General features: G+C 36.1%; 1 protein-coding gene across 1 annotated transcript; it reads right to left on the bottom strand.

Annotated features, from left to right (window-relative positions):
* Nucleotides 1-50,933: 50,933 nt before the first annotated feature.
* Nucleotides 50,934-69,924, bottom strand: LOC104400426 (glycine receptor subunit alpha-3-like; the record flags this gene model as incomplete). Its single annotated transcript, XM_010015448.1, has 4 exons — nt 50,934-51,302; nt 59,413-59,559; nt 61,160-61,374; nt 69,787-69,924. Coding segments are annotated over 4 exons (770 nt in total), but the record flags the coding sequence as incomplete, so codon positions are not given.
* Nucleotides 69,925-72,089: the final 2,165 nt, after the last annotated feature.

The raw sequence follows: 72,089 nt of genomic DNA, 5'->3' as shown, positions 1-72,089 counted from the left end.
CTGGAATTTTTGCAACACAAATCCCAAGAATCAGCAAATATGAATTAGCCTAAGCAAAACTGATCTTGAGGCACAGCCCATCACTTTGAGAATGTTAATGATGTGGAAGAGCAGCATCTCTAATCAGTCTAGGATCTTCTGAGATAACTTCTCCAAAGTCTCATGAGTTATTGGCTATTTCCCAGAGATTGCCAATTAATTCTGTAACAGTGGTCTGTTTTCAATTCTGGCAAGAATGTTGAGGTTTATTGTGTTTCATTTTTTTCACATGACTGAGCCAGAGGTGTTCCCTACTAGGAGATCAAGTAGCACATTAATTGGTAGAAACCATTTGCACTTGTAATTGTTAAATTCTGTCAGCTTTTGAACCCAGAACTACTGAATGACACAACGGCCATTAGAAGTCTGTTTTGGCTGTGATCCCAAAAGGGTGGGGACATTACACATGATACAACAATTATAAACAACCACAGAAAAATATGTCCCAGGAGGTTACTTCAGGTGAAAAGGAGGCAAGCACTGTACCTGTTATCAATCTGAATATAACACTGTTGCTTCTCATGATTTCATCAGCTCATTCCAGCAGCATGGCTGAACAGGCTTTAGCCAGTCTTTTCAAAGGCAGCAAAAATATCATTACAAATACCCTGGAGCCATGGACTTGGCCATAATATGTGTGTGGATGCTGACCACAGTTACACTTTCTTCTTGGGAAGAACAGAGACATTAGATGCTTTGCTGCTGCTGCTGCCTTCAGTGACAGGTTCCCCATAGTCTGATAAATCAGAAGTTTCCTAAAATGTATGTAGACTTGTTTTCCAGGTGGTTGATGTGGCTTTAAAACCCAAAGTGAGTCATATTTGGTCTTGTAGCAAATTGGCACTTCTGTGCATTCAGGAGCCGAAACTGATGCATCAGTTTCTACTTCCTTTCTTTCATCAGGAAGCAGCAATACAAGGGAAAAAAAGTCAAAAAACCCCTGACAGACATGCCTGAAATCTATGTGTGTTTAAGACAATATCTGCATCAGACAGAATTAGTCTTTAAATTTTGCTACAAAACCCACGTTGAATTATTTTTGGTTGCATCTTGCTAAACATACCCTTCTTTTTAATCCTGTGGATGGAACCATGAAAATGGCCTAAAAGGGTGTGTTCCTCTAACTCTTTTAACCTAGAAGCTCTTTTTCTGGTTTTGACACAATCATATACATGATTGTATGCACTGTATCATGTAATTGCATGCTGTCATGTCAAAGTAAATTCATGCACCACCCTTTAATTGTGAAAATGAAAACAACATCCACAACTATAGAAAAAAGCTCAGGAGATAGAAATCCTAAATAAACCAAATTATGATTCAAAAACAACTCAAAATCACTGCTGAATGGTGTAATTGAAACTCTTCATGCTTATGCTGTTCTTATACAAATCAAAGGAATGGTTTGGTCTAAAAAAATTAATCTTGTGAAACATTCTTTAGGGAATTTAAACTTTCTGTTAACACAAATTTAGTCACTACTTTGACAGCCTGGCATTACCTGTTGATAATTCATATTTAATATGCAATGGGTGAGAATTTAAAAATTATACGTAACCCATGTTCTTAACCAAAGGCTGAACTGACTTCAAATTTACCTCTGTAGCAAAATCTACTTGTTTACAAAAGCACATTCTCTAAGCTAGGACAAACGGTAGATAACCTCCAAGACCTCACAGAACTGTACAGAAAATAACAGGAACTAAACTGTCTAATATTGTAAGCAGTTCTTGCTGCTTGAGAAAATATTCATAATGTACATTTCAAAAATGAAAGCAGTGTCCCTCTTTAAGGAAGTTAGGAGTCTGTTTCTTTGGGAGATATCTGATGCTAGAAGATATGGTTTGAGTTGAAAGCATCCTAGACCACAACCAAAGGGACTGAAAGGTTGTATATCAAAGAAGTCAGACACATTGTCATGACAGTTCTGAACAAAAAGCCATGGTGACCACAGAAGGTGTGGTTGATGTAAATACAGAATGTTTCTTTGCTGATGTGAAGAAACTGAAGAAAAGATCCAACATTTGATCTAGGAGACTAAAGTGTAAACTTCTTATAGTATAAACTGTCAAAAGCAGTCATCCTTATGTGGTATATATTTTGCCTTTAAATTTGCATGAATGCACAAAGAAACACAGTTTTCTTGTTTTTAAATTGTTGCTGTGCAAATTCTAGCTGATCAGCTGCACTTTTTGGAAGAGCTAAAGGCAGTGCCTGAGGTATAAGTCCATAATAGGTTATTACCTATTATAATATTATTACAAAATTCCATAAAGAATCAGATCAAAAGGCCAGTATTCCTTGACGGTAGCAATGAGCATTTTGATATAAGAAACAAGGCACTGTAGAATGGTTCTTTCCCTGTTAGGCACATAAGGATCTAAAAAGTAAGGGAAAACAGCCCAGACTCAAGCTCAGAGTTCCCTTTTAAAAAGTTGTTATGTGTCTCCATGCCTCAGACAGTGCTTCCAAGTAAGAAAGTCATTCCTTGGCCATTGGACTGACCTGGAAGTTTCTGTCAAAGTGTCAAAATATGCAGCTGCAAGAAGTTGTGGTGACTAAGATATGGAAAAGGAAGCAAAAAATAACTTCTCTGTTTTGGCTGCAGAACCAGAAAATTGAAAGAAACAAATGTTTTCTATGGAATCAAGATATGTTTTGTTGTTTGGTGTACTGAAAGCAGCTTGATCCTTACTTTCCTCACCCATTTCTTAACAAAACACTTTGTTCAAAATGAATGCTTTCCTGGTTTTGTTAGAAAAGCCAAAGCAAGGAAGAAGTATATTCACAGAACCAGTGAAAGATTGTGATTCCTTTTGACAGGTGGCTGGGGTATTTAGACACAGAGTCAGGGGTCTGGTGTTCTGTTCTGTTGGAGAAATTTTGTAGTTTACCTCCTGGAAGAGCACTCTGACTACCTGAGTGCTGAATAGCTGTCTTAACTACTCCTGTTTTGGTCTGTCCTATGGAAACTGCAGAAAGAAAAGTGTGAGACAAAAAGTAGGAAGGAGAAGGGTGACTCTATTTTGTCACTGGGACATTCATTATAGAAATGAGGCACATTGATTCCAATTTCTGCAGTGTTTTAATTGTTATTGTTTGTAAGGATAGGTGGAGCACACCTACCACTGTGAAGGATGTTCATTTAAAAGGTGTAAGTTACAAATAGTCAGCAAGTTGTAAAGTAAGTTTTCACAGCTTTAATGTCATATAGGCTTCTCTATACAGGCTGGTGTTTGCAATTCATATGCTCAGAGTTTGGGAAGTAAATATTGCACTTCTTTTCATCCTTTCCTTATTTCTAAGGTATGAAAGCATGCACAATTTTTAGTAAGTTCACTGTATTCAGTGTTTTGGTATCTAACAAAAACCCTACCAAATTAAAACATCTCACCAGAAAAAAGAATCTCGCTACTGTGGATTGATTTACAGTGTTTGTTTATATTACACTGCACTTGGGCACTGCCAAGTTTGGTTGTTGATTTTGTTGGGGTTTTCTTTGTCTGTCTCTAAATGCTTATTATTGTATGAGCAAGCATTACACTTAATCCTGTTGTGGTTAAATGAGAAGATTTAGCAATTTCATTCCATGCTTTCATCTTCAGCTGTTCATAGCCATGCATTCATGTCTCTTGCTACTGTTTGATCAGCCCAGAAGAAATTCAGTCCAGAATTTCATCTATAGGGACTTTCATCAAGGGTTATGGACACATTATTTGGGGGCTGTTAACAAAAAGATTTGCCATAAATTGCATCATCTTGGTTATAAGTAGTTAAGGAGGAGAAATATAAGGGATTATTGATGATCTCTACATGGATGCAAATTGCTAGTGGGATGGCACAATGAAAAAAGGCAAAAGTGACTTTGAAAAATTCTCCATCAAGAGAATTCCAGAAGGAGAGCCAAGGAGTGGGTTGATGGTGTTAGGCTTTGGTGTGCAGTCATCTGGGATAGTCAAAACTACAGTCACAGACATGGGAAAAAATGAACTGAAACTAGTTCATTTGCAAAGAAGGCAACTAGGGTGAAAGGAGGAATGGGGAATCTGATTAATGAGAGGAGGTGGAAGGGTGTGACTTGTTTAAATTTGCAAAAGGAAGGCCGAGAGGGGATCAGATTGCTCTCCTCAGGGATAAACACCACAAGGGAACAGATCTGTTTAAGTTAAAGAACAATGTTGGCACAAGAACAAATAGGTATAGGCTGACCCTGAAAAATCTTGGACTGGATGTTAAGAGTATTGCTAACTATTAATAAAGTGTTCTTCAAGTAGTCACAGCCATCTTTCAAGGATGACCAGCATACACCTGCACCTGAAGCAAAGGGATTTGCATCTCTGAGTGAGGATGGATAATCCAAAAGAAGGAGAAAGCCTAACCCTGTAGGTTTATTTCTCTGTCACCAGCTCATTTCCTTTTAAATGTGGCTTACCAAATGAATCTTATGTTGTGTTGGTTTTATTAGCAAGGGGCCAGGTGTAAAGACTCTCTTCCCAGCACATATTCCCAGTACATGTTCCTAATAAGCTCCAAAAATTTAACTGATAGAAGTTAAATTCTTCTGTATTGCAATATATGCCAATTCAAGAGGTAACTTGATGTAGCATTTACTTACTGATCTAGTACTCATCTGCCATGAATATCAGGTCATAACAAAGTCTTAGAGCCCATTAATCTGTGGGTGACCTGACCATAGGTTCACTGGAACCCAGAGTTTCTTTTGTATTTATAGATAATAAGTATATTTTTTAAAAAGCAGCAAATGATTTTTCCCAACAGCAATTTTTTATAAAAGCTGCCATCAAGCTTTGTTATGACATTTGTGAAGAGAAAGTGAAGAGGCTTTGAAAATTACATCACTTGCAATAGATTATTTACTTTTGGCTGTCACTAATGGAAAATTTAGCACTCTGCCCAAGTTATATTGCAGAACATTAGGGGTTATGAACTTAAAAGCACCTGGTTTTTATGTATGAGATGTACTGTCATATGCTGTAATGTTTTCCTTGCAGGTAAAGCCTCTGCTCTGCTGACAGCATTATACAGAAGACATTTTTGCTAAGATAGCTTCACTTTTGCAGGGAACAGAGACATAAGGCCAAACACTGGGCATAAAAAAAGCTAAGATAAGGTCTATTGAGAACAATATACTTACATAAAAGAAAATAAAATGTTTTTCTGGAAGAAAATAAAGGTAAAAGCCTTTTATTTACTAGCTTTTCCTGATTTAACATATTACTGAGGTCTTAGTCATGTTTTTGTAACTCAGCACTTTCTAAAATTTAAATCGTGTCCTTGCATTACATGATTTATAATCCAGTGAATCAATCCAGCAAACTTTGTATTAAGCATAAAGCAACGGTTAAAGAAGCAAAATAAATTTAGATTATTACAAGGATCAACATAATTTTTAGAGTGACAGCAAGTAATAACGCTGAACTTGTGCAGCAAGTAATAGCCTATTTTCAAAAAACCTGTTTTCACAAAAAAGTGGTAGATATTTTTACTTTATTTCAAAAATATTGCAGTTTCTCAATGCAGATAGCTCAATAATCACAAAGACTAGCCTGTCTTACTAGAAATGTGTACCACACACTTGACTTGTTTTGGTTTCTAAAAATGACAGCAACTTTCTCTGTGGCAGACATATTTTTAAGATGTCTCTCCCATGTGGATTTGTTAGTGTTTAATAATGTGTGAACTGACTCTGCATCTTTTCTCAAAGTCTGAAAAACTGCATGGTTTGGGTTTTCTCCCTGGCCACCTCTTTTCATAGAAACCACCTCCATCCTTCCACAAGATTGGTTTAAAATCTGTGAAATGATTGAAGAGCTATTGGGAGAAACTAAACAGTCAGAAAAATATACACTGACAACATACTCACATTAATCTTTTTTCCATGGAACATCATATTGAAAATGAAAAGAAATGCATTGAAAGTATTGCCTGTTGTCCTAATTTCTTATAATGGTTCTGATAGCCATATTGATAGTTGTTTTAGTAGCCTGCTATATGTATTTTGAAAATGTAAAAGTAAACTCAACAGTGAAAGAGAAGTTACCTTTAATCTTCTGAAATGGAGAACTTTATAACTTTAAACATTTGATCATACTTTATCACCTGACTAAATCTTGTTCACACAGAAACTGGGAGCCAGAGTGGGAGAGCAGAAGAAAGGAAGCAAAGGAAAGATGATAAGTGAAAATTAGATGGAATTGCTCAGTCTTCATTGAATGAGCATTTGCTGAGCAGTAAATTGATGAACAGTGTACATCTCCTGTGGGAATTTGGAGTGTGTAGTACAGATAGGCACAGATGTGAATTTACTAAGTGGGAGGAAGACCATTTCCCTAGAGCATGAAGACACCAAATTCTGCTGCTGAAATGACACCATATGTAATCCTAGGGCTGCGCTGTGACTTCTGTCTGATGCTTGACCCTTCAAAAAGATAAATGGAGCAAAGATGGGATGCTGACAGCATGTAAGTAATGTTTCTCCTTTCTCTACTGCAGACTGGCTAGCGTCATCCAACATAAACCAAGGAACAGTCTCTAGTCCTATAACTCTCTCCACTTTCACTTCAAGGTTGTAGATGTCCTCGAAGCCATAAATGTATTTTTAAAAGTGCATTTTTCACTGTGAGGGTGGTGAGGCACTGACACAGGTTGCCCAAAGAAGTGGTAAATGCTCCATCCCTGGCAGTGTTCAAGGCCAGGCTGGACAGAGCCTTGGGCAACGTGGTCTAGTGTGGGGCGCCCTTGTCCATGGCAGGGGGGTTGGAACTAGATGATCTGAAGGTCCTTTCCAACCCAAACTGTTTTGTAATTCTATGATTTTATTACTATGCTATTAAAAATTTTATACTTTTTTCTTTTGTTTTGGTTTAAGCCCAGCCGGCAACTTGGAACCACCAGCCGCTCGCTCATTCCCCCCCTTTTCCTTCCTCCCCCCACTCCCGGAGGGATGGGGAGGAGAATCGAAGGAATGTAACTCCCACGAGTTGAGATAACAGCTCTCCAGTAACTAAGGTATAATACAAACCACTACTGCTACCAATAATAATGATAAGAGGAATAACAAGGGAAAAGGACACAACCGCTCACCACCCGCCGACCGATACCCAGCCCGACCCGAGCAGCGATCTGGGCCTTCCGGGTAACTCCCCCCAGTTTCTATACTGGGCATGACGTGCTGTGGTCTGGAATACCCCTTTGGCCAGTTTGGGTCAGGTGTCCTGCCTCTGCTTCCTCCTGGCTTCCCCTCCTCTCTGGCAAAGCATGAGACTGAGAAAGTCCTTGGTCGGAGTAAACATTACTGAGCAACAACTAAAAACATGGGTGTTATCAGCATTGTTCCCAGACTGAAAGTCAAACCCCCAGCACTGCACCAGCTACTAAGAAGGAGAAAAAATGACTGCTGTAGCTGAACCCAGGACATCTTTAGATGCAGATGCTTACCCAACGGTACTTCCAGTTAACTGTAGTACATTCAGCATTGATTGTACCTCAAGAAAGTACAGAAAGTTTTCTCACAGACCTTAGTTGAGATGCTGTTTCAGAAAATGTACTACTTTAATGATGAAATGACAACTGTGCTTTTAAAATGGGACAAGGAGCAATATGCAGGTCAGAAAAGAAATCAAGTGGAACCTGAGAGAAACACACTATTAAGCAGAAAGAGCAGTTTGTCTGGAATATCTCCTGTTCCCTTCTTTGACGGTAGGTGAAATACCCATCACGTATTGGGGTGCTTGCTGTCTTACATTCTGGAATGTGCCATGGACATAGAGAATGAAATGGGTTCTTGGAAATAAATATTTGGCCTCTGTAAGAAATTTTTCATTGTATCTAAGTTGACTGGTGCACAGTGTTTTGTCTGTCTTCTTATCTGTGTGCCATTGAAAAGAATTAGTAAGAATAAGAAAGAGTAAGAAGAGAATTGAAAATTTATGATTCTGCTGCAATATGTGGCCAGAGTCCTTTGGGAAGGGCTCTGAGGGACTTCATGTGAGCTGGCAGTGTTTGTTGGACACAACAACCTAAAGGAAATAATACAGACTTAAAGTCATATTAAGCTCAGTCTGAGCTTCCCATCACATGTGCCTTTTTGCTTCTTCATATGAGAAGTGAAAAGCTTCACTGAGGAACTAAATAACAGAACTTAAGCCGAAAAGTATGAGGTCTGAATTTTGACATGCAGACATTTCTCTGGGACATGTTCACTGTGGGGGCTGAAAATGATCTTTGGTTAAGCCAGTAAAAGGCAGTTTCCACTTTAAAATCCAACCCAAGTATCCCAATTCACAAGGTAATATATTGTTAAAACTCATGTTAAAGGTATCTTCTGCTAGACGTAAATACAAAACAAATACATAACAAGTACACTAATAAGGGAAGTTTTAGAGAGACAAACTTCCGATTCTTCCCTAAGGTCTGGAAGAAGAAGCTGTAACTCCAGCATCTCTACTGTGCTGTGTATCATCTCAGCAAACCTGCCATCTGTTAAGCCCTGACGCAGAGACAAAGCTGTCTTCAGGCCTGCAATAGTATTTAGAGGGCTGCTTAGCAGTTTTCTATTTCAAACAGATATTTAGAAGGCAGATTGATGCAGAATGTACTGTTCAAGATTAATTTACAAGAAACATCATTTGTAAGTATCTTAGTACCTTAGTATCATTAATTTTTCAGTTTAAGGTAGGTTAGACAAATCAGTAGTGACACTTAGACCAAAAACCCCTAGAAGCTTAAGTAGTTACTATCGAGTGGATTATTTGGTGCTGGGACTTCTCTGAGACTGTGCAAAGCAGGTCCCATACCACCAGTATACCCCAGCCACTGGATATTGCAGGAAGAATAAGGAATTGGCCTAACACCTTGATCCCCTGTTTGGGAGTGCTTCACCCCTCTTTGTCTATCCAATAAGTTTCAATGTCTGTGGATCACACAGACTACTGAGCACACAGGCGGGGTGATGGGACAGGCCTGGTCCCTATGGGCACTGGGAGAGCCCCTACAGCTCTTGGCTGATATACAGAAATTGAGTTTGAACATGATAAGGACAACTGTTCTTCACATGCACAAGCACAGGGTGTCATTTTCATGAGTAAATGATTGTGTGTAGTAATCCACACCTTTTTAAAGCTCTGATCTTTGACAAAAAGTCCTCAGTAACCCACACGTTCAGGTAACTTCTATAAATGGAAGGGAGTGAGTAGGTACTGAGAAAAGCAAGTCACAGAGAGAGCAAGCTGTGGAAACTGGGAAGCAGGGAGGTTGAGGTGGAAGGGGCAGGCTATATGAATACAGGAGGCAGCAGATACCAGGAAGGAAAAGCAGTAGGCTGTCACAGATCAGAGGCCACAGCAAAAATACTCTGTCCTAAGCTTTCACGTATGCTATAGAGACATGTTTAATCCACATAGTTGCTGAAGCGCACTGGATTTTAGTGGGTAACTTGGAAGTTATAGGTGAACAAATATGGTAACTGTAAGTAACTGTGATCTACCTGTCCTTGCACCCAGCAGCCTTGTTGTCAGGAACCTGGAAAAATGCCTGTTGTGAAAACTGCAACTATCCCTGGGATGTTTTAGGGACTTTCAAACTTAGCGTATTCTAAAGAATTCCCAATAACTTCAAGATTTCTTGTGATTCCTCATTAGGCTGTTTGTTGTTTGTCTTTACTACTGCTATTCTGGTACCGAAAGGTCATAGAGAACTTTACTTAGCTGGCATACCCAGCTAATTTGCTGGGAACACACCCATTCACTGATAAAAACACCCATAGTTGCCCCCTTCCCACTCCCCCTGTTCCTCCTCTAGTAACAACAAATATTGTCAAGGTAAAGAATATTTCTTTCTTTTGCAACCACACCCAGCATACTGTAACCATGACTCAGTCTTGCAGTCATCCTATGCAGCAAAGTTATTGGCCTAATTTTGCAAAGGTAAGAATAAATGACCATTCTTTTTCCAGCTGACAATGTAACAGCTGTGAATGTTTCTTTCCAAAGCAAAATATACAAAAAATAGACTGCAGAATATCCTACTCTTCTCCTTAAAATGTCTGATTATGACCGATTACATGAATCCAAACTCTATGCTTATTTGTGGTTGTTTAAATCTGGAACATATCTATTGACTTCAACAAAAAGATTTCAGATTCACATTTCTTTAGGCAGAATTTACCTTGAGTCATGGTTAAAAAATGTTCACAAGGTTACAACATTGAAAATTTATGTGGTACAGTAAATTCTGAAGCAAAACTTTCATTTTTATGTTAAACTCTTGTAAAAAATCATTAGACATGCCCTAAGTGCTATGAGGATATTCATGGAATGCAGGACTTCATGCTCCTTTTATCTCCAAATCTCAAATAAGTTTGAAATGTCTTATGTATAAACTGAAAAACTGTGATTCGTTTGTCAAGTAATCATAACATGTCACAACATTTTTTGCCTCAGGAACAAAACCAAGGGATCTTCTTGGTTAGTACACAAAGCTATTCCTCTTCTAAAGAAATATTCTAGGATCAGATCTTGCAAACGTTTTGACATATGCTTAAAGTAGGTAAGCAGTTTCCATTCAGTTTCATGGAACTACTTTTGTATAATGTTTACTTGTAAATTGAAGTCCTTGTACTTGTAAAATGAAGTTAAAACAGGGAGATGAACTTTTGGGGAAATGCTTTGATATGTGATATGAGAATAGAAAAAATGTGAAAAAAGGAGAGACAAAAGCTATGAACAATAATAGAATTGCCCAGGTAAATTGATATAAAGTAATTAGCATTTACAGTCATTAATTGCTAGATAACGTTGATTTTCCTGGTTACTGCTGTATGTGTCAATATTCTGCACCAGACTGACAAAGTTAGATGTAATATATGTGGTAATAAACTTGCCATTCAGTTTATGTACTCTCAATACATGAGAAGTAATTTACTAGATAATTGAATGATCATGGTCTTCCAAGAAAGGTGACACAAATATCACTGAGGAAGAGACATGTTGATCCCTGTTTATGATTTCCTGTTAATAGAGGTTATAGAATTGACAGCAACTAAATATAAAATCAATCAACACACCTCACTAACCTACCTGAACCCATTTTTTGGAATCTCACTAAAGTCAATGCGGAGTTTGATTTGGCATTGGTATGGCAAAGTATAGACCTTCAGTTCACTTTAGTGGTTAAAAATTTATTTATTTCTCATGATTCATTAAATTTGTGTCTCTGAAGTGGAAATATAGATGCATAAATAGTAGACTCATTGCTTATGAATAATATGTGCAAATTGAAATGAAATAAAACAAGATGTTGGACAATAAAACAATGGGAACATTTATTATTCTAAGTAGTTAACATCTTTGCTATGTAGGAGTGTTTAAATTTATAGCCAAACTATTCTAACCTGTTTTTCACTTAGATAATAGGTACTTTTTTTATTATACTTATTTAATATTTGTATCTCCTATTAGAATTCTTACAATTAAATATTCTAAAAGCTCTGTTAATTCTTTAAAATAATTATACAAAGTTTCTTTAAAATAGAACAGTTTTGTTTAGTCTAAGCTGTGAAAACATGAAAAAAAAGGAAAACAGAGCATAGATGTTAGCATTCCACTTTATCACTTTAGCTTACCTAGAGAAAATCATATGAGTTTGTATGTTAGGAAAAGAAGACTATCACAGCTCTTTTAAGACCTGTGTTAGTTCTATATAGAACATATTTTAATAAAAAATCCAGCTAATGTTACAGTTTTACCTGAGATGACAAAATTAAACTTATTTCAGAGAGGTGGACTCAGTTAAAATAAACTGTAACATTAGGCACAGAAATCACAAATATTCTTTCAGAGCTAGAAAGAAAAGTGGTTTATTGGCCTGGAAAATGTCCAGATCTCAATAAGACCAAGGAAGCAGCTTGTTTCCTGACATGTGAAACAGTGCTTATGCCTCTTCCAATCTCCCCTGTTTGTATAAAAGAAAAATACAAAAGGAATAAAGTAAAATTATCTTCTTTCTCCCTAGTATGAGGCCAATTACAATGCAGCTATATGGAATTCATATTGTAGCAAATAAAAACCTGTTTTCACAAAATAAAACCAAAACTGTTGCAACCTAGAACATACACAAGCAGTGCCAAACTTAGCAAAGAGTCCATAATAGAACCATAATCCTTATCTTGTTTACACCACTGTGCTTTCATTGTCAGAAGTAATTGTGAAAGGAAAGCACAACAAATTTGTCAGTTTTCTGATGTTAAGTGGCACTCATGCATAGGGACAGCTGTTAATTGTAATGCCACTTTAGATCCTAGCCTTGAGTGGGTATTGCTGTAGATTGCTTTTGATTTACATCTGCTCCCATTCCAGCTGTCAGGGCTTGCTCCTTAGTCTGTCAAATAAGTTCTGTAATTCAGCTTCATGGGCAATAGGATGTGATCCATTGGTTTCCATACTTTCTAATTGCTCTTCCTAACTGTTGCACTATCAGACGTGAGTGAGAAAAAGAATGTAGCATTCCAGAGCTCTTCTAAGGAGATTTTGATTGGCAATGGCTTGTTCAGATTTGCTGGTTTTCCAGACTCTGATCCAGTTCCTGCTTCATGTATAAGACCTCTCCCAAATGGAAGTTTTCTGGTAATTATACATGACTAATTTTAAAAGATAGTATCACAATACACTACCTCTGCTATTTCCCATTAAGAATATCTCAGACAAATAATGTCCTCATCATTAGGCCTGAGGCATACTTCTGACAACCCGCTGATTATACCTGTGTAGGTTAGAGATTGTTAACACTTAACTCATATGAGCTCAGTCTTTATCACCTGCTCCAGTCTGGATGTGAATACCTGCCTAAGATTGTCATGCAGGTCTTTATATTGTGTGATATAAACCATTTGGCTGTTTCTTTTGGCATAGTACCCCCTTTATACCTTTGAATATTTTACTGTAATGTAAATTTACTTAGACCTTGTGAATCATAGTAGTGTGTGTCACATAGAAAAAATAATTCTTAATGTCCTATTGTGAACAGCTTTTCAGGAAAGCAATAAATACTTGTCAGTGATGCAGTCCTCTGCTTCAAAAATGGTCTGTATCCAGGAAAAACATGTGTATCCATCTCAAGAAACATTGGCTTTGACATTTGACCATTTTCTTTGGAATTATCATTATCCAGACTTGGAATGAATAGATTTCATTCCCTATGACTTCAAAAATGTATCCATTCAAAAATGAATTACACATATTTTGTGACTTATAGGAATCCCTTGTCTTTTAAATATGCTTTTCAGCAATGACGGAATGTATTCACTTGTTCAACAGACTTACCACAGTGTGGAACACCTTTCCAAGCTTCTCTGCAAGAGCTAATCATAGGAGTTGCTTATGTTGGAAAAACATACTGATGTATGGAGTTGTTAATTAGAGATTTCATCCTAACAGTGTACTATTTTTTATTAATTGTCTACTTCTGATATAGCAATAAATTGGTTTGCTTATTGAGTTATACCTAGTTAACGAATGCATCATCTACTTAGTGCAAAATCTTGTGCTTTGAAAGCCTTACTATAACTATAGAAATGGTGAAGCACATAGTCATCTGCTACCTACAATCTGTATTGTAATAAAATAGTAATTTCCACAGGCCCAGCCAACTTGGGCTCCTCTGGTAATCTGTTCTACAACCTGCCAGCAGTTTTCTCTATAGTTTGCATTGCAGGATTTTTATGTATGCAGACTTTTACATATTCACCTAATTTGTGAGAGCTGAAGTTCATAACATAGATCAATGCTTTTCTATCATGTATAATAAGTAGTCCATTAGATGCTGTTTATGGTAAAGTAATAGCAAAGCATGTCTCTATTGCATCTGTCCCATTTTCTGCTATTGAAGCTTTGTGTGTTATATTTCCTACTGGCTAACATGGCAGCCAGGTTCTCCTTCTTGGTTTCCATAAAATTTCATTCTGTTTCAGTGAGAGTGCACATTACTTGTAGTAAGAAGTTCCCAATCAGCTGAATGATGACTGGGCTGGAGAGGTTAGTCTAGAAAAGTATAAAGCACATGTAAAGCAAAGTGATGACTGGAAAGTCAGACAATTGGAAAGTTAAAACTATGAATTTATGTCCATGTATTGGACAGCAGGCACTGCAGTCACACATGACAGAGCACTGTATCTAGTTGCTGCAAAGCTCCATCATGTTTCTCTGACCACTGCCAGGTTATCCTGTTGTCTCAGCAGAGCTGTCTTCCCTTGGGTGCCCTCTGTGGATAGTCTAATTATCTGCAGGATGTTTTGTAGAGCTTCTTGTACTATAAAATTTTCATTTTTGCTACTGCTGAAGTCTTCATCTTTGCTGTCATCCATCTAGATTCCTTTTGTATTTGCCATCTTTCAGCCTTCACTAAAATTAAATTAATATTTTCTACTTGGATCTGTGCCTTCCTTTTCTTCTGTTTCTGATCATGTTCCACTCTGATTGACACTGCAATTATAATGTCCCCAGTTATTATGTGGATGTCTATAATAACTCCATATGTTTCACTGTTGTTCTGTTGAAACAATTTCCTCATTGCCCTTATTCCAAAAGCTAGATGTTATCTATCTTGTAGCTGCCTCAGGAGTTCCACAGGCCAGATGATTCCTTATTTAAACAGACTTGCCAATATCAGTCTTTTTTTGTCTAGAACAGTAAATATGTTTTCACCAACTAGTTTATGTTGAACATCTGTTCATGAACAAATGGAATAATGCTTAGAAAAAGACCTGTTAAAATATCTGGAATTAGGATAAATTATGAGGTTTTCTTAGTTGTGACTAAATTATAAACCTTTTTGGATATCGTATTTTGGACTTGAACTTCCTTTACAAGATGGTTGGGTACAGTTTTGGGTCTGTCTCCTGCAAAGAGGTTGTTTTTCTGGCCTCTTGTTAATAGTGGCTGACTGATATATGTGCTCAGCTGGCGTATTTACAGGCCTGCAAGGGCTTCTTGAACCATACAATCAAATTTTTTCATGTGTGCTAGCTGCCTTAATACTTAAGAGTTGTATTAAAATATTGTGGTTTCTCAGTCTAACATGATAGACAAAGAACTGAAGACTTGACCTTAAATGGTGTTCAGGGGACTTAGCTTGGAACAGCCGTCTATTATAAGCATAACACCAAAGTAGGTGGGATCTTGGCATCTGTCTCGAAAGCTGAACTGAGAAAAACTTAACTTCAGACAAAGTGTCAGCCTTGATTATTAATATGTGGAGAACAAGATTTGCTCTACATATTGAACTATTCTTACCGCTCAGCATTATTCTATTCTGTGTGCAAGTTTAATTAGATTCAGTTTCGTCCACGCATTTTGAGTATTACTATACAGGTAAACTTGGTTCAACTTTGCATATGAAAGTGTAATTACTTAATTTTATAATTTTTCAACATGTTACTCTGAAAGCTGAGCAAAACATAGTACCTATACATTATAGCATATATGCACTGTTCCTCTGTGTGAGCTATTGATGTCTCTCTTATTCTGGCTATATTTACGTTAGCTAGCAACAATTTGCTGAGGATGCCCACAAAATATGTTTGCAGTGTCAAGAGGTTACTTCAGGTTAGCACTAGGCTTACAGGAGATGAATGTCTGTTGCTAGCTGAAGTGTATTAAGTAGAAGTGCATTAAGTGAGAAGAGATTCAAAGTAGCCCTGTGGAGAAGGACTTGGGGGTGGTGGTTGATGAGAAACTTGACACGAGCAGGCAGTGTGGGCTTGCAGCCCAGAAAGCCAACTGTATCCTGGGCTGTATCAAAAGAAGCATGACCAGCAGGTCAAAAGAGGTGATCCTGTCCCTCTACTCTGCTCTTGTGAGACCTCACTTGGAGTATTGTGTCCAGTTCTGGTGTCCTCAACATAAAAAGGACATGGAGCTGTTGGAGCAAGTCCAGAGGAGGGCCACGAGGATGATAAGAGGACTGGAGCCCCTCCCGTATGAAGACAGGCTGAGAAAGTTGGGGCTGTTCAGCCTGGAGAAGAGAAGGCTGTGTGGAGACCTTATAGCAGCCTTCCAGTATCTGAAGGGGGCCTACAAGGATGTTGGGGAGGGACTCTTCATTAGGGACTCTAGTGGTAGGACAAGGGGTAATGGCTTTAAACTTAAACAGGGGAACTTTAGGTTAGATATAAGGAAGAAGTTCTTCACAGTGAGGGTGGTGAGGCACTGGAATAGGTTGCCCAGGGAAGTTGTGAATGCTCCAACCCTGGTGGTGTTCAAGGCCAGGCTGGACAGAGCCTTGGGCGATTTAGTTTAGTGTGTGGTGTCCCTGCTTATGTCAGGGGGGTTGGAACTAGATGATCTTAAGGTCCTTTCCAACCCTAACTATTCTATGATTCTATGATTCTAAGAGAAGTCCTGTACTATATCTCAATCTCATCCAAAAGAAAATCAATTAATGCACTCTGAGACTGCCTAGCAATGTAAATCAGCATGTAGTTATTGAGACAACTGAGGGACTTGCTTCACAAGGATGCTTTGGGGCTGCAATAGAATGCTACTTCAGGGGTAACTGCTGACTCTCAAATGTGATACTTTCTAGGATGCTTTGAGCTGGCGAGAATTGTAAGGATGGAATAAGATTTCTATTTCTGTGCTGATGTTTTGTAAGAGCCTGCTAATAACTATTAATTTTTTCCATTCCAAATCAATATCTATGATAGTCTTCTCTAAAGTCACCTGTTCCTGTCTCCTGCTTCATCCAGACTACCTCTTTTTTTGGTATTTCCAAATACATCATTTCCTCTTACCTGTGCTGTATTACAAACCTGTGTTACTGGTTTTTTCCTATACAGAAAAATTGATAGTCTTTATGTAATTACTCTGAAGACTTTGTCAGGGTCAAAATGTATTCATAACCATTACACATAATAAAAGGCTGTTATGAGCTCTGAGAATCTTAGCTTCTATGAGAAGCAAAACAGAGCGTTTAAATGCCCTTCTACTTTAGTTTTTTCTGGAGACTTGAGCTGTATGGGGAGTGCTAGTCCAATCACCTCAACTTCTCTGCAAAATTGCCAAGAAGAAATTAGGCTGGGAACAGCTTATAGTTCTTCTACTGTATTTTTTTAATATTGCTTTTATTTGTGGGGTGTGGGTGTGGGTTTTTTTTTTTCCCATATTTCTATAGTCTCGGACAAAATAATCTCTTCTTGCTTTCACCCAGCTGGTGTCACTTCTGACACAATCTTTTGCAGCTGTTTTTTTTCTATACTGCATGAATTCAGAGTGAGACCAAAGGATGTTGAAAACTTCTCTTGCAAATACTGTATCTCCAGTCCTCCAGACTAAGTATGTTTCATATGACAGCTGCTTCCAACTTCTATATCTAACAGAAGCTTACTTATTAGAAATAACTTTTTGTAATGCAGCATCATTACAGTATAATATGCTAGCGTTAACTTGCTTTTTTTTGGGTGCATTTATACCTCTATGTTTAGTATAGAGGAAAAAGAATCAGATCCTCTATTCATATTAGAGTGCAGGACATGCTTGAAAAATATGTAGCATTCATGCCATTTCACTCATTTAAATAGCCTCATGCTGTCAAATAGGTGACTCAGGTAAGCAAAATACTTAAACATTTAAGTAGCTATGGGATCAGAATCTTAATGTGTATTAAATTAATTGATGGTAAAAACCTGGATAAATACAATCCTCTGGGAAGATTCAGTATAACTTCACTAAAAGGAAGTCCTTCATTGAAGACATCTTCAAGATCTTCAAAGGCATCAGCAAACATAACTAAAGGTGATCTGGCTAATAGTTTACTTGTACTTGTCCAAAGACTTCTAAGGTAGCTGAGTAGTTATGGAATAAAAGTGAATGTCCTACTGATAAATGGTTAGTTAAAAATAATAATAATTAAAAAAAAAAAATTACGTATTTTTCTTACAAAAGAGGGAGTTTACCACTGTTGTTCCACTGCAGCTGCGCTCATCAACATATTTATAAATTATTTAGAAATTTATGTTATCAGTGGGTGAGACAGTTTTTAAGTTATATAATTTGCAAGAGCATTTGAAGACAGCTGATGTACCTTAGAAGTCTAAGTGACTATGTAATGAAGGGGAAGTTGACATTCATTGTAAATATATACATGATGCACACCGGGAAAGACAATCCTAATTTCACATGTGAAATGGCAGTCTGCAACTATGCCATTACCACTCACAAGAGAACTGCTGCTATGATAAATATTTATGTCAAAACATCATCTTACCATTCAGCAGCAGACAAAAAGAAATGTTAAGAATTATTACAAAAGGGAAAAAGAGCAAATACTAAATAAATGTTTATGCTACTTTGTAAATATATGCTTCATCTTCTCCTAGAATACTGTGACTTTTTCTTATCTCGCTACAGCAGAATATAGGCCAGCAACAGAAATTGTAAATATTCAAAGAACAACAAGGATGATCAAAGATATAGAATAGCTTCAGTATGAGTAATGATTAAACTGAATGATTTTTGACTGAAAGAGAAATGACTGGATAGGCATATGGTAAAGCTCTACAGAACCGCAGCTATCTGGAGATAGTTGTGGAGAGGCTGGAGAGACCTTTTAATGTCTCTTATAGGACTAGAAATAGGGGCTAATGAATAAAGTTGGTATGAATCTAATTTAAACCAGAAGGAGGTGGTTGATCATGCAGTGGGATTGTATATCTTTTGAACTTTTTGCCAAAAGATGTTTTATATTCATAAAGGTAACATGGACTCAAGCAACTGTAAATATACTTAGAAATGTGATGCAAGAAGTTAAATTGCATCAGCTTCAAGAAATTCAATAAACTGAAAATAGTTGAGGCCAGGAAAGTCTTAAAGAAAATACAATCTGTACTTGCCCTGTACTTGCTTTTCCCTAGTTACTTCCTTTGTCAGGATACTGCGATAACAACATTATGCTGAAGCCATGGTCTCGTAGCTTTCTGTAGTTCAATTTTTCTTTATTATTTATTTGTATAGTCTACTTATTACTTATATTTATTTTTGTAAATAAAATTAGTTTCTGCATTAGTACATTTCAGTGGTTACTTTGTTGAAACTGATCCATTTACACTGGCATTCCTAACAAATGTACCAGAGAACCAAATTTGTCCAAAGAAAGTTATTCATGTTATTAATGAGGAGCATGAATAAAAGTCATGTAGTTAAATAAGTGAAATTACTGGATGAACCTTACCATTAGATTAAGTTTACTAAAATTATGTGCAAAATTGCATTTAAGAATTATTGTGTAAGAGTTTTTACGTGCAGTTGTTTCTTCTAGGTTTCTACTGACTTTGCTTGCTCTGTTCAGGAGCCATGGTAAAGGTGTGGTACTGTAGGATAAAGTACAGAGTTGTGTTAAACTTTTAGTCAGAATGTATCTAGAGACATGATCTGAGAAAAAAATTATCTGAAAGTGACATGGAAGTTAACCTGGTTCCATGTCATATTCTCTTGGAAGGGAAAAGGGAACTTGTTAGTATTTATTAAACAGTAATAATTTCAGACTGTTACCAGAGCAGGCATCAGACTTCATATTCTTACTAATGTCATGCAACCATCACTCCAAAAAACAATTATAAAACCTTAAACTGGCTTTCATTATTAAATAAGCTTTTACTTTGGGGTAATTACTGCAAGAAAAAATGCATACAGTGACAAGGAACTTTAATATTTATTTACCTGATAGAAAAACTAAAAGAAAAAAAATCATTAGTGACCTGAAGGCATACTGCTGACCTAATCTGTGTTACCTAAAGACAAAACTGAAGAATCTTGCCTTTATTAAGCTTTTGCTTCAGCATAGATCTGTAACTCTGGATGTAAAAATAAAAATACAGCAAAGCAAAAAGGAAAATAAAAACCCCATCCCTCTCAAATTACCATTTTCTAAAGTAATAAAAGAAGAAATTATTTTCACTGGAAAACAGAACAAATCAAAAAACCAAACAGGATTCTAGAAACATGACATGTATATGTTTCATTTGGAAAATCAGGCAAATCACTAGAACTCTGGTTTAGATTTTTAAAAGAATGTAAACCTGCTGGCTGTTTGCCAAGAAAACAACAACGAAACGAAACAAAACACCCCCCAACAAACCAAACTACTACAACAACAAAATTATTTTATTTGAAACCCCCTATACAATTCAATCTAACTAGCAATTTTTGTCAAGAATGGACCTTGACAGAGGACCAACATCTATGCCCAAACATAGTCCTCCCCTACCCAGCAGGGGTCATTATGAGTTATTTGCATCTTAACAGTTTGAGAAACTTCCTTCTTTTGTAACACTGAGATGATAAAGATCGCCAGACTATTCTCAATGTAATCATTAAGTAGACTTCTTTGTTTTCAGATGAGTCTTAATTTAGACCTCAGGTAAACAGATGAGCTATCATATACATCTTGTTTTCTCCAAAAAATCAAGGTGTTCGTTGCTTACTTCATCTAGCCTATGATAAGTAAGATTACCAGTATGAGGTAAATCCTAAGGAAGATAAATCAGTTCATAATTTCAATATGAATTTGGAGATCAGGCTGGACCTTTACTGCAGCACAATCTGCTGTGACAAATTACTAATGTGTGAAAGATGCAAATTGCCTGTCTTCATTAGGAATGGAATCGGCATTTGTTACCACAGGTGAAGACACACCCAGTTTCCTGGTAAAGACACATTCTTCATGAAAGTGGCTTCCATGCTTGGAAAAGGTTTTGCTAGCTGCAGGCAGACAAGTAAGTAAGCAGGCAGACACACACACAGAGTTTACAGTCATTTGAACTACTCGCCTGCTTTAAATTAAGCAGCTGCTAAATGTTTTGTGGCTCACAGCCTACATTTTAGAGTTCATGGCTCTTCCCCCTTCTGCTGTCAAGGGGGAAGATGGCATTATGCAGACCTTTAAAGGTTGCTTAGAGAGTTATGTACAGTAGGGGTTTGTTTAATTTATCTAGTTAATATTTATACTTTTAACAGGAGGCTGCTTATTTTTGTTTGTTTTAGTGGGGTTTTTTGTTCGTTTGCATAAGAGTAGGTTCCTGTAGTAGAAAGTTTGTGGAACCTAAAGAACAAATAGTAATGGTGCTACAGAGTAGATAAGCAACACAGCTGAGATTATTAAGAAAAAGTGACAAGAACTACTACCTAAAGAAAACAGGTGGGGTTTTACTTGTTTTCCAGAAAGTTAACTGAAAACAAATTTAGCAAATGGCAAGATACCAAATGCTGTAGCTACAACATGCCATAATTAATCTTGTAATTGTTTTGTGATGTATGACAGATAATGATTCATTTTGCAATAACTGTTTAATATAATTCATAACTTTTTTTTTTTTGTTATGAAAGACTGAAACCAAACAATGTAGGAAAAAATCGTCTTACTAAGCCACTTATGACTGTGAGAAAGCAGGGGATATAGGAATGGATGAGGATGTAGGAAGGTGCTTCTCTTGCAGTTAGGACAGTTAATCTTGGCAGAAATTGTTAATCGAATTGCACCTTTTGTATGTCAATCGTATAGTGGTAACTTCAAGAGTCTAATGTATGTGGTACTGTTTACATACATATATATAAACACACACAAGCATACATAGATGTATTTAAACAATACAATTCAAAATAAGTAGGAAATATTTAGCCATTTCTTTTCTCACCCTGTCGTATGAGTATCAGTAATTCAACAAATTAATTAAAAATATAAATTGATAAAAATAATAGCTCAAGAATTAATCTATTAAATGAAATTAACAGCAAGTATTAATTATGAAACAACATCTTATACTCTTAAGTTTATCTAAACTGATTTCTTTTTGTCTCTTTTTTTCTTGCAGACCATGTTTTTAATAAGTGGTTCCATAACAGCATAGCAGCAGGTCAGTCTGTAATCAGTTATCTAATTATGCTTAACATTCATGTTAATTATCACTATAACATCTAGCATGACAGACCATGTCTCCCAAATAGAAGGTTTTGATGTAGGTGTTCTGAAAAATCTCACATTTTCAGGTCAATAATTGTAGTGAAAACAAGGCATAGTTTACATTGCTTCTCCAACGGTAAATTCAACATGTGCTGAAGTTAATTTACTTCTAGAACATCTCGGAGCAATGTTTTGACTCCCTATAACTCTGGCAGGATAGAGAAGGCTCTTAACTCTGATCTAAGAAGAAAGACAGTAAGTGTAGCATACATGGAGCCCTTAAAGAGATTTTTTTTATTTTTAGTCAAAAGCCAGTTGTCACATACAAACATCTATACAAAACTGGTAATAGAGAAAATCTTTTATATGCATGAAGGTATGTTATGCAAACTGAAATGGATGTTTGTATGTGTACTCAATTTATGAAAGTTCTTTACTTGAGCAGAAAGAATAATATGCTAAGACGATTACAAAGTAGAGATAGTTTAGTTCTGGTGACAGTAAGGCATCTTGGTCTAAGACAAGCTGCTTGACCTGCTCTGACTTGTGTAGGGTGAAACAAGTCGTTAGTAAGACCTCTAGCTTATCTCAGTTTCCCTGTCAGTAACATCTGGGTAACAACACCCACCACCCAGCTTCACATTAGTTCTCAGAGGATGCTTGTACAAAAATGTGGGGTTTATAGAATCCAACTTTGTGTCCTCACTGATGTTCCACTCAGATGAATAAGTGAAATGATTGCTCTGGCTTTACACAGAGCAGAATCAAGTCATAAAATGTGGCTGATAATGTTTTTGTCATTGTGCATTTCATTTGACAACTGCCATGTATTTTTGTTTTCATTGAAATAGCAGCTTTTATCAGTGTGGAATAAATCTTGCTTTTGGATGTTTTCTTATCTAACTGATCTACCTACCGGACCTAGTGAAAAGAAAATAAGAAACTTGTGACTGAAATCTCCAACAGCAATTGCTGGAGATAGTTGTCAAAGTGATACAGTTTTGCTGTGATAACTGTACACATTGTGTGTGACACAGGTCTTTTGCAGGAAAGTGACAACTATATTCAGGATTAGTTATGCAAATTGATCTCATACTTTATCCTGCCTAAATGTTTTTATTGTGCTTTATCTGTCCTGCGTTCAGTTCAGTGTGTAAAACAGTGCTTTGTATTAATTTGACTTTGAATTACTCTTGGGCTTCCTTGAAATTACAAGACTACACGTTATATTAAGAACTGAAAGTGAAAAGGTTTATTTAAAATATTGAAGTTATCTACAATTTTTGGTTATACTTTTTTTTTTTTTTTTTGGTAAAAACATCCAAATCCATTGCTTGCCTTGGTCAGATTGTCCAATAAGCATGGCTTTTCAATGTGGGAGGCTATGTTTATGTTGTAAAATGCGGAGTAATTATCTGCTAAGGGTCATATATCACATCCGGGTACAGCCAATGTTATAAAGTCCTGTACACAGACGCTTTAAAAATCTAGATCATATGATACCTAGTGCTTTCATTTGGTTTGTGTAATGGGTAAATACTAACTGCTGAGACTGAGTCACCTTGGAATCTCTGGGAAGAGAGAGAAGTGAATTAAATATGAATTTGCGTCTAAGGTGAAGCATCATCCTTGTGGTTTGCCCAGCAATTTATATAGTTAAAAGTGTATGGAACCTGACTGGTAATAGTATTGGTCGGTTCGCTTGCTAGTTCTGTATATGCCTCAGTTTGTTTTTTTAATTAGTGATATAAAAGAAATTCCTGCTTTTAATGACATATTTCAGAAAGGACTTAGGATGTTTTTTTGGCTGGTTTGTGATTATACGAATGAGCCAAAGGGAAAAAAAATGTGATACTGAGGTATTATGTTTTAGAGCCTTTATCTAACACCTGATGTGACTTCCATAGATTTTTCAGCAGTAATAACACTACTGAATCAAAACCAGGGCAGTGGGGAAGCTGTGTATGTTTTGGAAGTTTCAGAGGTGGTAAGATTAAAAATTGGCATTTGTGGAGTAAATTCAGACAACAGTGACCTTAGTGTCACAGCAAATGGACTTTTTTTTTTGGGTTATGTTCATATATGCTGTTTCTCAATACACAGAGATAAACCGTATGTGTTTGAGAGGCCAACACTGCATTAAGGAAACAACCAGAAAAAAGGATGAAGTGTTACGAGGAACAAGTGCTTTTCCATTGCAATATTTTACTTAGTTCTGTTTACACAACAAGAGCCGTCTTCATGACCAGGCAGTTTTTAGGAATACAAAGTCAACATAGACAAAAAAAAAAAAATCGCCATTGTGTAATATATTTGGAGGTGAAAACATATTTTTAAATGGAGAAAAGCTCGCACAGAAAATCAAGTTGGAATTCAGCATATGTTACCACACAGATGTTATTCTTATTTAGATAATATGTGACTAGTGGTGTACACTGTAGGTATTAGCAACAATATGTAGCAATATGAGCTTCCCAAGCACTTGTTATTGAAGCACATAGTCAGGATCTCTGGAGAATTTGTACTGCAATTACTAGCACAATCTGGAGAATGCCCTATATGTCTCTGATGCAATTTTACTCAGGCAACCTAGAATTGTTACAGGTACATGAAAATGTGACAATTGTGCTGAGTTTGATTTGATTTTATTTTGAGGCAATTTGGTCCTCCTGACTTACAGATGTTTATGTAAAAAAATGACCTGAGATACTTGCAAAATGGTTGTTATTGTACTCTAGTTTTTTTTATGTGTATGAATGCTGAGCAACAAAATAACCCCCCATATATTACCATGGAAACAATCTGTAGCTAAGAAATTCTTGGTCTTGTAATGAGTCATAACTCCTGAATTCCAATCAAAAGTACTTTTCATGCAATGCATAGCTGAATAGTGAAACTCCGTCCTGCAAATGCTGTAGATACCAAAATTTTTATTTGCTCCCAATGAAACTTGAACAAGTTCACAGGATAGAACTCCAGTAGGGATTTCTAAATATGCATTACCTATATATATTTTCCTGTACCTTGGAAATATCTGCACACACTGGTAATCAGGAATACTCACAAAAAGTATGCTATGTGCTTTTCCTGTCCTTACTCTTTTTCTAGGTACGTAATATTGGCTCTTTTCACAGAGAGACTATTGGACTACATGGACTTTTGGTCTAGAGTAGCATGGCTCAGTTATGCTTCAATCATTCTTTTCAGTCTTGAGAAAATTCTAGATTTGTATTGTTATACAGATGAAATTTATGCAGAAGATTGACTTCTTATGTAAAAGAAAAAAATTAAAAAATAGAGTAGTTGCACAGTGCACTAATAGCGGTTTTCTCAATTTATTTATTATTATTCTTTTGAAAAATAATTAAAGGTTTATCACTTTCTTTAGAGGGGAAAATACATATCTGTGGTGTAAAGTCTTTTTTCCATTAATATTTCTTGAGTTTTTTGGTAGGAAACTTCTGGTCAGTTATCACATATGTCCATCTGAAACTGCTGAATTCATGAAAAGGGAAACTAAAGCGTAGCAATAATGAGATTATTCATTATAGCTCTTATTGGGATTGTAAAACCTGAAGTAATCTTGCTTTATGCAGTTCACAAGCAAAGATGCCCTTAGTGTGAATAGGATCTTTTATGTACCAGTCTTGTAAACCAAATTAAAATCCTATTAAGTTTTCATATTCTTAAACATTTTCAACTAGACTGATTACTCTTTGTCTAATAGCATCAAATAGTTATTTATAATAGTAACGATGGATGCAAAATGGCAAGGGTGTAGCATAACACATCTTGGAACTAATTATGTTTTGAACTAAAATGCATATGTTTAATTTTTGGGACTTGGCAGACACAGTTACGCATATCAGTAATCAATTTCATTCATTTTTTAACAAAAATAAACGTGATTTGAAACACACATAGTCACTATCATCATATGACAGTTCAGGGAACTCGCCTTAGTTGTTTGTTTGTTTGTTTGTTTGTTTTCCAGGGGAAATAAAATTAACAGCAAGCATTTTAATATCCTGTTTTCCAAGGCAATAGCTTGACATATTTCTAAGTCAACTGAAAACACTCTTGGCAAGTTTACTCAGCGTAAATTTAATATGTAACAATTAACTTCTTATATTTCTGATTTTCATACTGTCCAGAAGACTATGTACACAACTGAAGGCAAAGAGAATTCTAAATTTAGGAGATCACTTCAAGCTTAGGAGATGTTTGCTTTAACTGGACAAAAGAAACAAATGTATTTTGCAGAATCCTTTGTATACCATTTCCCTCATTTGTCACAAGCATTTTCAGGGCAAAAAGAGTTCTCCATCCTATTCTCCTAGGCCATGTGAAATAAGCTATTCATTACAAATAGGAACACTCATCAGTGACACCAAAACCTCCCTTTGACATGTTTTTGAGACAGTAGTCCATCAGCCCTCTTATACAAAGATGAGAAGTCTTTCAAATAAGCAGATGAAGCTGGTGAGGTAATGATAAAACAGAAGAAAAAGGTTCAAGAGAAGTGATCTCTCTGATTTGTGTGAGGCTTGTATTTTATTTCTTCCAAGCACACCCCCACTATGCCCCACCCCCACTGAAGTCATAAAATTAAATTCTAGTGCACTAACTTCCTGGACTATGTTCTCTCTTAAAAGACATTCTTGGAGGAATCTAGCAAATACCACTTTTGCAGTCAAGGCAGCTAATTCAGAGTTTTCCAGAGTAAAAGTTAAAATCAAACAAAACTAAACAAAACAAAAAAATAAGGAAACAACAAATAAGTGAAATCTTTCTGCATTTCTAAGGAAAAAAATCTGAGTTACACAAAGAGAATAATTTATTTCAAGTTTCAAACCCATCCACTTCTACAGAGCATTTCAGCCCCCAATTTTTCTCCCATTTCGTAGCAGTCCCCTTTCTGACACTATACTCTGAAGAGCAACTGCCATGGTTGCGAGGAAGCAGGATTTAAAGCTCTATGCCATACCAAAAACCAGCTTTCTAAAATTGCACAAGTATTTGCATTTGGCCCTTTCGAGAAAAGTGAATTTTATGTTTTGGTTTTTTTGGGGTTTTTTTGTTTTTTTTTGTTTGTTTTGTTTTGTTTTGTTTTTTTTTTTTGCACATAAAATGCTCCAAAACATCTCTTGTCATATAGATGTGAAAAAGGGATGGTATTCATGACAGAAATTCATGTGTAAGTGTTGCAGTTTGAGGAAGCATCAGGAAGTGCAAAATACAGCTAAGATACCAAAACAGAAAGAAGAGCAAAGGTCACTGGCTTTTATTACACAGATAGTGAAGCTGATATCTGTAACTTGTTTTTGGACTTTGTGTTTAGTGTAGGGTAAGATAAAGCTTCCTGATGCCACATAAAGGCACAAAAACTCACCACTGACTCTATGTGAAAGAGGAACCAAAATAAATTATTCTGACTGTAGGTATCATAAATTTTATACGGAAATTTTCTTCAAGATTTTTCTATGTATTTTCTAATTTTTTTAAAAATAATAATTTTGTAGTTTAGATCATTTAGATAATTTAGATCCAAGGAAGGAAGAGAAAGAGAATATTTATCACTTGGAATTGGATGATGGAAGAATTTCAGCCCAGATGTTATAAACTCTATAAAAGCCGACGTATATCTGGGATTTCCATTATTTTCAGCCAGTCTTTCTTAAGAACTAGTCATGTGTTTTAACTCCATCCAGTCTGATTTCTAACAAAGCACAACAATATTTCCTCAGTATACCTCCAGCACTTGTGCTTTTCAAGTAATTCCCTTCACAATTGGAAACCTCTCAAGAAAAATACCTATGGAACTGGAAACTAGAGACTTTAGGGGAAATGGAAATGTATAGTACTCATAAAAATTTGACTGCAGTCTGTTTGCTGAAGCACAAAACCATAGCTTAATCTGTAGACCCATGGGTCTGATGGCAACTGTCACTTCAGCATTCGACAAAAAAAGAGCATGCAAATACAGCATGTAGGGCTGTATATGCATGAATAGTCTGTTGTGGTGGGATTTGTTCAATCAGTTAGAAAAAAATGCAAATAAATCAGCACAAGCATAACCTGTTGCATTGAAAAACAGTGTTACTCAAATGCATGTTAAGCAGCAGTTAAGTCATTAAAGAGAGAAGGGAAGGTTGTTCCAATTGCCTACGTCTTACTGTATTTTTTTCTGTTGTCTGAGAGTTTGCTGCTCTTGTTAATACCACTAAGCATATGAGATGGATGAAGGCAGTAAAGTAAACCACTAAATTAACCCTGTGTTTCTTGTGGTATCATTACATCATTTGAGGCAGCCTGATGCTGTTATTGGCTCAGCGTAAGGCCGTCTGCTGATCTTCTTTAGGGTTTTTCTTATTTTTAAATTTTAAAATAATTTCTCTTGGTATTAATTCATCAGTTCTGTGATACTGTAAAATTACAAATGGAGGTGTTAATGTGGTGTTCAGTATTGTAGAAAAGACACTGTATATGTAAGCCAATTAGATACAATTAAAAAATGCAGAATATAATGTAAAAAAACTTCAGCTTTTTTAGTGATGATGTCCAGGTTCTGTTTTGCAGTGGCAGAGATTGAACAGCTCATGTTTAATTACCTGTGTGTGCTGCATATAGCAAGCCACCAGACTTACCCCTGCCTCTCATGTGGGGCTTGAGACAGTGGCTCCTCATCACAAATGCAATAGGCTGACTAGAATTGTGGCTGAGGAAAGACCTTAATTAATACATGCCATTAAGCATTGGCCATTTAGGGCTTGCTTTCTTTCCGTAGCCCCTCTGTGGATAGAATAGCTTAATCCTGAGTGTATATTATGAACTCCTGCCAGAGACTACTGTGTCATTAACTCTGCTAACTGAACTGTTCATATATTCATTCCTCTCAGCCAAAATGAACCAGTTAAAGTCCAGTTGTTTAAACTAACTCAGCTCATTTTGAAGAAAGGGGCTTAGGGACTTGAGAAACTGAGCTAACAGATTGCTAACCTAAGAAAGGCCTTGAGTAAGGAATTTGTCAGCTGCTTCAAGTAATAACATAATTTCTTTTTTTTTCTTTAGAAATACCCAAGAAATCCTCAGGTGCTATGGAGCAAATACTGTTGCTTTTTTTTGCTAGTTAGCTTGATCACTATTTTGCATTCAGAGGGGCAATTCTTGGGATGAATATGATATACAATAGTTCAGACCCATATGTTTATGGAGTCCATTAAGCAAAATTTTGAACTAGCTTTCCTTGTTTGTAGTTCTGAGCCAGAAGCTCTAGCCAGTTTGATTGTCTTCTGTTTTCATTGCTTCTAATGTAAGTCTGAAAGAACTGTTATTGCATAGCACTGCCTGTAATAGGCCCTGCAACAGATACCTGCTATCTATGTGATTATTCCAGAGTACCATGCCTATTTTTAATATGCTTTGCTTCATAATACAGACAAGAAAAATTGCTGCTAAAGAGGAGGTACCATGAAATCGAATAATAAACAGAGATAAGTTAGGATTATACACGATGCCAGACACAATAAAGTAAATTAATCTTGTCACTAAAGGGAATTAAGCATTCAGCAGCCATTAGGTTATTTGTACTTTGACATTGTATTAGTGATGTGGGAATCTCACTTTAGCCATCCAATTAAAAAATGTTAAGTCAATAAGCAGAGATACTTTCTGTCCTATTTTCTGTCTCTCACTTTAAAGTTTGAATAAACTGAATGAACACATCACTAACAATCATCTCAAAGATGAGAACAGCTTTTATGCAGGAAAATGCTGAGAGCATCTAGCTTCATTTAGAGATTTGTAATGGCTCCTATGGATCAAGGATGACTGTGGAATGAATATTTTGCTATGTATGTAGATAGACTTAACTAGACAAATGATTATTTCAGTGTAACTACACAATGTATTATGGTTGTTTATTTGTCATGTTGATTGGTTATTTGTCACTAATATTGAGATTCCTACCAACCTGAGATTTACAAGCCCTAGTCAACACACCGATCTGTCTCCTGAGAATTTCCTGTCAATACAAGACAGATCTAATCCCAAGCAATTAAGCAAAACACTTTGAGTATGATCTTTCTCCTTCCCTTCCCTTTCTTTTCCAGAATAGAAATTCACCAATGGACAGGTCTTTTTGGTTATAAATGTTAATCACAGGTTTTGAAATATGAAATTGGTAACTCAGTTCTTTATTTATATACGTACAACACACAAATACACATACTTTTTTACCTATCCAGAAGAAATTAAGATCTAAAGATTAACAGTTTACTAGAAATATATTAAATGTAAATGAGTGCATTTTGGGGTATAATTTGGGAAGGCCAGGTTGGATGGGGCTTTTGGCACCCTGGTCTAGTGGAAAGTGTCTCTGCCTATGGCAAGGGGGTTGGAACTAGATGGTCTTCAAGGTCCCTTCCAACTCAAACCATTCTATGATGTTATAATAATCCTGGACAAATTACCTCTCCTTCCTTCTCCTCAGCATTTTAGTAGAATGACTGCCTGAAAGAGATTTGAGAAAATGGTGTTATTTGTCTCGAGAAATACTTTTTTTTCATCCATTTTGAATGCAGTTTGTGAATGCAGTTTCAGATGAATGAACCAGTTGAAGAACGTTATATACTGAAAGATGTAGCCTTGTCTCACATGGTCCTGACTTTAAGAGCTAAAATTGACTTTTCTTTCCCTGTTTTTATTGGTAAAACAGAAATAGTGGCTTAGTGATATGAATTAGATTTCTGAAGGATGGCCACTGTGCTGGGATGAGGAAGGGGGCAGGGCTGCCTATCTGGGCCTCAGAGGGGAGAGTGGAAGTAATGAGATCACCTCCTTCACTGTCAGTGGGTTGCTGGACTGACTTAATTTTTATCACACCATCTTGAAGACTGTGCTGCGCAGGGTGTAGTGAATGAGTTAGCACTGATTTCAGTAATACCATCAAAATCATGACTAAACTAACAGTATTAAAACAGGCCCCACTTGGCCTTCTTCTGACTAATCGTAGGCCCATGACAGAGCAGGAATTAAACCTGTTCACCAAATCTGGTGTCCTAGTGAGTTACTGTTTTTCAAGGCATACCAAGGTACACTAGATCCTAACTAGTTCCTGGAAAAATGTGTTTGTTCTTGGTTTGCTGTTGTGCTTATCTAAAATAAAAATACTGTATAACAACTTAACGTCAGTAAAAGTACTGACTCATGGTCACACACCCAAAGTACATATTTTGCTTTGTAGTGACAAAAGGTTATGGCATTTAATTCCTAGCCAACATTTCACATATCTATATTTACTGTTCACATGTATATAGTCAGATCAAATACTACACACTGTAGTGTCTGAGTAAAATACATTATACAATAACATGTAGTTTTATGTATTGAAAATTTTATCTGCATATACATATATGTGTGTGTAAGTATGTGCACAGGTGCACATTCACACAGTAAAGGAAACAACAGACTAGAAGAAAATTACTGAGTCATTGAGACAAATCCCATTCTGCTGAAGGCAATCACCTTATGTTCCATAAAAGAAGTTCTCTTCTTGAAGGCTTTCACCCATGTTGCTTTCACTTGAAGTCAGTTCCAAATCCCGAATGCTCCAAAGTTAGAACTCTTTCATCTATAAGAAGAAAGCCTAAAATACTAATGACTAATTTTATTATTATTATTTTCTCATGACGTTCTTTCTTAGCTTAAAGAGTTCTTTTTTGTTCTTGGTGTTTATCCCTCATCGGGATTATAAAGTTATACTCAGTTTCCAGAGATCAGTCATGTATCCTTTCTGTTTCTACTAGCAGATTGAAAAAATAAGCTCTTTGAGCCTTCTCATGTGAAAAACAAGTTTCATCATCTTCTTGTAATCCAAGTAGTCCTCTTCTGGATCTCTTTTAGGTTTTTTAACAAACGTATTCAGACCAGTTCCGGGACTATTGAATGGGATTTATTCCTAATAAAAGTGTATCTTCTCATGTTTCCAATGATTTCTTTTGCCTTTTTCTCACCTGCAACATGGGAAAGTTTACTGTCATTCTATAGTCACTTTTAATTCCTTCTTCTTGAGCATTTCCAGTTGACCAGCTTCCAGTTTACAGCAGAATTTTAAGACTTTCTGTGTTATGCTATTGAATGAAAATCAGCCCCTCCGTCTTCTCTAGTATACAAGATCATTGAGAAGTTTATGGAAACTGTTTTCCAAACAGCTGTGTTTAGAAGTTGTGAAACAGAATTTTAAGCCACACACTAATGGAGAGTTACAGAAGTTACTGTGATAGACCACATGTACTGATAATGCTGATCTGTCATTGTGCCTTATCCTTCTAATGTAGTCAAATGATTGACTGGACAATAGCTGTTAAATGTAACTTATTCAACTGCATCTAGTTCTTAAGAAAATTTTTGCTACCAGGAATATGTATGTCTGTGATTTGATTATGGTCCTAATGTGACAGGAGCCCAGAACCACCCAGGGAATTTCCATGTTCAGTGTACTGCAATTTATTGAGGCTTCAGCTTTATATGGAAAATTCAGTCAGTTATGTCTTTCTATCTTTTCATTGTCTCCTTTTACTTATGGCTTAAAAATAATAATAATAATGATAAGAAAAACCCATCAAAGCAAATGGTTACATTGCTGCAAAGTTACAATTTGTTTGGCTAAAGAATTTCTGTCAGATTTGTCCCTGGTCAGCCCTTCTCTCATAAAATATCAATAACTTGTAAAATAAATATCTTTTAAATAAGTATCTTTAAAGTATCTTGTAAAATATAAATACCTTGGATTTTTTAGTCATTTACACAATTGCAAGCATGTAAAAGAGCAAAGTCAAAGTAACAGCAACCTCTTGGATGCAGTACAAGTAAATACAGAAATGCCAGACACACTGGCAAAGAATTACAAGTAACAAACAAAAAGGCAGGGGAATGCTTTCTACCATGCTTTATAATGTGTTCTATCTACACTCCTTTTGCAACAGAACACACCTCTTTCTGCACTTCTGAAATATTATTCTGTCACATAATTCAATATATCTAGTAAACCAAGACAGCCATTAAGCATGAACCACAATGCAAAACAAGAGCCTTGTAAGAAAAATATATTCAGGTGAAGAGAACAAATGGCTTTTCTTGGAATCTTGAAGTTCTCAATGTATTATTCACTGCTAACTATCGTACTTCCAAAAGGGCACACAACTTTATATTCCTTCTCCCACTTAGGAATCAGAGGTGCAAATGATATGGAAGAGGGGAGCAAAAGGACAGTTCACCTTCACAACTGATAGTTAATGTCTTTTCTTTAGAAAATGCTTAACAGAATAAATATTCCACAGTGAACCTGAGCCAGCTAATATCAAATCAGCCTCCTACTTACACCAAAGAGCTTGCTTTTGATAGGTGAAATATTTCATTGCCCTCCCTCTCAATTTTAAAATAAGCATCTTCTTGTGTATGCATTTTAAACAGCTAATAACTATATGAGATAAAAGACAGTGAGAATCAGGTCTATTATCTCCTTTGTGTCTTTAATGATTTAAGAGGAATCCTTAGCATTGTGTTAATAATGTTTTTCAGATGTTTGAAATTACATCAAAGGAAGCATTTGGATTTGATGACATTTCAGGATTTTGGAAAAATATCTAGGCCTCTTTTTTCCCCATGCGCTCTCTGAAATAACTGGCGTTCTCATTTAATAATTCTTGACATGCTGAAAAGTTTGGCAAGTTCAGGGAAAAATGTCCTTCAAAAATAAGTATTGATTCTGACCATATTGTCCCTAGCCGCAGGAAGGAGGAAAAAGTGGTGTGGGTGTGCACTTAGAAGTACTGTAAACCCAGCTGTAAGGATATAAAATTGTTGTGCTATATTTTACTGCTTTTTATATTTTTTTATTATACAAAACCTCAAAACATTTAACTGTATCTTCTTTAAGAGCAGTGAAAGATAACTTGAAACACACCTGGTCATAGCAGTACTACAGATATCCTGAATCCACCTTCTGGAAAGGCCTTTCTTCTCACCCGCTGTCTTTCCATAAATGACACTGCCTTGTAGAGAAAGCATCAACATAACTGTTGGGACTACAGGCAAAGAATACTAAAAAATTATGTTTTCTTCCCTACTAGCTAATGGCTGAAAGTCATTTAGAGGAAATGTAAAGGTGTAAAGGAAATGTGTACTACACAGATGAGAATGTGATGTTGGGGCTGTTCAGCCCGGACAAGAGAAGACTACATGTAGACCACATAGCAGCCTTCCAATATCTGAAGGGGGCCTACAAGGATGCTGGGGAGGGACTCTTCATTAGGGACTGTAGTGGTAGGACAAGAGGTAATGGGTTTAAACTTAAACAGGGGAAGTTTAGATTAGATATAAGGAAGAAGCTCTTCACAGTGAGGGTGGTGAGGCACTGGAATGGGTTGCCCAAGGAAGTTGTGAATGCTCCAACCCTGGCAGTGTTCAAGGCCAGGTTGGACAGAGCCTTGGGCAACATAGTTTGATGTGTGGTGTCGCTGCTCATGGCAGGGGGGGTGGAACTAGATGATCTTAAGGTCCTTTCCAACCCTAACTGTTCTATGATTCTATGTTTAAAAAAATTGTGCTTGGCTTATTCTCCACCCTTCCCAGATACTGCTCTTGAGGGATATAAACCACTTTCCCCAGCAAAAGAGTGGAGACATAAATGCTGGGCAACATAGACTGCAAGACCAGTTTATGTTCTGATTGTCAATACCCCCAGAGGAATGAAAATTATTCAAAAAAATCCATACCTTTATTGCCAGTTTGCAGTAGGTCATGCCACTTACGTTAATTAGGTTCATTTACAGTGGGCAGTCCTGGAGGCTGAGTCTGGATAGTCAGGTGAAAATGGGTTAAAATATCTCACTTGTTTATTGGAAATGGGTGTTTTCTGCTCTTTTCCTTATGACATGTGATGATGTCAGTGCTACCTTTATCCAGTGACGGCAAGTTTCCTAGCATTCTGAAAACCTAATGTTTAATTTTTTTATATGAATCCATCATCATTACTAGTCACAAATTATAATCTTTAAGTTATCAATTGTATAGATTGTCACTGAAGTCTTTTAGTCTGGCAGCAAATTCTCTTTTTTTATTAGGTGCCTGTAAGGTAGCTCTTAACCTGATAAATGGATGCTAACCGTCTAGCCTCTCTAAGAGGGCAGATATCCCTGAGTTTGCTAACTGTGGCCTCAGAAATGCATAAAATAACTTTAATAATCTCCATATTCTTAGGAGAAATCCTTTTTATAATGATAGCTTAACTTTTACCAGGGGACTGCCTCCAACAGAAGTTATCTTAAATTATGAATAGGTGAAAAAACTTAAACTGAAAATTGTCAGTGTAAATCAATTTGATTTTATAGGGTTTCAAAATATTTATGCTACTAGAGGAAAATCTAATTGTCTATCACTTGGTGCTTGGAAGGCATTCTTCAGGAAATGTTTTTAATTCCTTATTAGTTATAATATCAATAACCAGAGATAAAAAGCTGTAATTTGGCTGTTGAACTAGCAAAAAGTCAAAGGACATATTCAGGGAAAGGTGACTATGCTTTGAGCAACACAATGTTACTATCAGTTTTTGTATGATGTCAGTTGCAATGGTATTGTTTTCACATCTATTAGCTTGATTTTACCTTGACCTTGAGCTGTCATTCCTGAGAAATTACATAATTGTTTTGGCAGTAACACAACAGAAACTCCACAATTCTTTCACAGAAGTCATTATTTTCCTTAAAAACTTTTTCATTTATCTGCTTACTCATTATTTCACATATAACCACCCAAAACCAAACCTTAGTTTATTTAAAAAATAAACCAAGAATAGTTCATTTAAAATGAACCTGTACATTGTATTTATTTGAAATTCTTGAATAATCCCACTATTTTGAAAATGATAGAGTAATTATTTATTTGTTTCATTGGGCTCTTCCCCTGCATTTTGGTGACCCTTTGGGTCTCACTTAGAATCACTGTTTTGCATGAGTCCCTTGCTTTAAGACTAGGACCTAAATGTGTCAGTGCTTTAATTATCACCTGCAGATTATTTTATTTTTTACTTTTGAAAAGTGTTAGCATGCAGATTAAATACTTTGAGGAATTGCACCTAAAATGTTCCTTTAACTTTTATCATGAAACTTTTCCGTTCAACAACAGAAAGTCCTTTTTTCTAGGCACTGGCTGTAAGTTGAAAGTATTCTAACAGCTCTCTAACAGTGACAGAATCCTGTATCCTTCATGCTAAATTAATTTGTGCCTGTGAGTGTACATGTGTGAAAAGGGAAGGTTGGAAAACCTGCTTTTAATTTTCTGGAAGCAAGAAATAGCATCAAATTAATATTTACTTGAATTCTTCGTTTTTTATTTTCATAAGGAAGAAAACAGTGCTTTCTTTAAAAGCACTTACTCAGATGCATATGTATGTAATAACACATGTAATATGTTATTACAGCATATGAGTAACATGTAGCTTGGCTGTGACAGGGATACTTTATAATTATTATTGTGTGATGGGGACATCTCTACCAAAACAGACAGCCTTAAACATTTTGAAAGGTCTTGTGAAGGAAGGAATTCTAAAAGGGGCCTCTTGTTCCTTGGAAAAGATTCAAATTACATTGTTTTCATGTCACTTTGCATTAGAATTGAGCAAAATATTTTGCTCAAGTAAGCAAAACAAGAGGCTAACTAGTATTTGTGCACAAAAGAGAATGTCTGGATTATTATGGCTCACATGCTGAACACGAATCAACAGAGGCATGCTGCTATGAAAAGGAAAACGTATAAACTGAACTGTATACCTAAAACACGTGAAGTAATCTCTCCCCTCAGCACTGGGATAATTTTTTGTTTTAAAGAAGAGAAGAATAAAGGAATACGATGAGAAAAAGAAATGTGGTAAATAAACCATTAGCAAAGAGAAAGGGAATAATGTTTTCCTTTGTTGTAGATAGAATGAAAAATAATAACCTTAAATTGCAAAAAGGAGGAGTTATGTTAGATATCTAGAAAAAACTTCTAAGGGTGTTTTCCTGGAATAAAACCTTGCAGAACAATGAAGATGAAATCATTTAAGCTCTTTAAAAACAGGTTTAACAAGTGTCTGTCCAGACATATGTATCTGATTCCACCTGAAAGCAGAAGTCCCCATTACCTCTGTGAGTCTTTGTTCACTTACAGTGCAAATTTTAGGCATAGAGAACAAATATATGAATTTGCATTACATAACTGGTATTAGAGGTTTTTTCCTTAACTGAAAAAGTTAAGGAATATTTAAGGTGTGTAATTGTATTAGTTTTACTTTCAAGATCTTGGTAGTGGGGGGTCACAGAAGTGGCTTCTGTGAAAAGTTGATAGGAGCTTCCCCTGTGTCTGATAGAGCCAATGCCAGACAGCTCCAAGATGTACCCACCACTGGCCCATCAGTGATAGTGGTAGCACCTTTGGGAGAACAGATTTAAAGAAGGAGGAAAAGTTGCTATGTGGGAGCAATTGCAGCACGAGAGAGGAGTGAGAATATGTGAGAGAAACAGCTCTTCAGACACCGAGGTCAGTGAAGGAGGAAGGGTAGGAGGTGCTCCAGGTGCCAGAGCAGAGATTCCCCTGCAGCCTGTAGGAAAAAACATGGTGAGGCAGGCTGTCCCGTGAAGCCCATGGAGGTCCATGGTGGAGCAGATATCCACCTGCAGTCTGGGCAGGACCCCATGCTGGAGCAGGTGCTTGCTTGAAGGAGGCTGTGACCCCGGGGGAAGCCCACGATGGAGTGGGCTCCTGGTAGGGCCTGGTAATAAATTAAATTAATCCTTTTCCCTAAGTCAGGTCTGTTTTTCCCAGATGATAATTAGTGAATGAACTCTCCCTTACCTTGACCCATGAACTTTTCGTTATACTTTTCTCTCTCCTGTCATGCTGAGGAAGGGCAGTGATAAAGCAACTTTGGTGGGCACCTGGTGTCCAGCCAAGGTCAACTCACCAGAATAGTCTAAAAATAATAATGTTAAAATGTAGAGTTTCACTCAATGTAATTACATATTACTTACTTTTGTTTCCAATAAAACTGTTCATTTCACATACAAAATAATTTTATTATGATTAAAAATAAACAATCATCAGAGTGAATTTTTGTTAGAATTTTATTTTGCACAGGTATAGGAAAACCAATTATTCAGACAGATTTATTTCACATGGAATATTAAGTCTCCACATGTTCTTTAATTCACCTGGCAGCTAAACTAGCTAGTGCCTCTGTATGTGTGGGCACGTGTGCTAGGAGTAGGATGAGCTTTATAAAACTTTATTGCATGAGGGTGGTCAGAGGATCTGGGTTATGACGATATTGCTTATGTTACAGCAGGGATCTGTGTCTTTGCCTGTGCAGTCCAGCGTGGCTTGCTGTAGCCCTGCTGTTTATAGTTCATCACACTGTATTCCTGCTTTCTGCTGCTGGCTCTTTTTCCAGAATTTCAGGTAGTATTTTGTGCATGGCCAGTCCACTCCAGCAGTTTTGAAAAGAACCCTACATGAGCTTGATAAAGTCATTCCCTCTTGCTAGCAAAGCATGCAGGGAACTTAGGTTTCTGGGAAAGAACATTAGACAGAGAGAGCTGAGCTGGGTCTTGTACTGAAAGCTACTTGGATTGTAAACTTTCTGCAAGATACAGGTCCTAGCCTGACTGAGAAGGTCAGCGAAAGGATACCTACTGTAAGAAAGAAAGCTTCCTATTTTCAACTTCCCAAAATAGTTCTGTCGTTTTGTGCTTTGAAATAAAGCTGTAACTGTTGATATTGTGATACTTTGGGCAATATGAGTCCTGCAAAGATTGTGTCTGTACCTACCATTACTAACTTGCAGATAATATGCAAGAATCATAAGGCCATGGAGGGAAAGGAAGAAACGGGGACCAAGACTTGGATTTGTTTAGTATCTACAGTATGGATGTGGCCCTAAGACTGACTAACAGCAATAAGGTTATTTTTGAGATTGGAATGGGCCCAAGTTATCCTCTCCTACTCTTCTACAATTCCAGTTGTTTAATGGGAGTCCTGGAGAAACAAGAAAGGTAATTTAGTTCTTCCACTTTTGTGGCTGACTTTTTTCTGTAAAACATGATGAAGATTCATAGAGCTATTGTCACGGGTGTCATATGAAAAGATTCAGTTCATAGCTTTTTGATCAGTCTGTGAATAATAGCAATCTTTGCATCTTAGATTGTTCTTCCTCACAAGTGAGATGTGACTTTCATTATGTGAATTCAGAATGGAGGTAATAGCATGTTCCTGTTGAGTAAACACAACTGTTTGTTTTGATTCTTCTGCCTTCAAAACTATGTAGGTGCAGCCATGGAGTCTAGCTAGTTGGGCTAAGTTTCAAATTAACTGCTCAAGAATAATTGCCTTCTACGGATTTATTTGTATGGACAAAATGCATCTACACATTGTTCTTCTACCCTTTCCCCTTCTGAATCAACATACTTCCCAAAAGAAGCACAGCAAGAGTCTGCCTTATTTCCACATCCGTCCATGGAATGATAAATCTGACAAATTTCTCTTTTTTTTTTTTTTTTTTTTTTCCCCAGTTTAGATAATCCTAAAGGATAGTGTCTTAATGTAGTCAAATGGCTAGACTTCTCATACATACAAGGGAGAAACAAGTTACAGAAGAGCTGATCAAAAGGGAGGTTTTGCATATTTTTTCCCCCAAAAATTTCAACAACATCCAGGAGCGATTCTTTAGCAGGTAATATCTGTTCAATCACTTCTGCAAGATTTTCCCCCCTTTTTCTATGAGCTCTGGGGAAGTCTGATCAAAGATAAGTTCTTATCAGCACAGAATCTCTAGGGAGGCAGTTTACGTGTTGAACATAGAGCAGTGCTAATGACAGCTCTGTTCCTTGCTAGGTCTGTTTGGAGGGCACATCCAGATTCTGAAGGAGTCCATTTCCTTCCGCAATGGATTTAATAAGGAAATATTTTGATGAAGATTATTTTGCAGGGATCCATGAAAAGGCAAGAGCTGTTGTCCTTTGCTGGATTTAAAATGCCAATAGAGAAAATTTCAATTCAGACTTTCAAGTGGGAGTGGAACAAAAGCATGAACCATTGGTCGTAGTTACAGAGACTCTCTAAAACAGGATAAATAAAAAGAAATTAAGAGATCTTTTTCTAGATCTTAACTCAAACCAGTTGTCTATAGTGAGGGGATTTAAGCGTTTCCTTGTTCTGACTTCTGTGATAAATATGTACTGTCTGGATATACACAGCACAAACAAAAATATATAGTCTGTTTCTATGGGCTGTTATCCTGAGAATTTAAAGAAAATAGATTGAAGGAGAAAAGAAGGGTTAAAGGGTTGTACAGTGAAATGACTTCTTTGTTTGTTTCTGGATGTTGCTTGATTACCATCTCACCATCTCTGAGAATATTTTCCAAGTTTATTTTACTATTTAAAATATTATAGTGTAATAGAAACTCTTGAAATTATACATGTATGGCTTGAATAAATCTTGTAAAGCCTCTCCCAGCCACTGCTGATGTCAGTAGAAGTATTTCCACTTCAGACAGAGCTGGACTGGATTACAGCAGAAATAAGATAGGCAAGATGCAAGCATATTTTACAGATGCTCAAGTTTGGTTCAGAGGTTCAAGTTCAATTTAGATTGTGTTGAACTTTATTTTTATGAACAGATTTCTTTTTTCAAATAGCTGATTATTTTGCAGGTACACAGCAATTAGACACTGTGAAGGACTCACAGTTTAACTCCCTGAGTCGAGAATATTTGTTTAAGGTCTGAAGCAAACAGAAATTTTTCAGAGTCATTATGTCAAAGATGGTGATTCAATTTCGTTTGGAAAAGTAATAATTAAGTTCCAGCTGCAATAAGATATATAACCACTGCCTTTTATAAGCAGGTAGGCCAGCCTGATCCAATTTCCTGAGATATTTTTCCATTCACTTCAGACCTATAGAAGAGGGCTATTGGGAACTACTCAGACAGGCTTGACAGCAAGTTCTTGTGCAAATTCTTGCTCAAACTCCAGTCACTAAAACTGTATCAAGGATATTAAGTTCAGAAAATTGTGACATCAGAATGAACTGTCACTCACTGATTTTAAACAATTGACTAGCCAATTTGGGAAACTGATCTTATCTTTTTCCTGGGAGACTTATAGGTTAAGATGGATGGGGATGCATGGTTTGTATCATTCATAAGGTTTCAATATCCTCAATGATTTTCCCACTCAGAGGTGACATCAGGAGGTTTTTCTCCCAGGAAGGCAGCTCAGAATCATCAGGTAGCTGTGTGAGGTGCTGTGAAACTGGCGGAGTTCAAAGACATTTCTGTTATTCTGAGAGTAAGAATAAGACAAATAAAATGTCTCCTATCTTCTTAAAGATTTTCATCTCAAAAACCTGTGAGAGGCTTCACACAGTAGTTACATAGTTAACCTTTCTTCCTTTGGTGGGTTAAAGTATTGGGTAAAAGGTCAGTTTACTTTGTTATGCTACTTTTTCATGCTTTTTGCCTAGCAGCATCTTCCTCCAGCAGTGCTTATTAAAAAAAAACCCCAAAACCCCACAAACAAACAAAAAACCCCTATATTCTGTTTCATGCTTTCTTGAAAAGTAAAATAGTAAAACCATGGATTTTTTCTATATTTAACATATACTTCTATAAAAATACTATGGGGGTGGACAATTCTGTTGGAAACTTATCCTGCATTTTAGTGCACTCACAGGTGTCTACCCAAAGTACCACATGAATGCTCTGCTGGGAATATAAACAAAACATTTTCAGCACTTCACTAAGACTGGTGTCTTACAGTACACTTCCCACAGATTGTCTTTATTGCCACTAAAAGGTTTGTTTGCTCTGGAACATCTGGGTAGGCATGTGCAAAGCACCAACAGAAGTAAGAAATCTTTGGAGGATAGCTTCTCAGAATTATTTTCCACTGGATCAGCAGATATTTACCACTTGCTTTCGTGAAAATTAGATCATGCTGTGTGGTAAGACAGCTTTGCCTAGAAATCAATGACAGAATAATTTTTTATCCTCTTTCATTCATGATGAATATGTAGTCATAGCTTGTGAATTTGTGCACACAGTTTTTGTGACTGTAAATAGATCTGCTCTATCTGGAGCTGCAAAATTGTGATGCATATTTAAATTGTAACTGATGTATGTAGAGCCTGGCAGAGACAAAGAAACATACAAGTTGGATTTGTGTGTTTACTAGGGCTTAATATTGACCTTGAATTAGAGAACTGTTAGACATGGAACAAATAATGGAAAATGCTAACACTTTCTATCACACTGGAAAGAAATATTTTTGTTTTGGATGGTTTTCACACATGCCAAAAAAAGCATGTAGGATATGTTGCTCTGGTTGTTACAAGTAAAATGTTCTGCTTTAATTTTAGAAAGGTTAAGTGACCTTGTAAAATTCACAGATGAGCAAACACTGGCCATGCCTTGGAATTACCCTGTAGCCATCTCATAAATATTAGAGAATGAGATATGGTTGGATGAGAGCTAGTACAGGTTTAAGAAAGATTATTAGGGTGAACAGGAAAAGACAGCATATAGGATTTTCTGTGTTTTTACAGAGACTGTCCAGATGTCCCTTTGGGCATCCAAAAGGAACTGTACCCCTTAAGTGAAACCATGGAAGGAATAAATAAATTTTGTATATTCTGATGGGATTTAGACAGGGGGTTTATACTTTGAAAATGTGTAGTGACTAAGGTGCTTACAGAAGACTTTAGGCATGATGTGGACATGCTAACACAGAAAACTGAGAACTTTTTCCAAGATCAGGTAGTAAAGGAAGGAAAGAGGTGAGGGAGGGGTCTAAGTACCAGAATTTTCTTGTAACTCTTATCCCAGGTGGTTGCCAGGGGTGTCAGGGAAGAGGACAGCTTTTCATATTAAGCTGGGTCCATACTTTACCTTACAGGGGGAGCCAGAGTGGGAGCACAGGCATGAGTTTTTTAGGTAAAAATGAAATATTAGAAGTTTGATAATCTGAAAGACAATATAATGTTCTACACACGGAGTAGGTGTATGAAATGTTGATCAGTGGGGAGAAATAAGTAGAAGGGGAGCTAGGATAACAAACAAGTTCAGTACATTTGGCTCTATGTGGTGTTGGAATGTACTACCTCTCAAATGAAAGCAGCATTCTGAAGGTGTCATTACGGAATAAAAGAATTAATGCAGTGGTGAAATCAACTCAGGTCAATATGGAAGGAGATCTTGGAAAGGGGTTTTACCTGAACACTGAACTTCTGACACAAGCAGTAACCCAGTTGGTTCTTGAACCAATGGTGTCTTGCACTGCAACTATTAAGCAAAATCCTTCAGGAATGTCCTAGTCTCCTAGATGGATCAGATTTGCTGTGAAATACAAAATTATTGGGGAAAAAAAGAACAGAAAGGGAGAGAAAGGAAAGACCTTTTTCCTTTTCCATGTTCTTTCACATAGAAGCTGCTTTGGTACTGCTTCAAAACTCTTCTCAAAGTTACTTGGTCACATATATTTGCAATAACAAAATTCAAGGACGTATTTTTGGCAGTTAGAAACCTTAAGTAAATCTGAGGCTACTGAAAATGTGACAGAACACTTCTGAAATAACTTTTAAATTTATTTTCTTAAAACTGTGTGTTGGTATAAAATTGTTTCTGTATAACCTCTGATCACATTTGTATAAAATTGAAAAGTTTCCTATTAAAGTGAGATATGTTCTTCTTGTTTTATTTTTATCTGAGCTGCTTTTATTGGCAATACAGTTAAATATAAAGCAGTTGCTTGTTACGTCAAAGTAATTTAGTTGACTCATCATTCAGGAGAGCCTGCAAAGCCTGGGGGGAAAAAAGAGAGTACAACAAACAATGCTCACTGATTTTTGAAGTTGTAAATACTGCTACCTTAACCTTAAATATATAATTCTTTAACTTTTGGCAGACAATATATTAACTAGTATTAGGGTCAAAATTAATAGTGTTCATTCTGCATCTAAATCACGAAAGAGAATATAAGTCATAGTCTCTTGAGAAATTAAGAACAAACAGTAAATGGATGTTAGTGGTACACTGTAGTACCTATTCTAGTCTACAGCTGTCCTGTGGTATCTATCTATACTAATATCCTTAGTATCATTTCAGATGAAGGTTCAGGGTGCTTTTACGGTTGTTTCCATATTTGTTCAGTTAATGTGTAAAGGGGTGAAGCCTGCTAGGAAATCGTGGTGACATAACAAGCTATCGCAAGGCAGACTGAGTTACAGATTCACACTGTTTACATGGCTGAAGTAGATGTGCTCACCTCGTCTTAGATATAATATGTTGTTATATATTCCCCAGTAAAAGCTATATATGGTTCCTTCTTTGAGTTTATTACAGTATAACAGCACACATGTGGCTATGCTGTTGTGCATAGCCAATAACTGCCATATTTTTACCTCTACCTGTGCTCTGAAGGCATCCTTAATATGAAGAATGTACTCCAAAGACCTTCTAACCTTAGCAGATTTGGGAGCAGAGTGTGAATTATTGATTTCATTTTTAATTTTTAAAAGATTGCTTTAAAAATTGGTTACTTGTTCATTTCTTGTTGCAAAAAATCATATCAGTAACAAGTATTTGACAATCAACAGATGTTATTTTTATTTAATAAAATATTGAGGTACACAAACTTTTACATTTTCACATGTGTATTTAGACATAAACCCTTGGTTTTGTACTTAATAAATTAACATCAGCTATTTTTGTTTCTAAGATAACACCACCCCAGAACATTTGTAAAACGTTTTCAAAATGAAGTGTGATTTTTGTAGCACTAGTAGTGCTTATGCTTCATAGAATTCCTTCATAACAATGAATGTCAGTGCATGGAGCTTCTACATGAAGACTACATTTTGCTAAAGTGCATTTCCCGGTAGAAAACGCAATCATGCAATCCTCAATCCGTATGAGAGGGAGCCATCGTGTGGTGCATTTTATACTTTCCTAAAAAATGAAGATGTTATCGCTGCAGTGAAACAAAAAATGTTTGGGGAGGGAAGCCTGTTTTGCATATAATGCAATCAAATATAATTGAAAGTTTTAATAATTACCAATATCCTCTTACTTTAAGTAAGTTTAGCCAAATTATAGTAATGTGTGGGCTTATTCTGATCTGATACATCTGCATGAAGTTTACTCCTACTTGATGCGAGAGCAAGCAAGCTGCCGTACCATGTGCTTTTTGAAAAGCAAATGTATGAATGTTTTCTGTAGCTACTGAGCATGCTAATGAGAATGACTAAACACATCTAAAGTAATAGGGTAGTTTTTAAAGGCAGGTCAAGTGTGTTATGTGGCTTGTTAAGACAGTGAGTAAGGCATGTGACATAAGTGGGTTTCAGGCTGAATTCATTACCTCAGCAGAGGTTTAAAATGCAGATTACTTAAATGGAGGCTAATATTACAAGAAAAGGTTTTCAGTACTGTGAGGGAAAGTGCAGAGTTCTGCACCTGGGGAGCAACAACACCATACACTGGTGTACGCTGGGAGATGACCATCTGGAAAGCAGATGGACAGAAAACAACCTGAGGGTTGAACATGAGCCAGCAATGTGCCCCTGTGGCAAAGACTGATGTTTTACTTGGCTGCGTTAAGAATGTTGCCAGCAGGTTCACGGAGGTGATCCTTCCCCTCTACTCAGCACTGGTAGGACCACACCTGGAACACTGTGTCCAGTTCTGGGATAATCTCTTCAATTTGTGTAAAAAATTAGATACAACACAGTCACATATTGATCTCTTTAAGATCTGTTACTTTTAATTGTGATTCTTGGTTCCCGTTACCTGGCTGTTACTTTTGTTGTTCAATTGCTTGTTGCACACCTGGTACAGTGTATTTGCAGTTTTCATGCTTTGGAAACTGCATCTCAGCATGAAAACATTTGCTACTCCAGTAATTTCATTATTTTGATGCTTGTGAACATACGTGAACAAGGGAATTCGTACCAGTTATGCTTTGGGAAAGCAAGGGAAAGCAAGATAGTTTAGACCTGCTGGAGAAGCAGCTGTCATAAATAACAGGGGGCTGACCATGCAGTTCTGTGGGAAATATTTTGTTTATCAAGGAGTACTTAAAGGATATATAAAGTTTCCATAAGGCTATTTTGATGCAAGTGAATTTCTTTGTCTTTTTGATGGTAAGATCATCAGGAATATTTTGGAGTGGCTGTATTTAATTCTATGGGCATTTAGCAAAAAAACTTTCCCCGAGTTTTCAGAATGAGGGTTTGGGTTGTTTTTTTTTTCAGAAGTGGAGTCCATCCTCCTCCTGTCTGCTGGAAAGACTTCTTTCTGTCCAGTAACTTGTAAAGGAAACCCTGGAAAAACAAACTCCTAATTCAGTGCTTGTTATCCCCCATCATACTCCCTGAAAACACCTCTTTGCATATTTCATTCATGCAATTAAAGTATTTTGAAGCTTAATCAGAATAATGTAACAATTAAAGGCACTGTATTCTTTCTCTCAAGTTTTCACTTCTGAAATATTTAACAGTAATACACCTTAACTACTGATGAAGGTTTCATCCTCTTTTTCAATGGTGTTGATAGTCCCTTCTGTCACTTTAAACCCATTCCCTAAAATAGCATAAGAATAAATGCACGGTTTCTGAAAAAAAAAGTTAAGTTTATTTTTTTTTGAACAAAATATCTACAATGACATGGGTGACACCATAAATTTCACATATTTTAACGCTTCTGTCTGCTGAGAATGTCAGTTTAAGTGCAATATGATACTGTAATACAATAATAAGTAATTTAATCAAATCCATGCACAACACATTTACTAAAAAGGAAGTACTTTGGGATGAAATTGCCATCAGACAGAACTCACAGGAGAATATTTGAAAACTCACAGACAAGTCATTAATGCACTATCATAGTAAGTTTTTTCTTTTTTCTTGCTGTAGCCTTTAAAAAGCCAGGATCACTAGCACAAAATACTGCATATTATGTTAAACCGTTATGTCAAAAGCTTATGGCACAATTTCTTTTTATACAGCTCACAATTACATACCATGGAACATCAGTAACTACTTTAGTCCATTTCATCTGTTAACATCACTCTGTCATACACTAAAATATAAACATAAGAAATGTTTCTTGCATATTTCACAAAGATGGAAGTGAAGTACAGTAATATTCGAGCATGTCAAGAATACAGGATGAGGCAATATCTTTCTGGCATTTAACCCACCACTTCTAGCAATCTAACCTGCTTCCACAAGCCTTCCAAACTGATAGTATTTCAGTAACTACTGTAGGTGGTGTGCGTGGCCTAAAGGCACCTTTTCCATAACCAGTCTGAAATAGAATACCCATTTTATTACTAAGAAGTAGTTTGGTATGTGATTTAAGTTTTTCTTCTTAGTTGTCTCAAAAAAGAAAAAAGGCTGTGATGATCTGATATAGCGCTCATCTAAACAACCATTTCATTCTACAGTAAGATGTGGATAAAGTTATTTTACTACCTCACAGGGGTACTGTAAAAATTAATAGCTCATTCAGCAGTTTCACAGTTTAAGGCCAAATTCTGCTCTGTTGGATTAGATTAGTTCCTATGGTAGTTCAAATGAGAGCAGAAGTTGCATATAAAGTATATCTATCTTTGCAACCATCTGCGCTTGGGCTAGGAAATGTATAAATAAATTTATTTAATACAAATTATTGCTAAAAATAAAACTTTTTTTTTTTAAGCTTAAGGAAGACTTCTTATCTTTCCCTGCTATTAAAAATATAATTTTTTGTACAGTTTATTATATTCTATTCTTATCTACATTATCAACCTACCGCTCTGTAAGGGATTACAGTACAAACCGTAAGCAGTATCTTACTCTTCACATGTAAAGTGCACAACTAAATAACCTAAATATAAGTCTTTTTAGTGACTAAACAGACTCATCTCTCACACATCACAAAGATTTTGGAACAAACTCTAATAGAGAGAATCCAAAGAAAACCAATATATAATTGAGCTGAAAAAAGAATTAATTCCCACATTCCTCCTGAATTCCTCTAACCTGTTTAAATAGTAGTGTTTGCTGTAAAAACTCTTTGAAAATAGAATGTGCTTTACTTTGGTGTTAAAATAGGTAAATTCAACAATAGTATCCATTCCCTTTCTCTTTCAAGCTTCCTCAAGTTTATCATCATTATAGAAAAATAAGCCATCCCTCTAACCATGCAAGCCTATTTTGTTGATGGTTTTAAAAATAAAATGTATTTTGCTATTCAGAATTTAAGCAGGAGTTTGGTATTGTGGTAGTTGAGTGTATCTATCTTTCTCAAGGTCCTGAAGATTTTGGCTGTACAAGAGGTGACATGGATTTGACCATAAGGTACATTTATGGTCTTTATTTTATATATGCTAGATGATGTTATTTTTCCTTAGATTAACATACTCTAGTCAAAAAGAAATGTGACACAGGGTTCTTCCCCTCTCTGAGGTAACATGTTCATATATGAATGAAGGATCTTGTCCTTCTTGCTTAATAGTTTACATTCCTTCTGACTCCTTTATATTTTGCCGGTGTTGTAATCCAAGCTCTCTTTTATCACTTTCAAGATTTCCTGATTTCTCTGTTTAAGAGCATAGACCTTTTCTACCTTAAAGCGTGAAGAAAGAAATTAGGCGTAAATTTGTTTTACTCTGCACTACTCAAATTTGTTAATGTTTTCGAAGTAAGGTAGTACTACATGTGTGAGAGCAACAGTATTGAATGATTGGGAAAGAGGCAATGTGAAGGTGGTACTCAAGTGTTGTAAACTAGAATAACTAGGAGTTATTCTGATCTGGTCAGCGTTTTTTTATGCACTTACCCACTCAAGTATTCTTTATTGAGAGCAAGTCACATATTTTAGAAGAAGAAAGATAAGCCTGAAAGATACTGTAATTTTTTGTGATTTCCTCTTGATTATGGATGCAGTACTTCAACCAGTCCTTAAACAAAATACTGTTGACTTTGCTGATAGCAGAATTAAATTGACATCCCTTTTCACGCAATACAGCTGAAGATAACATTGAGAGAGATGAATATAACCCAACTGAAATGTCAGTCATTAGTTCATGATACTCCCTCACACAGATGAGCACCTTCATAAGTGAACAATATATTTTGGAACATGCACATAAAGAGATCAACAAAACCAAGAGACAACCTCAGCAAGCAACAATTGTTTAAAGTTAATTGAATTAAGTTCAGATCATAACTGAGGAAAACTATAAAAAATAATGCAGTTTTAAAATAAAGGAGGATTATAGAGCTTCTTTCTGACACAGCTGAGCAAAATCTGAGAGCTACTGTTTTGGAATCTCTCTAACTAATCCTTGGAGGAAAAGAACAGCAAACCCAACCAAACCCAAGGTTGCTATGTTATAATCCTTAGTGCAGAATTACATTGCTCCTGTTACTTCATATGCACCATGCCTTTCGACAGTGAACCAGATGTTTGCCTCCAGCTGATTTTGCTTTTGTATACACATTTTGATCAACAACAAGCCAAAAATTTAAAACATATTCAAAACAAAATTATTTTGTAATGAGAAACAGCCTCAGCTACTAGACTTAAAGTATCTTGTAGTTCTAAATGTCAGATTTCTGTATCTTAGCATGTTTTTGTTCTGCAATAGACTGGCAAAAGTAAACACTTTTGCCTACAAACGAAGCCATAAATGTGATCTATTGTGTTACAAATCAAAGAAGAAACTAATATGACTTATTTAATCCTAAACATGGAAAATCTCTCAAAGAGTTTTAATAGTTGTTTTCCTGTTTATTAATGTGAAGTATAATAAACGTAGAAGACCATCCAGACCCTTTTTCATGTTTCGGAACTGCAAGTTTTTCCAAAATTGTGAAGTGCTTCTTAACCAGTATCTAAATCATATCAATATGCTTCAAAGAAAAAGACAGAAAACTTGATACGTTCATAAATGAAAATTCCTGTATTTATGTAACATACAGGAGATAAATGTGCATTAACACAGCCGTAGTCTTCCTCCAAATATTTCAGTTAAGCAGTTGACTACTTGCTTTTAGTTTTTGTCTAAGATATCTTTGTGTTGAATCAGAGTGAAGCATTGCAAAATTTCAGTGTAGTTTGCCTATCTCACAAGCTTATGAGTTTTATCAATTGAGAAAAAAAAAAACCCTTCAAAAATATAAAAAGGATTAAAAAATATTATAAGTTTCAATTATCAAAGCACAGATAATTAAAAGGAAAAAAATTCATTTGCAGGAATAAATACTTCATAAATTTTAATATATTTATCATGTGATATGCTGGCTATTAGGCTGTAGATACCTTGTGCTGCCTGAGATGATTTTAGCATACACCTTCCAGGGTAACAGTAGTAAGAAGTTCACTGAATAAACTACATAACTTAAATCTATCAAATATGTTTGTTGCAAAACCACAGGTACTGTCCTTCAGACAATAAAATATCCTTAAATCTGTAATCTCAAATCAGTAATTTTGCATTATTTTGTAAAATTAAATTAAAGGTTTCAAATACTAATCTATTCTGTAATACTGTGGGATTTACTCAGGGTATTCTGAATCCAGTTTTAAAATTAAAAATATACCAGAATTAAAAAAAAATTTAAGGAACATCAAAGAGTACTGTGCAATTATACCACTATGTAACAGTATGTATAGATACTTGGCAGTAAAGCTTCAGTAGAGAGTGATTAACAATGAAAAATAGTTGATACTTAGTTTGACACAGAAAATTTGCAAGAGCAGATGTATCTTCTCTGGGTGTTATTCTTCCATTCCACTCTGACTGGGCATTGCAGGCCTTTCGGGATCTCCCCACCTCCTTCCCTGCCAATGCTTTTAATTCTCCTGGTCACTCTTCCAATGTGCATTTCTAACTGAAAGCCTCCTGTTGAATATAGCAGACAGATCTGTACGTATTGCAAGCCTTAATCTTGTTATTGGTGAATGTCCTCATGCCTGATGATTTTGTAAATTACCCAGTAAAAAATATTGAAAATCAGGAAGGCTAATGGGAAACAAGCTCTGGATATCGTGTCTATCTTCTTGGCCCGGTCAATGAATACCTTTCTCATGTCATCAGGGCTTTTTGGTGCAGCTTGAACAGGATTATTTGGCCCCTTTTGGGTCACTCCATCTTTTGCTTGCAGACATGGGCCCATTCCATATGCTGTAAAACTAAACTGACTTTCCCTTACATCATCATCCTGGTTTGGGGGGAGGGTGAGGGAGGAAAGAAAGGAAAGAGAACAATCAAATAATGTTTTTCTACTTACAGAAATCTTACCAGCAGCTAAATAACAAGTATTGCACCATTACCTCAGTGACTTCTTGAATCCACAGTTTATCTCAACTGGCTGAAATTTCAGCCATATCAATGCCTATCAAAAATATTGCAGCAGGCAAAATAAGTGCAGAATTTTCCTATTTGTTTATAGATTCTCTAATCTACTTAAAGAAAAGAGAGAGCTTGATAAACTATTGGTAATCAGGCACACAAGTTTAATTTTTCGCATTTACAGTAAATATCTGCAGTCTTCAAGTGGGCAGACTTCACACTCGTCTAAAAAGACAACACCCATTAACTCTATGTTGCTTAACAAATTGGAATCTTGGCATCTAGAGATGTTCATCACAGAAGCACTAATGATGTTCATGTCAATTATATTAATGAGAATTCTGCCTATTTGGTCACTGTATATTTAGTTAATCTTATCTGCATGCCTCATTTCTGGTCTTCCTGTGAATACACCAGATAAAGAGAATAGTATGTAAAGCGTCTTAGTTTTAAATAAAATTAATGAAAACTAAAGGCCAGATTTTTCTTCTGATTCATTCTTCTGACAGTTCAGGGAAAAACTAGCAAAGACATTATGTATTCAGGAAGCTATAAGTGAAAGCAGGTTTTAATCATGTGGCACAGAAACAAAACTGGGAGATATGAAGATACACATATTTTCATAGCATGCATTTCAAGAATGTGGCTTCTGTGGGGAGACACATTTTGTACTTCTTTTTAAATGGCTATAGGTATTCTCAAGTAGTAATGGAGGTACAAATGCAGGTAAATACATGATATATAGGCTGTGAAGCCTGGGCTAAAGTTTGTTCTGAAATATATTCCAGTGTATTCTTGCAATATGTATGCTACTCAAGGATAGTAATGTGATTTTGATGGTATTCACTATTTTTTAAATACTGATTTTAAATTCAGGATTTCCTATATTTCATGTCTAATTTAGCCTAGCTGCTTTAGGATTCTAGACTTTTATGAAGTATGACAAAGTATTATGTATATATGATTTTTTAAATAAGTATTTTTGAAAATAATTTCCATAAGTATAAAAAAAAATTAATCAGCAGTCAATTTTCCTTTTGTAGACAATTTTTTATATCTTTGAGGCTCTTCCTAGCGTAAATGAAAATGAAAGGATAAAATATATTATTTACCAAAGCAAGTCAAATAATTAGTGTTTAAGTTCAGTAATTCCAAATCATTTTTTAATTTAAATCTCTTAGTTTACGCAAACATAATTTCTCAGTGAACACAGTTCAAATCCAAGCTTCTAAATTTTTTGTTTTGAAAATGCCTGTGAGAATTGGAAAATCTGAAAGTGTTTTTGAATGGAGAATTAATTCTAAACATATTCAGAGTTTCACTTAAGTAGTACTTGTTAGAAGAACCATTGTTAATTACTTTGTTTAAAAAAATCCAATTACGTTTATCATCAATATTAGTTGAATGAGTTATCTACAAAAGAATGCAGACAAATTACTGTGTTTGAAGTGAACTAGTTGGCAATCAGCATGAGCACCCAGAAGAGTTGTAATTATTAACTGCAATACTTTTTCATACATGTAAATTAAATAAACTAATAGACTAATATAGTTTACTGAAACTTCTATACTTAAAATCTATTAGAATTCTCCTATAAAAACAAAAGAGAAAAATTAACATGAAAGAAAATAACTGACTGACTTCAATATGGAAATGAATAACAGAAATACAAAATGATAGGGTCATTATTTGATGGGGTGATAAAACAAACATCTAATTACTATAAAAGTGTTCCTCTCCTGTCAGAAAAGAATGGGAAATAACATCTTTATAATAGTTCTATTCCAGAAAAGTTGTGGAGTTGTATTCTAGTTAACAGGAGCTACAAATACATGAAGTGTGAGAATTTACACTAAACTTGCAGTTTAAACAGCTTCATACATACAATTCAGGGTTTAAAATCTTTCCATGCTTCTCCAGAAAACAATCCTTATGATTGCAAGGGTTCAAAAGGATAATAAAATAGTCTTTCTGAGTAGCAGCTTCCAGCTGAGTATGTTTTCAGAATGAGGCACTATATGCTAAGACTTTGCTATCCCTGTTCTATGCTTTCCTGAATTGAGTGATCCCCTAAAATGGTCATAAAGGCCAAATCTCTGCTTATTTTTTTGCTTGCATTGAAAATAAGTCTGTGAGCAGGCTGCTTGGAAATGTTCTCAGTTGTTGAGCTAGTGATGTGAAGGTCTTTCTAGGAGTCTTGAATTTCTGCTCAGTGTCTGTTGGATGGTGTCTCCATGAGGGCAGGCAGGGTGGTTGGACCCTGCCAAGTCAGACCAAAGTGCTAAGGCTAATGGTTATGCAAGAAATGGCACCTTTGGAGCATTGTAATATTCCAGGTACCACCATATTTTTTTTCTGTGGTTATGCAAGTTTTTCATCAGGCTCATAATGCAGAAAAAACATTAATTTGGCCCCAGATTCATATCTAAAGGTGCTTGTGCACAACAGGAAAAATGCAGTTACTTTTACTATTGATATTAACTTTTGAGTTAATAAAATATTTAGCTATAAAATATTGAAAGCTGTCAGTTTCTGTGGCCCTGTGACTATGCTGTTTTCTATGCATATATTTAATAATACATTTCCCTTGAGGAGTAATATGCATAAGGGCTGAAAATATCTCCATAGCCTTTTGACTGTAGGCTATGGTAGCAGCTTGAAGAATTATTTGAAGCTTTGGTTTTGGTTATTTGAACACTATATATTTTTACTGTTCATTTTTGAGAAAAAAAGTATTATTGAATTGTCATGCACTACAAACAGCTTGGTTTTAAATACTGATCTGGTAGCAAATGATTATTCTTTGAATTGATGTCACTGTTCTTCTGAAGTTGCAGGAAGTATAATTTTAATACTATGTTTGGATCCAGACTTAAAGAGATCAAGATGGATTACAAAATTAACAAAACAAGTACCTTTATTAACATTTCACGTCATCACATACAGGTAGCAATGAAGGTATATGGAGTTCACACAGGAAGACATTATTTCAGACAAAAGGATAGGGCCTCTGTTAATGATTGGATATCACATTATGACAAATGGGACATCTTCTTCATAGTTTACCCTTAAATTTGTACTGTAGATTTGAGGCAAAGTTCCGTCTATAGGTCCTGTACATCTCAAGCCATTGCTAAGCTGCAATGATTCACTGATTTCATTTCCATCAAGAACTCCCTCAAAACACTTTCATCAAAACGGATGGGTTGACCAAAAAGAAAACAAAAGAAAAGAGGTATGATTACCATTAAAGACAATCTAGTTTGCATGTCTATTTTCCTCACTAAAGACACAGTGATCTTTAGATTTGTGAAAATAGACTTAAAAGATTGACTATTCCTGAAAACTAAATATATTAAAAAGCTAATCTAAAATCAAAGTGCTATTCAGTATATGTATACAGTTAATGTTTTTCCCCGTACAATGTAAATGCAACTAAGAAAAAGGTGCTGATTATAGGTGTGTTTCAGTATCCCTGTATGACTTCTAACTTGGACATTTTTTTTTCCTTTTGTCTTTTAAGACTGAAAGGAGTGTAACTGTAAATGAGTAATTAATATGCATTCAGAAGGAATGTTTCCATCATATTAGTAATATAATAACTGTGATATAGTTGTGTTCACTGGCCAGATTTCTTTCTCTGATGGAGACAAAACACTATGGATCATATACTGACTACTGAATGAAGTCTCAAATTTGGAACCGAAATTCCCATGTTCTCAGGATTCATTATGCCATTTGTGTAACTGCAAAGAAATTAGGCCTTTTTTGAAAAATATCCTATACCTATTCTGATGCCTATTGGAAAACAGCAATGAGTATGCTGCATATTATTTTTTTACCTATAAATGTATTTATACACAATCCCAGAGCTTCAGACTTTTTGTTTATTCTGTGCAAATTGAATTTGGCCTCTGAAAAGAAATTTGTCTTTCAGTTATTGGGAGTCATTGAGCAAGGTCGATACTTACAACTATAAAAATGGTAGCCAGAGGGTGCAGTTATACCTAAGAATCGCCTTGATGCTGCTGTTACTGTTTGGGAAGGGAGGCTGCAAATGTACAAGATGGTGTAAAAAGAGGCAGTGACTGTAGGTGGAAAAAGCATAAAGAAAATGGCAAGGATAGATGAGCTTTGGATGCCAAAATGTCTTGATACAGCTCTGTACATAATTACATTTTGTGTAACTGTATAATTTCCCATAGAACTCCGCAGCTCTTTTGTTTGCTGCACTTGTTTACTGTAAAGGGTTTATCTGAATCTGATCATATGCTTTTTAAGAGAGAGATTTCAGTTCTCCTTTGTTTTTATGCAGCATTGAAAAGGAATAGCCCATAGTTGTGATTAAATTTGCAAAATAATCCAACCTGGGAAAAATTGCTAATTTGTTTGAGGATATGTCTGGAGTTAAAGTTGAGTTCAATGATTTGGACAGAGTAATACAGGAGAGTTGGTAGGTACAAATACAAGGTACTACATTTAGCCAGGAATAATTAACTTCACAAACAAGATGGGAAGTGAGTGGCCCTGCAGTAGTTCTGGAAAAAGACCTGTGAGTTATGGAAGGTCACAATCTTGGTATGGGTCAATGGGTCAATACATGCTGTTGTCGAAAGGGCAAATGGCAGACTGGTTTGAAGAAACAAATTTATATCTTACACCATGTGATCCTCTAGCTGCTCTCAACTGTTACTGGCTAGGCTTCATGTTGCAAACGCAGTTTTGAGGAATTACATGGACTTATTAGGAGAATAGGAGAATTTCCAAAGAAGGAGATTAAAACAAAACAAAACAAAACAAAAACCAAAACTGGGAATATTTAAAGAAAAGAAGACTGAATGGAAATGTACAAATGGCATGTAAAGAAATGAAGTATTTTCTTCTCTGTGTTCCTTCTAGACAAGCCATCAAAAAAATCTTTCTAAACCATTGGAATAGATTGCAGGAGAGCTTGTGGAATTTTTATGAGTGTGATGAATTAGGTATAACTGATCCTGACTTAAGTCAGGAAAATGGATTCTTTGACCTCTGAGAGGCATTCCAGCACTGAAATTTAATCATCTGGCCATTGCTAGGGTTACCTGGTAAAAGTAAATATTTCTTGCAACAAGCACATCTTTTTAATTACAAAGAAAATAGACTTTGGAAATTCTTCAGCTGCCTTATTGCAATTAGAGATTATGCATACATGTTCTCTCCTGTCAACATATACCTGAAATGAACCATTTCCAAACCCCTCTATTTTTGGACTTTTGCAACACAGTTAAACCACTAAGAATTTTGCTGTACCTTTGCAGATAAAAAGCCAGAGCCAAAAAATTCTATATTCAACAGCTGGAATTCACCTGGTAGAAAAACCTAATCCCAGTAAAATGTCCCCAGATGCTAAGCACATAGGATGAAAAAATCTAAGAAGTTATCCTAACTGTTCTATTTCTGTAATCTATTTGGACATAAATACTGAACAGAATAGTAGTTTCACTTTAAGAAGAAAGAGGTTTTAATGTTCAAGGAAGCCCCTGAAGTTTATTTTAAACATAGCCTTTTAACCTGTATTCTTTTGATGTCTTTTGACTTTGTGGTCAAATGAACATTTCTTTATACATGGTAGTTTTAAAAGTCAGTACAATCTATTTCCTGAGGGTTTAACCTAGTCCAAAGGGATAACAAACACATACAAAACTTTGTAATCATAAGCTATAGTAACTGACTTTGGAAAAGACAAAAGAAGAAGGAAGCAAAGGTTAATTTGAATTATGATCCTAGGGTATGCATTTCATGTTAGAAATTGTGGTGAATAAATAATAGCATTTGTGGTAAGGAAACCCAGTTATTAACTGCTTTCTTTAATCTGGAAGATGTCATTTATTATTTGTATACCAGAGGCTTTGGATGAGATTCAGTTGTTTTGAAGAGAGAATATCTCTATGCTGTAACATTTCAACTTCTAGTGTGCTTGTTGGGCAAGGAATGTTTACTAAAACATTGAGAAAAAGAGAAGCAATTAGCTGAGCTGTCTGCAGATCTTGAGAAGGTGTATTCTCAAAAGATAACTCTGGCTGGGAGCTCTAGCCTTACATAGAATGGAGTCAGTCAAGAAACATTCAGTTAAATTAATCTTTTCAGAAAAAATGTCTACGTCTCAAAATCATAACCTTGCATGGGAACAAAGCATTTCTTGGTAAATTTAGGCTAAGAAACTTGTCTCATGATGAAACATCCCAATACAGGGAGGAAGGGAAAGCCATATCCCCCTGAATATATATAATACCCTCACCTAGGTATGTGTGTTGGATGGGTCTAACACAGTAAAAATTGGTCCTTGATGGACCATCCCCAATCACCTGGAGTGGGGGTGCACGGCGGGGAGCCAGCAAGGCCAATACTCCTGGCGCAGGCTGAGCCCCTGCATCAGGACGAATGTGCATGGGAAAAAGGAGCCAGCAGGGCCACTCTTCGGGATGCAGGCTGACCCCTGTGTAGGGATGAGTTGGCACTTTCGAGTTATAAAAGGCCCGGGGTTCAAGAAAGATCGAGAGAGAAGAAGAGAGGGAGAGAAGAGTAGAGGAGAAGAGAAGAGGAGAGGGAGATGGGGGAGACGGATCCAACTAACTTTATGGCCGACATTGTCTCTGTTGTGGCTCACCTGTCCCCTGCCCAGTAATCTGTCTCTGCCTGTCCCATTTACCCATTCCAAACCATTAAGCAGCTTTCAGAGAGCTTCCACATTTAAAAAACAATTAACCTGTCACAAAAATGTGTCTCAGAAAGTGGTTTTTTCTGCTACTGCCAGTGAAAAGAAAAAAGCACAGTTTTTCACAGGGACAAATGTTGAAAGCAGTTACAGGCAGTCTGAATCAACCTGTATGCTACAGTACATGAGTTTCTCTCTGCAGCTGAAGAAGTCTAGGGCCCAACACACTGGAACAGCCAAATGTATGAGAATGTCATATTCATTTGACTGTCCAGCCTGTCTTTAACATGAAGTCTTGCTAGCAGAGACTGCTTAGGTAGGCTTTCCAGCATTACGGATTTTCCATATCTTCTAAGTAAAAGGATAACAACCTGTAAAATGACCTCCCCTTGTGATGTAAGCAATAAATTGAGGTAAGTCTTCAGAAACAAAAGATGGCTGAGCTGAGGCATGTTTTTACGTCAGACTTTCATCCACAGTCATACACTAGATAGTAACTGAAAGCCAGCAGAAAGGCTCTGCATGTCATCAGTGGTGGGTATTCATTTAATGAGTAGGTTGGAGAAAAACTTACTCTGAAAAATCTGAAATAGGAGTTACATATTGTTGTAAGAAATCTTGCTTATTGCTTGATTTGACTGCAACTTTAGAATTCAAACCTGTAGCCTTAGCTGTTTGACTTTGCACTTGGTGGCTTATTTTGCGGGTAGTCTAAATAGCTTCAGCTACAAAATAGATATTAATAACCATTGCTATATTAATGTTTCTTACTAGTTGTATGAGCAATTTACACTAAATTAACATGTCAGAAGAAAAAAACACTTCTCAGCCTTTTAAAATAAAATGTTTGTTCTTTCACCAATAATATTAATTTTTTTGTGTTAAAAAATTTTTACATAAAACACTGCTGCTAAGACTTTGAACTGAATACTAGAATGAACTTAGGAAACGTTATTAGTTAGATCTCAAAGTAGTAAAAACTGCTGCAAGACCAGTAACATTCATCCACTGAAGAATCTAACTCTTCTAACAGAGTGAAATTCGTGCTGTGCAGATGGCTCCCACATGGCCCATGCCTCATTTAAGTCCTTCTTGATCCCTTTTTGAGACTTCAAGTTGGATTTATGCAGTGCATAGCCCTTGTAGTGACCCTCTACCTATAGTGAATGCTGCTATTTTATTTATATTGCCACTTTAAGCTGCACTATGTTTACCACATTAACCTTATATCCTGACATAAATCAATCTCATTCTCTTTCAAAGTTGTGAATATTGTTACTTTTACCTTATTCTTCTTCCTCTTGTGGCGGAATCGCAGAAGTTCTTTATGCTGCCTTGACACAAAGTTTACAGCTGCATACTCTAAAAGTGCAGAAAATACAAAGAGCAGACACACAGCCATCCAGATGTCAATTGCTTTGACATATGACACCTACGGAGAGAAGGAGAAGACTGAATGTGTTAAAACCACATATGTGAAGTTTAGTATTTCATATCAGGAAGGAGGAAGTTCATTAATATCTCCATATTCCAACACTACTTTTATAAACCAAAACTTAACATGAAAGCTAGATAATAAGAGGGACAACAATTCAAGCTGTGTCAAATGTTTTTTTTAAAAAAGGTAGTATTTCACAAAATGTGTTTACTGTTTATGTTATTAGCAGTTTCTTATAATGTACTGTGTACGCTGTATCACAAACCAAATAATACACAAGAAGCACATGCTCTTCCTCCATTTGTCCCACTGAGATCTGTGAATGATACTAAGGAGCCAAAGAATAGCTTATACTGAGACCAGTGGGAAATCCTGTATTATAATGGATCTGATTTAAAGTGCCTGGAATAGAAATTAGGTAGAAGAAGGGACATAGATGAACAACTCTGGTATGTTCATTCTCTGCTAATATAAACACAGTAAATCAAAGATACAGGTTCAAATTAGTCCTGTAATTTTGATACAGTGGAACTACTGAAAACCAGTTACAGAGTAGGTAAACTCATTGCAATCCTTTCTTGCCAAGCTCTGCTGTAGGACATAATTTGAACTAGAAAATAGTGCCTCTTGCTATGTGTAGATTTACAAGAGCTTTGTCATATAAACCAACATAACTAGCTTCAGGCTTAAAAAATGTGACAAAAAAAAATCTGTAGCTGTTTTTGGTAACCTCTTACATTCTTGCTTTTCTGAGTTTTTATACAGTTCTGTTTTCTTATCTGTTGATGCTAGATTGAGGTGCATTTAGATCCATATATTTGAGGCACAAACACACCCCTGTTAGGGACATTTATTTTCCTTGGGGAAAAAAAAGTAATTAGCCAGCAGAAAAATACCATGCTAAAACTAAATACAGAAGTGGACTTTGTGTATTTTTATTGTATATATTTTATTCCTATTAAGTGCAGTGGCACATGAAGGTGGTCAAGCAATAAGCCTTAAAATGAAAGTCTTTAAAGCAATGACAAGTCAAAAAACCTAAATAATTAATCATAAAAATATGATTTAAGCTATTTACACAGTGTGTAGCGAACCATTCTCTATACAGTTGTCTGGAACTATTTAGCTTCACATTTTTCTATATTTTCATGTAAATGCGATTGTAACTAGTGAGTTAATCCATAATGTTTTGAGAAAGGAATATCATTGAGAGCAGGCTGGAATCTATGACCTTTAGAAATTCAGTGATATCTGTTAGCGTGTCATAAAATACTGGGATCTGGGAAAGGATGAACTAGTTAAATGCTAACCAGCATTTATGTAGTACCGAATAACATTGATTTCATTACTTATTGAGGTTTATGGAATTTAGTAGATAGTTGCCTAAATAATTGAGATGAGAGGAATGGAATATATTTAACTGGTGACTCAAAACCCCCCTAAATATTTCCAAGTTATTTATCTCCTTTAGAAGATGTTTGAATACTAATAATTCAAACAAACACACATTATAAGGTTGACTGAAGGTGTTTATTTGCCACACAGCATTATGAGTTTGTACTAATGTAGTACAAACAAAGGAAATTCTACCTACCTTTGGAAGAGATGCTCGTGAACCTGAGCTTTGTGTTGTCATGGTCAGTACAGTTGTTATGCCTAAAGCCACTCTAGCTGGAGCTGCATCCATATTGATCCAAAATGACACCCAGGAGAGAATGACGATCAAGAGACTTGGTATGTACATCTGGATGAGATAGTAACCCATCTGCCTCTCAAGGTGAAATCGGACTTCAATACACGTAAACTTTCCTTTTTACAGCAAAGAAGAAATATTCAATAGAAATAGAATGTTCTTTACTGTCAACATCTAGTGCACACATTAAAGAATTTACACTCCATCAGATTCTTTGTTCTCTAATGAAAGATGGATGTTCTGATTTCTCTTCAGTGATTTTTAATATGCACGATCTCTACTATAGCAGGAGTATTTACTGGAAAGAAAGGGGACAGAAAACCTGAAAACATAAGAATTCAATAACTTCTGGAACTCTTCTTTCCTTATAAAAAACAAAACACAATTAATTATGACATCGGAAAGTTCCTCTATGTGATCATACTTGTTTTTCTGTTGTTTGGAAATGCTGCTGTATGCAAAGAAAAGGCTTTCTCTCCCATTGTATAACATCTCCTTTATCTTTTGGTTCAATTTGAAGCTTAAATTTATTTTTTTTTTTAGTCCAATGAATTTGAGAAAAATATAGTGAGATCACTTTGGGCATTAGGATTCTGCTAAATCTCTCCTTTTATCCCTATTCAAACTGTTCCACTTCAAAAGGACAATGACCGAGATTTAAACAGAAATTGAGGATTTGAGATTAGGCAACTTTAGGAAGCTAATGAAATGGCTTATTTTTTCCCACGTACTGAACATCAAATCACTTAAACCGAAACAAAAATATTATTGTTTGCTCATAGAAATGTCATAAACCCATTTTTTTTCTCTTATCTAGATTGCTTTTTTTTTTTTTTTTTTTTTCCCCTATGTGAACTGTAGATTATTTTGCAGATCTCGACCTGGTCTCATCAGATTTTCTAATTCTGCTCAATGCTCATATTAGTCACATATGAGTGGTGCTGACGGCAACGGTTACTGTAAATAGAGTATATGTGAATATACAGTTTCTTACAGCAGGAAATATGCATAGCTCAGATTTCTTCCTTATTTGAATGAAAGCATTTCCTAATTTAACATGGAAAGCTATATAGTTGTTTATTTCTTAATTGGTATGAAGTTTTTTGGTTATAGAAAGTATCTATTTTGATAGATACTTTCCTAATCCATTTTTATTTGCCAAAATGCTATTTTACAGCAAATTGTTCCACGTTAATAATGCTTTAATATTTATCACATTAACAAAATTCATGTAATGGACTTACTTACGAGCTTATGCTATACTAAGATCATATATCGTGTATTATGCTGTGCCAAGTGTTAGGCATACAGAAATGAGTTTCAGATAAAGTCAAATGGAAATGTTTTTGTTCTAGACTTGGAAATATCTTCCAAACTTAATTCTTTTCATAACAGTTCTCTTCACAGGCTATTGGTTCTTTCTATGATGTCATAGTAAATATCATTGTATAAAATTTTTATTCTGTTGAGACAGTAAAAAATTATTTAGAAAGATGGTAGTTATGACTTTCAATTCTAAAATTGCATGTTATATCTCAGGAGTTTTATATCTGCTAGCTCAATTATTAGTTCCATTCCTTAATTGCTGGTTTTTTCTGAATCCTATCTACACTCCTGAAATCTGTGTCCCAAATCCTGTCTCAACCATCTGCTGCCCCACTTCAAAACTGATTTCTGCTTCAGTCAAGGGATGAAGTCCCGGTTTAACAAAGTGGAGAGGAAAAGGCCAGCATTTTCCCTTACATTTCTCTTCCAGGTTCTTCAAAAGGTTAACTACAAGATACATTCTTTTACTTGGCAGTTCAGTACAGCCCATGTAACTAGAAGTTCTGCTCTGGACCTTTGTCAAAATCATATTCGTACTTCAAACTGCTCCTTACCCTGAAGATTTCTTTTTTGTGACAGCAGACTTGGACAGCACTGATCCCTCTCTCTCATACATCACAAGAAATCATGGGGGTAAGGAGTGACAGAAATGCATCAACCAGATTTAGGTCTCTTGCAAAGCCATTTTATTTGGCATCACAGTAATTGCAGTTCAGCATGAAACATTTCCATCTTATAGGGTCCTATATTCTTCTTTGAAAACAAATTAGGAAGCAAAACTAAGGAGCATCAGAGTAAGTAATATGTGCATGACTGGAGTATCAATAAACATCGGCTATTGCTTGTATACTGTTTTAGGTTTTTTTTTTTCTCCAGAGAAAGGTGGAATGAGAGATCTGAGTCTCTTTTCTGAGTACTCAGTGGACTTGAACTGTTAAAGAGCTCTCAGCACTGTGGTCCTAAAGAGGGAGCAATAAATAGTGTACTAGGTCTGATGTGGGGTTTTTTTATGTAGTTTCAAATTTGCCAGGTTTTTCTGAACTAAGGAGAGAGAAGAACAGCTATGGAGAACAGAACCCTGAGAAAATGAAAGAGATTTTAAATGAGAGAAGTACAAATGGAATATATTGTAATCACAGAAAAGGATAGAAAAGAGATGGGATTATGAAGAGGCCAAAACTTAAACTGAGGGATGTGTCAGAGGAACCATACTGAAAGTTTTTTTTGCTTGGATTTGTATTTTTCTAGACATTATTTACCAAGGTTAAAAATAACCCCCAAAACAAACAAAAAACCCCACCCCACCCCCCAGTCAAAAATTGAAAATAAGAAAGTGAAGTGTGCGTCAAAGAGGAAAAATGCCGTTCCCTAACTCCACAGAATGTATGACTTTAGATTCCTGCTGCCTTTGTCTCAGGCCCAGTGAGTTTGTGGACATGCCACTCGTATGTGTTCCTCATCTACTTTGTTCCAGCATAGCACTGAAAAACTGGTATGTGGCAACTTCCCTGGGAGACTGCTGTCTCCGCAGGTAGACACTTCTCTCTGTTACTCCATTACTAACTACTGGAGAAAGGCAACAGCTGGAAGTCAGTCTTGGCACTGTAGTTATAACAGTTGCTGGTCTAAGTGTGGAAGGGGTGATGTTAATTTTGCCCTTCCTGACTAAGATCAGAACCACTTGCATAAACTTGGCTAATGAAGCAGAATGTAAAAAAATAAAAATAGATTGCACTAGCAGCTGTGAGCTTCAGCTAGGAGGCAGCCAGGAGAGGCTGTGCTGTTGTTTTCCAGCTGTGGGTCTCCTTTCTCTTCCTGTATTTTATTTCAAATCCTAAGCCAGGTTAGCTGTGGTTTAATCTTTTTGACTGCATGCTTGACTGGATCAGAAGAGACATACCTGTGAAGTCATCTCAGCTGGGGAAACAGATATTCAAGCAGCTAAAAGCGTTGTTCTAATAATTCATTTGCAGTCCACAGAAGGTAAACTCTAGTTCATTCTGATGTTCACTGTGAATGTCACGGGAAGAGGCTAGGAGGAGTATGTGAAACCTTTGTGGCACTGTGGTTTTGCTGAGGCTGAGTAACAAATTAAAGCCTCATGTTAATTTCAGACTAAAGGTAAATCTAGACATGCACACTATCCATAAAATGGATAGATTTTTGTAATGCAAAAGAAGGAACAGCTATTAAAGAGCTTCTTAAAAGATAAACTTTTTTTTTCCTGAAACAGAGGTAATGTTCTTCATGTTTGGAAGTCCAGCTTAACCAGGGATTCAAGTGTGCTGAAGGCACCAAACATACTGCCTTGCTGAATGCTGTAGCTGTGCATACGAACTGAACATACTGGAGTATATGCATGTGATGGTGCATTTTTCCCTCTTACACACGTTCTTTGGAAACAAGGTCAGATCTGCTGTGCTGGCATGATTGCTATGCAATGTCCACACTGAATCCAATATTCCAGTCAATCTATATGATTTTTCTTTCCCCCAGAAAGTATAAGTGGCTTTTCTTTGGAGTCAGTGTCTAGGTCACATATTCTTTTTCTGGTTGTTGCTGCTGTGGCCAGCTGTGAGTAACCTGAGAGGAGCAATTTTCTACCTTAGCAAACCTTCATGCTGTACAGCCTCTTCTGATCATGGCAGGTGCTGTTTAAGTAGTGGGCTAAGCAGGCAGGAGTATGCTTGTGTAATTAAAAGGTACCGCCAGCCGTGTGGGATATGCAAGCAAAACCAAGCATAAGTAGTATCTTTCAGGCCATAAGGAGTCCTTTTCAGTTTCCTCTGCCTCAAACTGCTCCAGAGGCAGTAGTTAGTAGAACTTAAATATATTTGTCCCCTTTTAGCAACCTTTAGGACACTGCCTGTGGGAAGCTTTCATTACTGCACTATCACAATATCATGGTCATGTTTACAATTCCCAGGAAGACTGAGTAGCTGTTTCTGAAGCTACATAGAAAGTTTTCATAATGGAGAATCACCTTAGGAAACTGAGCCAAAGAAATAGCATGCCTGAGAGATAAAGATAATAATAATAATGTTTATTAAATCATCATGAAATTGAAAATTAATAACATAGCAAAATATAAAAGGAATAAGTATTAAAAAAAAGATAAATAAAAGAACTAAGAATGCAGAGATTCAACTGTTAATCTGTGGAGAATGGAGAGATATCTGGTGAAGGTTCTGTTTTTTGATACTTCTCTAGATTCTAGTGAGTCATAGTCTGGCCTTCATGTAAGAAAAGGCATTGATAATGGTAATAACTGATGTACTGTGGAAATATTTTGTGGATATAAAGAAGACTGTGGTCTAAAGACTGTATGGCTTAATGAAATTACATAAAACTATTTACTTAAGTAAGAATTTTATACTTGCTGAATAGAGACTAATTCAAAGCTTAGCAAAATTGAACCAAACTAAATTAAGTAAATCTGAATACATTCTTATGGAGCCCTGCAGGGTAGGAGTGTTTGATCTGGGAAGCAGATATTCTGTATTCTGATTCCAACACATCTGCAGTATGGAGGTGGACTACACGATTCTGTTTTTACTAGAGATTGATGACCAACAGCCAGCCAGCCCAGGGGCCAAAATATTGCTGGCTTTGGAGATTTGCTGACAGAGTCCTGGGGCAACTGAACTGTGATGATGCTCCTCTCCTCTAGCACTGTATTTTTCCCTTTGAAAAATATCTAGAGACACAGGTTTAACATGAAATTAAGTACTGAGAGATAGCAGGAAAGGAGAAATGGAGAGTGAGACTTCTTCCCTGGTATAGCCAAAACTACCAACTTAGATTTAGATCTCTTAATACAATATAGGGCTTCTACCATTCGTCTGACTTCTGGAAATCTTTTCTTTAGGCAGCTAATTCCTGTACTATGCATAAAGGTCCTAAGCATTCGAGCTCAATCTGAGCTTGAAATTATTTATTCTAGGTGCAGTCCTGAACCGGTGCAGTCCTGAACCACTGCAGTGTTTATCATTTTTAGACTTGTAGAAGTCACAGTTCCTAATTTCATGTGGAAAAGATGTACAGCAAAAGCAAGCTGATGCACTTTTCTCTATAGAGCAAAAGTTGAAAGACTCATCTTCTAAGACAAAACAATAGGTAGACTCAATAGGTAGACTCAAGAAACAGATTTTTGTATGGATTGATACAGCGTGGCTGCTGCACTTTATGACACTGTTTTCTAATGTTTAATACCTTGGATTGTCAGCTTCTGCCTAAATAGTTGCTATTGTAATGCTTTGAGTATTCCTGTTTCCTCTCTGTACCTTTGTATGAAGGAAAAAAGGACCATTGTTTACTCAAAACAAATGTATATTGCACTACAAAACACACTGAGGATAGTTAATGAGATAAAAACTATTTATAAAAGTACTTGTCTTTTCCTTATTGTAAAACATTCAGGCTGTATCTATGATCATTCAGCCTGACTAGAAATAATGATTTTCAAGTGTCTGGCATATAGAACTAGGCAAGTTCTCATATATATGGCTGGTGTCTATGTATCTAAACCCAAGATTCACAAAACAACTGTAGGAATGTACTAGCATTCAGTTTTCTTTTCAAGTCACAATCTGCAAACATCAGTGGCATATTGGGGAATATCGGTGCTGATGTTCTCATGTGGCATTGACTACATAAGTGTAAGTTCTTGGTCAGGAAGGAAGTGACTTTACACAGCTTGTTCTGCGGCAGGTGGTAAACTTAACATTGGTGTAAGACTGGTAATGACTGCAGTAAAAAGAGTTAAAAACAAATGTGGAAAGGAGCAACTAATTTTTTTTCAATTTGATGAATTTGCACTTGCTTGGAATGGAGGACCAAACTGCCATTCAGAAGGATCTCCATAGGCTGGAGGACCCACCACGACATCATGACAATTGATAAAGATAAATGCACAGTTCTGCAATGAAGTTGAGGTTACCCCATGCACTGGTACAGGCTGGGGATGGACTGGGTACGTTCTACAGGAAAGGTCTGGGAGCCTGGGAGATAATGAGTTGAACAGAAGTCTTGCAAGGCAAAAGACTAGTCACATGCTCCACTGCGCTAGCAGGGTTACAGAGGGGAGAATTAGAAACTAAGGAGAATCTGACAGCAACATAAATAGCAAGGACATCTAGATGTTATTTCTCTGCTTCAAGGACAGCTGATAAATTTTTATGCAATGAATATTTAAGGTAGAATGTTTCAGTTTTTATTGATGCAGGGGTGATAACTGAGGTCTCTTCTGCAGAGAAAAATGCCCTGTTGGAGTCAGGCAGTGCTGTTTTCTGTGTCTAGCAATGGTCACGTCCTCAGCCTGTCATGAACTCTGTTAGTTTTTCAAGGTGATTGAAATTAAAATTGGGTTTTATGAGAGCCCAGGAGAGCAACGCATATCACATAGGAAGTGAATGAAGACGTGGTAAAGCAAGACCATCCTTGTAATGTGAATGGTTTACATGTGATTTTTCTGCTTGTTATGATTCTACTTCACTTCCCAAATTTGTCACTGCAGATATGCCAGTCAACACAACATGAAAATATTCAGAAATGTTGTTGCGTCACTTCAGAACACAAGACTTGATGAGCCATTGTGCTGTACTGTTGTGAAACTGTTATGTCCCTATATTTAGAAGCAGTTTATTTTTCAAGCTGTGGTTACAGTAATCCATTTTCAGTTGGGCATGAAACACTGATGAGACATGCACTGATGAGCTTCCACATACTGTCCTGAAGCTTCACATTAATTTGCTTCACAGGGAGATGTTTGGGTTTTTTTTTTTCTGTTTTACAGGATGTCTCAGAAGAGCTTTCCATCCTGTGTTTTAACTAAATTGAAACTGAATACTCTTCTTTGGTCCCTTATTGCATACCAAGCATCAGTTGCTTAGCATTCTTTTAAGAATTCATTTTATCTAAGCTGTTGTAGGCCAGAGAAAAAGGCTTTATTTCTGGTTTTGATTTTTTTTTTGTTTGCTTTGTTTTTTGTGGAGTGTCCTAAAGGGGTGTCTGTCCACAGCATCTCTTTGCAGGAGCCTTAAGAAAGCACATTACTGGTTACATATCTGAGTGATATAATGGAGGAAAAGAAACTTTTAGATGTTGTCTTTTAATATAATATTTAGGGGCTTTTAGCCTCTACAATCAGTAGTTAATAATTCTGCTTGTAAAAAGTAATGAAAAGCACTCCCATCCTCTTAGAAACCAAATCAAACCCCTCTAATTTGATAAACTTCATACTGCAGACCAGATTAAAAAAAAAATACCCTGGAGAAAGTACTGGAAGAGGAGAATCTCATAAAAAACTATAGTCCCACATGAGTAAGACTGTCTTTTCTCTCTGGTTTGCCCTGACAAAATTCTTCTAGATTTGAATCTCTGACTTTGGTTCTGTAACTCAGAGCAGGCCACTCTGCTGCTTCCTCTGGTGAGAACATACCCCTCCTTCTGCTTGCAGCGGGCGCCACTCAGCACTGCATTTTATTCCCCTTGCCTGTCGTAGGAACGTCCCACATCTGTGTAATTGTCTTCTTGCCTGCTGAGGTCTTTTAAAGTCTCTATCCTGAAGCATATGGTGGGTGCCTGCATCCAGGCTTCCCACTTTTCTGTACTTGTAAATGGCTTGACTTTTCAGGACAAATTATATGGCCCAGTTGTTTTTTTAAGTAGAGGCAAAAACCTCAGCCATCTTTTCAGGGTTTTGGGCTGCACTCATATTTCTGTTTGGCCGCAAAAATGCAGGTTGGCCAAAGAAATACAGAAATATAACAATGACCATGCTATCCTCTAGAGCGTCTTTCTCCCATCTAAATGTGACAGCAGCTCACAGGGATACCCTTTGTCCCTTTTTCCTCACTGAGCCAGGCCATGCTTAGTGCACAGCATATTACTTTCTAATTTCAGCAGTTCTTCAGATCCCACAGTGTAGATGTGTTCATGGCACCTACTGTAAAAATAAAACTCCTGGCTGAATTGCTTCTGAATTATTTGAACTATGTAGTTTCTTAAGTTTACTGAAATAGAAGTTTGATTAGCCTTCAGGTAGTTTTGTTTCATCGTATCATATTTAAGATTGAATTATCCTGGACATTTTACTCTTCTTGTTAAGTTCAGTAAGAATAATTAAATAAACGAAACAAGTCTCCAAAATAACATAAATGTTAAATGTCTTTCCAGTTTTCATCACTAATATGCTTTCCTACCTGTATTGTAATGCTTGGTGCAGTAACATAAATCCTTTTCTTCTTTCAACAGAAACTGTGGCAGAGTGAGACCTTCTGCTACTTGAACTGCTCCCTTTTCTTGCCATTCAAAAATGAGATCATTCATTGTGTATCCAACTAAAAAGAAAAGTAAAACAAACAAAAATCGCAAATCAACTCTAAGGTAGCTGCAAACTATAAAATGCTGGGAAATACCAAATAGAGTTAAGTTAAGTAAATGTCACAAAATGGAGATAATACAGAGGTCCGCTTGCATTTGTTAATCACCAAACATTCTGAACTAGAAAAAAAAGCCAGTCTTCTGCATTCTTTGTGAAATCTTTATACTCAGTCTATTAATGGAATTAACAAAAGGATCAAAATGATCTAAACATCCAGTTTTCTTGGGTGCTTGGGAACATCTTACCCTACCCTGCCTGTGAAGGATCCAATAGGCCCTTCACACTCAGATCTCTTCCTCCTTTTATTTGAGATAAAATAGTGGATTGTGAAAGCTATGTTTATGGATGTATGTCAATTTGAATTGTAAGGTGCAAATTCTTCACAGAGAACAATGAAAGAAAATTGCAGGAGTGACGCATTCCTTGAATTGAAAAAAATACTTTTCTCTGAAACTGGTACAAAACAAGGTAGAGTTATTGATTGTAATCTTCTCATATTAGCTGACTGTGATTTATTATGACATTTAAATGCATTCAGTTTTAATATCCAGATTCCTGACTTATCTATACCTCATGCATATTTGCATAAGATTAAATAAAACAACAAAAGACATAATAGAAGTACTAATCGAGGGCCAGACTTTGTAAAGGGCAAGTACTTTCCCCTGCTTTTTCCTTCTCTCAGCTGAATATTTGCATGGGATATCATTGGGGGACTTATCTCTACTTCCTTTGAATACATCATATAATAATTTTCCAATATATCCCTGGCATTTCATTTTATTACTTTTCTGAATATATTTTATCTGGTTATGACAAATGGGGGAAAAAAAAAAGATTCCTATTCTTATTCAGTTTTTATTAAGACTCTCAAAATCTAATAGATTTGGACAAAGAAAATTTTTAGAATTAAATCTAAAACTAGATAGCTTCTGTTGTTGTAACAGTTTGAACAAAAAGGACACACTTGAGATACATCTAATAGCTTGAACCAGAAGGAAAAGGGAGTAATTTTTACATCTCAATTATATATCTTTCATTAATTTATTTTGCTTCTTTGCAATATTTCCTTTGTGCTTTAGTCCTATACTTATGAGCTGCCGAGGATAACCTACTGATAACTGCAAACATTTTTTAACTTTTCAGTAATAAATTACTGTTCAATGTATACTGTTCAGAAATTTCTAAGAGTGAACGTCTGCAGCAAATACTGAAATCTTGAGTTCCGGTGAAGGAAATATAACTTCTTTGATGTGTGGGCTTAAATCTTTCCCCTGTTATATTCAGTGACTTCATTACTCTTTGAATAAGTAAATATGAATAAATGTTGCTCAGCCATAATGGACTGATATGCTGACCTCAAATCTGAGACACATTTCATCTTTTCTGGTCAATGTTGAATGCACCTATAAGATTTGTCATTTATAAATTTTAAACTGTTTTCAAGACCTCTCCTTCCTTCTACATTATTTCTTTTGGGGAGTACCTATTCACAAGGCTTTACAACAGACACTTCGGCTGACTGGTGGATTACTTTTGTATTCTGTTGGGGCTATATGAGTATGCTAAAAAGGAGACCACATCTATTTAAATAAGTAATTAAGATCCGAAATTACTCAAGTCATTACAAGCATATATTAACTGTGCAAGGGAACACCTTATTTTTCTGTCTTATTGAATGCATGACATTCCATATACACAGCATTAAAATTCAGTATAAAATGCCACAAACTGTAAAAAAATCAAAAGTACATCACTTCTCAAACTTTGCATGAGTTCAGACAAAAAGCAGTTGTGTGTAAAGCAGATTATCATCTGACGTATGTGGATTATGGTCAGAAGTGGTATCTCCTGAGTGAAACTTACTGAATTGACAAGAAACAACTGCTGTGTCAAAATGTATTTCACTAAATCAGATTCATTCATCTCTAATGCATGCTTTTAATTTTGATTATCTACCCTGCCCACTAATTATGCTTTAGTGTGATTTGGTAAAAATAATAGCAGTGTATGCAAAAAGCTGATATATTAAGTAATTTTTGTCATGTTTACATTTTAAATGCCCAAATGTAGCTTTAACATCCAATAGTGTAATTTCCATTTTGTAAGATCATAGTTATA

The sequence above is a fragment of the Nestor notabilis genome, unplaced genomic scaffold (assembly GCF_000696875.1).
Source record: "Nestor notabilis isolate BGI_N333 unplaced genomic scaffold, ASM69687v1 scaffold7355, whole genome shotgun sequence".
NCBI lineage: Eukaryota > Metazoa > Chordata > Aves > Psittaciformes > Psittacidae > Nestor > Nestor notabilis.
This window is presented reverse-complemented; position numbering and strand designations above follow the sequence as displayed.